Source organism: Malania oleifera, chromosome 1 (assembly GCF_029873635.1).
Source record: "Malania oleifera isolate guangnan ecotype guangnan chromosome 1, ASM2987363v1, whole genome shotgun sequence".
NCBI classification, from domain to species: Eukaryota; Viridiplantae; Streptophyta; class Magnoliopsida; order Santalales; family Ximeniaceae; genus Malania; species Malania oleifera.
This window is the reverse complement of record NC_080417.1, coordinates 26,846,278-26,918,366: the sequence shown is the minus strand read 5'-3', so window position 1 is coordinate 26,918,366 and position 72,089 is coordinate 26,846,278. Positions and strand designations below refer to the sequence as shown.

Genomic DNA, 72,089 nt, shown 5'->3' with positions numbered 1-72,089 from the left:
AATGAACATGTAATGCTCATGAAAATGTGTACTCAATCTAGCTTCAAATTGCAATCAATATGCAAATGAAGAGGATGAGTATATTGCTCTCTTTCTAAAAGAATATGCAAACAAATATGTGAAAGAGAGTTAGAAGAATGCTTGTATGTGAGTGAATAGCATGAATAACACACAAAAATTTTGAGAGAATTTCTTTGCTAATCAAAAGTGCTAATCCAGCTTTGGAATGAAGTATATATAGACTCCCAAAAATTATAATCATTAGGGACACGGTAGGAATTTTATAAATGTTTAATGAAAAAAATAATCGTGTTTAGCGTTGGAAAAATTTAGCAACCTAATAGGGTCGGTCTACTGACGAAGGCGTCGGTCGGATAAGCATATGAAGATTTTAGCCATTCAAAAAAGGTCTGTTGGCTGACCTATGTAAATTTCAAATTTTCAATGAGGCTTGGTCAACTGGGCAAGGTGTCGGTCGACTGAGCCAAGGGTGATTTCCAAGACTTCATAAGTTCAGTCGATTGAGGCTTAATTCAGCTTATTTTGATCAGTCGATTGAGCATTGAAAGATTGCTAATAGTTTATGGCTAGTCGACTAGGCATTTCAAGAATAAATCGGGTCGGTCAACTAAGGTGAGATAAAATTTGCCCTTAAGGCAAGGTTGGTCAACTGAGATGATTTGAACTTGAAACGTTTAGTCAACTGAGCTAGTGAAAACCTAAGATATGTCCTTAAAAAATTACCCCTATATGTATGAGTATTTTATTTTAGTTAGGGAATTTTTCATGGAAGGTTTTGGGACCTAAGGTCAGTCTATGGTCTTTCTTTGAGGTGTTAATCCCATCATGCATGAAAGCATTATTACAAACCCAAAAATAAATGCAATTACAAGACAACATAAAAAATATTTTCATTATCTCTTTGCTCTTTTGATTTCCATGTCATACGCTGGTTTGAAGTGAACTTTTAGCTCCTTATGGCTTTGATCACACCTCTACTCTACGTGCCTTCTAATAGGAAATATGTTCATGCACTAGATGCACAAGTGAGATACTTTGGATTTGTCATAATCAAAACAGGATAGGACTCATAAAGTCAACATAGAGGATCATTCAAGGAGCAGGGTGTTCAGCTAGGTCAAGTTCATGTTACCACGGTCAAGTTCAAGCGTGGCTTAGACTTAGTTTACGTCACTAAGTGTTAGAGGGGACGCGGGTCCCGATCTATAGGCCTAAGTGGAGCAACAGTTATGCTTTCAGATTTCCAAGGTGGTGAATATCCACCAAGGTGGAGATTTTTGGGGATGTGGCTCATATTCAGAGAAAATCACATGTACTGGAAGAAGCTACGTGATGCGAGGAACAAAGGGACAGAAGCAAGGTGCAGCCTTAAAGGGCAAACCGTTGATGGTTTGGGGCAACCATCAATGGTTTTAGGTAGTAGTTGTAAATTTTTTTTTTTTTCCTTTTTCTCCAAACCGTCTACGATTTGATCAAATTGTCGATGGTTTCCGTTAGCATAGATTATGTATTTTCAGTTCGGGGGCTCGTAGATTGGGCTTATTTGAAGGATTTTCCTCCAAGAGATTGCTATAGATGTAGTTTAGATATTCTAGAACACTTTTTTTATATATTGGATAGTTATATAATGATTATGTAACCCTATAATATATTGAGCTTCAAGTAAGATTCAAAGATTGTAGCTTTGACATTTATGATAGTGAAAACCGAGGTTGCTGCTCCCGTAAACATAGGCTATAGCTGAACCACATAAATCTTGTAGGTTCTAGTTGTGTTTTTTATTCTTCCTATTATTGTTTGATTACTTCTTAAGTATATTCACTACAAAAATAAGGTTATCAGTGATGGTTTAAACTCATCACTAATAATATTTCGTGGTTATTAGTGATGGTTTCCAATTTGTCACTAAATCTGTAGTGACTAATATTTATTAGTGACGAATTCTAAAAATCGTCACTAATAATGGAGTATTAGTGACGGTTTTATTCTGTCACTAATAGCCTACGACCGTTACTATAAATTATATATTTTCTCGGCTCATAATCCTCACAAAAGCCCAAGTATTAGTAATGATTTTCAAACCATCACTAATATAATCAATATTAGTGACGGTTTGAAAACTGTCACTAATGCTTCCGGGATCAGCTATTAGTGACGATTTGAAAAATGTCACTAATAATGGACTATTAGTGATGGTTTGGAAATCGTCACTAATAGGCGTGGAATTAGTGAGGGGTCTTAAAACCGTCACTAATACTTTGTAGTGGTATTATTAATGACGGTTTTCAAACCATCACTATTATGTTAAAATAAATAATTTTTTTATTTCATTCATTATTTCTTGTAAAAATATGTAATTACATCAAGCATACATAATATTAAACTAGAAATACTAAAAAATTCATAAATTATTCCAAATTAAAATACAAATTGTTCAAAATTCAAATACAAATACAAATATAAATACAAATTAAAATATAAAAAAATGTATTCTGTTCAGATAACAAAAAATATGGAAAAAGGTCAAAATTAAAGCTACATTCAACTATAGTGCCTAGCATAGTCTTAACATACATGTATACGTACTATAAGTATAAATGATTTGATAGCAAAATGATGAGATATTTGGACATAGTTTAAAAAAAATGATACCATTTTAAATAGCTAAGGTTGATCAGTCGGAATTCACCCCACTCAATTTGGACCTTGTATGCTAACTTGGACACCTGAGTGCTAAAATCCACTAAATTTACTAAGTTTATTTGTATTCTTACTTTACTTCTAGGTACTCAAAAAGCTCTCGGGGAGGAGTTTTTGAGCATCGTTAGCTCCGACACGTCCATGTAAATGTAATGAATGTGTTGGGATTGACCCCACTAAGTTTGGATCTCGTATGCCTGAATTGGATGCCTAAGTGCTTAAAATGAACTAAGTTTACTAAATTTGCCTATAAATGCATAATTTTTAATCGAGGAGGATTTTTTAGGCACTGTCAGCTCTGGCACGTTAAGCTCAATGTCATGGGTATGTTGGGACTGACCCCACTTGGTTTGGACCTCGTATGCCCAACTTGGACACCTGAGTGCTAAAATCCACTAAGTTTGCTAAGTTTGTTTGTATTCTTACTTTTCTTCTAAGGGGGGGGGGGGTGCAAAAAGCTCCCGAGGAGGAGTTTTCAAGTACCATTAGCTCTGACACATACAACTCCATGTGATGGACATGTCAAGATTGGCCTCACTCATTTTAGACCTCGCATGCTTGAATTGGATACCTAGGTGCTTAACTAAGTTTACTAAGTTCGTCTCTAAGCACATAATTTTCAATTGAGGATGAATTTTTGGGCAACGTTAGCTCTGGCACATCTAGTTGAATGTCATGAATGTGTCAAGATTGAACCCACTTGGTTTGGACCTTGTATGGCCAAATTAGACACCTTAGTGCTTAAAATAAACTAAGTTTCGTAAGTTTATTTGTATTCTAACTTTACTTCTAAGTAGGAAAAAAGCTCCCAGGGAGGATTTTTTGGGCACTGTTAGATTTGGCATATCCAGATCAATATGATATACGTGTCGGGACTGACCCCACTCAGTTTGGACCTCGTATGCTCGAATTGGACACTTGAGTGCTTAAAATGAACTAAGTTTACTAAGTTCGCCTCTAAGTGCATACTTTTCAATCGGGGATGAATTTTTAGGCACATTAGCTCTGGTACATCAAGCTAATTGTCATGGAGATGTCAGGACTAACCCCACTCAATTTGAGCCTCGTATGCCCGAGTTGGACACCTGAATGCTTAAAATGAATTATGTTTAAGTTTGTTTGTATTCTAACTTTACTTCTAAGTGGGCAAAAGCTCCTAGGGAGGAATTTTTGGGCATCGTTAGGTCGAGCACATCCAAGTCAATGTGACAGACGTGTTGGGGCTAACCCCACTCAATTTAGACTTCGTATGCTCGAATTGGATACCCGGGGTTTACTAAGTTCGCCTCTAAGTGCATAATTTTCAATCGAGTATTAACTTTTTGGGCACTATCAGTTCCGACACATCCAACTCAATGTGAAAAATGTGTCAAAACTGACCCCATTCAGTTTGGACCTCGTATACCCGAATTGGATGTCTGGGTGCTTAAAATTAACCAAGTTTACTAAGTTTGCCTCTAAGCGCAAAATTTTCAATCGAGAAGGAATTTTTGGGCACCGTCAACTTCGGCACATCCAGATCAATGTGACGAATGTGTCAGAACTAACCCCATTCAGTTTGGACGTCGTATGTCCAAATTGGACACCTGATGTTTAAAATCAATTAAGTTTACTAAGTTTGCCTTTAAGCGCATCAGGGAGGAGTTTTTGGGCACCGTCAGCTCCTAAACGTCCAGCTCAATGTGACGGATGTGTCAAAACTGATCCCATTTAGTTTGGACCTTGTATGCCCAAATTGGAAACTTAAGTGCTTAAAATCAACTATGTTTACTAAGTTTGCCTCTAAGCACTTAATTTTCAATCAATGAGGGGATTTTAGGCATTGTCAGCTCTAGCATGTCAAGCTTAATGTTACGGACGTGTTAGGGCTACACCCACTCGATTTGGACCTCGTATACTCGATTTGGATACTTGAGTGCTGAAATCTACTAAGTTTGCTAAGTTTTTTTGTATTCTAAATTTGCTTCTAAGTGAGCAAAAAGCTCTTAGAGAGGATTTTTCAGGCACCTTTAGTTTCAACATGTCTAGGTCAATGTGACGGATGTGTTGGGGCTAACCCCACTTAGTTTGGACCTTGTATGTCAGAATTGGACACTTGAGTGCTTAAAATGAAGTAAGTTTACTAAGTTCAACTCTAAGCGCATAATTTTCGCTTCTAGTAATATATGCAGAACTTCTAAGGAATGCTAGGTGTTTGATTACTACTGAGTTGCATATACTTTACAAGAAATCTAAGAGTAGATGGTCACACTCTACCTAAATATCCAACAATTTTAACTACTTATGTGAGGAATATGTTTCAAGATTTATGCTTTTCATACTCTAACCAGAAGAATTCAATAGGTATGAATAGAGGGATCGTACAGATAAAGAACATTCCAAAGAAACCATGGTAGCTTCATATGTATTGATACTTTATATTTGGAAAAGTAATGAAAATTTTTGAGTGAAATATACCAACGATCATTAAACTATTAACCAAATGAAGTTGGATTACTAAATTTTTAATTTGTTTAAGTAGGTTGCTTAACTTATCCAAGTGTTGTAATGACCCTTTTTTTGTCCAGTATTAATGGGCCTCCATCAGAATTGGTTACACAGAAGGTCGTTTTTGTATGCAAAGAAACTTGGCTCCCACTTTGGCTGATGCTTCTCATTTTCTCTCCTAAAAAAGGTCATCATTTGTGGGTGGCTGACTACCCTCAGGAACATGTGCATCCCTCATCTGGACCATCTTCTCATATTTTCAGTCATAAAAATGTAGAAAATGAATAAATAACAATACAACTTTGACGTTTTGAATTCAATAATAAACTCAATACTATAACATACTTGCATGTTTGCTCTGAGCCCCCTTGCACCACTCCCCTGATGGCCTTTGATGTGTTCTTTGATAAAAGGAAGATCTCGACTCCAGTTCTCTAGTGACAGGATCACGCTACATTATCATATAAAACGTCATATTAACAACTTAGGCCATGTAAACATGCATAAAACTTGTAATGTAATACTCATATAGTGTTATAGAAATTACCTTTCGATGATTCACAAATAACTTTGACCCCCACAATGTGTCACATCTAATTTGCTGTGGTTCTTGGCATTTTTTCGGCAGATGCCCGACAGAAAAGATGTAATGAGATAATAATCCACATTGTTCCCAGAAAGTAGTTATAGTATAATGAACCCATCACCTGATAGTGAGAATCACGAAAATGGAAACACACCACCTCCCAATCCTCTTGGGATATCTTATCGTATGGGTGTCATTCAACCTCATCTCCCATCGCCTTAAAATGCTCATGCGTTTTGCTATGATAGCTTTTAAATCAAGTGCACAACTGCATATTCACCGCCTTTTTGACATGCTCTTCGATGCAAATGTCAATATCAAACTTTTCCTGCATATGAAATACATATAGAATGCTAGACAATTAATAGTGTAGTATATTAAAAGTAAAAGAAATGTTTAGAGTTACGTACTAAGATGCGCAGGTAGAGAACCAAGCGCTGATCCTTAGTCACCTTTGGCTAGGTGAAGCAGATGACTGGAGCAAATTGTAGGCATATAATTTCGACCTCCCGTGTTCACACCATGCACCAATTGTCCAACAGTGCCGTATAGCCTGGAGGAATGTCGATCCTGATTCGCTGCTGCGTCCTCTCTAGGTGCTTGTGGAGCATCATGTTCTTCACTGCACCACAGCCTAACCTCATCACCCATGTCGTTGAGGTTGATGCTGAAAGAAGAGTTAAAATATTAATTATAGATACACATGTAAGACATTAAATATATTTATATCAATGAAATACTCATAATCTTACCAACGCTGTTCATAATGGTGGGCAATTTACCCTGAGTGTGATCCCCAGCTGACAGATGCATATCGGGATAGGTTCCTAAGGGCTTAGATAGTATCACATCAGCACCGACATGCTCTGGCTCACTCAATGATGCTGTATCCTGGTGGGATGCCATGGTGGAGAGTCGAGCTTGAACTAATCGATGACCTCTTGGTGCCATGTCTGCAAAATTATACACAAGTAAATATAAAAAAGGTTGCATATTAAATGGATACATAGTAAATATATTTTTAGTTATTTACATATATCAGATACATGGTGACAATATAACATGCTTACCTTGTAGCGACCTAGAAAATAGGACTAATAAGAAAATATAGGGAAAAGGGAGAAATGGTTTGGTGAAGGACCAAACCGTTGATAGTTTTGTTGGAACTTAGAAAATAGTCGACGGTTTTGAGTAACCGCGGCCCAGTAATGGTAAAACGGTGAAAAATGGAAGGGTTAAAACGAAAACCATCAACGATTTTAGGAAAACAGTCGACGATTTTGTCTTGCAATAGCTTATATGTAAGATCTTGCAGTTCATTTTATGAAAGGAAAAATCAAATCTTCCTTTTTCTCCCTCTTTGGGTTGCGGCTCTCCCTCCTTCTCTCTTCGATTTCTTACCAAATTTCAAACCAAATCAGCTGATAAACGTGATTTCGGGATCCCAACGGCGATTCTTTGCAGTTTAACTAGAGTAATTTTGTGAATTGGGCATTTTAGGCACCACTTAAAAACCAGGGTAAGGAGGTTATTTTTTAAAAAGTTTAACTAGTTATTGGTAATATGTGGGCCTAGGTATGTTGAATGGTTGTTATTCCGGGATTAAGTTGATTGAATTAGGATTTATGGATAACGGCTTTGTGCGGGCACCACAGGCATAGTATCGGATTCTCTGTAGGCATAGTTTTAGGAAACGGGTAAAGGGATAGATTATGTCAGGTATTTTCAAAAAGTTTACCATTTAAAATATAGTATCTGATTCAAAAATTGTATATATGAATTAATGTAAGTTTTTGGAAAATCTGATGTTTGAACTGAGAAAACCCTGGAAACAGATTTATTGTTATTTTTCAGAAAAATTTAATCTTTCTAGACAGTCAGTATATTATAGAATGGCACTCACTTGTGTGGCATGAGTATAAATACTTTATATAGATATCAACATGCCAGACTATTTTATGGTTACACAGAACAAGCTTGTTTTTATAACGAATTTTTAGAAAATCCATAAACAGTACAGAACTTATGATATTTTTAGTATATTATGATAATTCAGCCGGCCCAGATGCCGTGAGAATTCAGCCGGCCCAGATGTCGTGATATTCTAGCTGGTCTAGATGCCATGATATTTCAATCGGCCCAAATGTTGTGACTAGATATATTTATAACTATTTTTCAGAAACAGTTATATTAGAGTTATTTATGAAATGTACTATATGATATCAAAACCCAGATGTCTTAGTTTAGTTTTAGAGCATAGTACCAAAACTATCAGTTCAAATTAGTGCCACCATACTTCTCAGATAGAGTGTCGGTGAATGGATAGTCGATTGAACCCAGTGTAGTAGTTTGTCCCCCTGGTAGTCCGGACCAGGCTGGGCAAGCCAATCGTACTGACAGACTAGTCAATTTTGGCTTAGCATGGTAGGCTAACCAATGTTAGGTCCCGCCTACAGGCTACACAACCCAATCATGTGGGGGGTAATACATGATCAGTTAGGTATCCATCCAAGGATTGATTTTAGTATTATACAGACAAAGCAAACGATTGATTTCAGTATTATACAGATATAACAGAAGATTAATTTCAATATTATATAGATATAGTAGACGATTAATTTTAGTATTATACAGATATAACATACAATTAGTATCAGTATTATATAGATATAGCAAGGGAGAATTTCAGTATTATATAGATATAACAAATGACTAATTTCAGCATTATACAAATATAGCAAATGATTTATATGCATACAAAAATTTATTATGACACAATTTGTTTATATTGAAATACGATTTCTTTAGACTTATACAGAACATATATTTCCCTAACTTATCTGTACAGTAAATTATGTTACAGTTAATTATGTACAGTATATGCTTATAACACAATAGAACTCATGTGCCACACACTGATGCTAATATATCCCACTTACTGAGAAGTGTCTCACCCTAGATTTTAAACATTTTAGGAAACCCAGACGGACTAGTGGAGCGAGCTCCGAGATAAAGGAGGTTTTAGTACTACCCTAGCTGCAGGGTAAGTGTTTGAATTGAAGAGGGATTTTGTGTAAGTCCCTAGAATATTTTTATAAATTTTTGAGGATGCACATATATAATTATGAATTTAGTAGGACTCTGGTATTGTGTATAAGTTTCAGATATATCATGTTTTCCGCTGCACAGTTGATATATATTTTTGAACAGGTATATCCTTGGTACCCCACTTTTGGTCCAGGTTGACTTTGTTTGCAGTTTGTGGTATTAGAGTTTATTAAGTAAAATGGAAAAAAAAAATAATATAGCCAAAATTTTTGGGGCATTACATACCCACTATACATCCTCAATATTGGTATCGTCCTCACTTTCTAGAATGTCTTCCTCCTTAGTATAGTATTCAATCATAGTTTCATTTTCCCTATCCATTTCATCATTGTTGATGAAGTTAACATGTATAGAAGGGTCAATTCTAATGTCAGTAGTCCCCACGTGTTCTACCATGGTACCAACCCTATTCATTAGTATAGGATCGGCTCCTTCGTCAACAACATTAAGAGCAAATTGCGTTGTTGCACTGACAAATGACTCATCTTCTTGGAAAGCATACTCGCTGACACTCTTCTCCTCATCTGCAACTTCTGTAATATCATACGAACTTTAGCGAGGAATGTTTTGGGCCACATGTCATTCACCCTTCAATTTGAATTTCTAGAAAATGATGGTAACAATTAGAGTGGAGTTCTTGGAAGAGGCTGAGGCTGCCAAGGTAGTATCATGGTTCAAAGGATCTTTCAAGGAGTTGGGTGTTTAGTTAGGTGGAGCTCCTGTAACCACGGTCAAGGTCAAGCATGACTTGGACTTGGTTTACTTCTCCATGTGTTATAGGGGAGGCGAGTCCAATCTATAGATCCGGGTGGAGCAACGGTTATGTTTTTGATTTCCAAGGTGGTGAATATTCGCCAAGGTGGAGATTGTTGGGGATGTGGCTCATATTCAAAGTGGATCACATTTACCGGAGAAAGCAACGTAACATGAGAGAAAAAGGGAGAGAAGCAAGGCGTAGCCATGGAGGGCAAACTGTCTGTTGACCTAGTGGGTCATATCTCATTTTGATAATGACAAATACACTTAGTACTGATGTTTGTACTAAGGCTTGCATGTAGGTTCACTTGAGTGTCCACCGTTGACCGAACTTGTACCTTGTACCTTGTGCTTTTCCATCGTCCCCGAGCACCCAAACTTACTGATCACTTTACCCTCGGGTGACCGAACTTGGCACATCGGTAAACTAAACTATGGTTCAGACGACCGAACCTCGAACAAAATGGAAATCACCTTTTGGTCAGCCAATTAAAACTAAATTCAGGCACCTAAACTTCAAAAATTGCTTTTTCTATTGTGTCTATTTGAGCAACCAAACCAAGGGAAATTAGGGCTAATTTATTTAACTCATTTAAAACATTTTTAATAATACCCTATGTATCACCAACGATCATAATTTTGACCTTCTCTATATATATGGGTTCATCTGCAAAAATTAAGAGAGATTAGCATACTTGATTAGTCAAAAATCCACTATTTTCAAAGATCATATCTTCTACATACTAAGCTCATACACTTACTCTTTGCTATTCCTCTGAGAAATTCAACTTCCTAAGAGTGTTATTGAGTGATTCAAAGTGCTTAAACTCTCCTTGTTGTTGATTGCTTTATTATTTTTCATAGAGAGTTTTTTCTAGGATTTTTCGCCCGATTTAATCAATAAACCTTTGTGTGGGAAAGTCCTTATAGCCAGTGAGTATTTGCATCTTGGTTGCAAGACTCATCAAGCTTGTGTGTTTTTGACTTGCAAAAATATTTTCATAAGCTTACATTTTTCAAATATCTTTTGAGCTATTATTTTGTGAAAAATCTTGTTTGAGATATTTTGGAATATACTTGTTGAAACACTTTGAAACTTTTGGTGATTAATTTACATTGATTATTTGTTTCAAAGTTTGCTTGGAAATACACTCTAGTCTTGACTGTATATTTACATTAGATTCAGTGTTTAACACACATTATTAAGCATTGAGCATATTTACTATCATCTGTGCTTGCATTATTATCTGGACTATATTGTGGCACATATTTTCTTATTAAGAAGCATATTTCCGTGTACACAAAATTTATATTGAATATTTATTGTATTCCAGGAGTGGGCCTAAAGATGGAGATTAGCCTTGTTGAATAGTCCCGGATTGGCTTAGACCCGATTAGGAAAGTTAAGTGCACCATCCTGATAAGGTGTAGTTGTAGGTTGAGGTCAGGCCCATTAATTGACCTGGTTGTATTAGGTGCTGCTCCACCCGTGAAGTGAGCTTATAGTGGAATTGGTAAGCCAAGGCAGGGACGTAGACACTTTGGCCAAACTTCGATAACATATCGTGTGTGCAATTTACTTTTTCACAATTTATTTACCGCACATGTATGTTTTATTGTGAATGATTGGATTTATAATTGCATAGACAGACCCTAAGTTGTGTAATACTGTTGTTAGACTGGTTGACCTAAAAAAGAATTTTTTAAATATCCAATTCACCCACCTTTTGGGATTGCACCAAAGATAACAAGTGGTATTAGAGCCCTATTACTTAGAATTAACAGTTAATTAGTAAAAAGATCATGATGGCTAGTGTTGGTGCATCTCTTTCATGTGAGGGAAGGTTAGTTCCGAACCCTCCAGTGTTTTGTGGTGAAAATTTTGCTGTATGGAAATTTAGGATGACCATATTTGTTAAAGCCTTAAATTGGAGGATCTAGAAAGTTATTGATCAGGGAAATATTGTGCTTGTAAAAAGCATTGATTGTGTTGACGTTCCTAAATCTAAATTTGAGCTGAATGATAATGATAGGAACTTATTGCAAGTAAATTCTAATGCCATGAACACTTTGCTGCATGCTTTATATTCTAATGTTCTTTGCGAGGTTATGGCATGTAACAGTGCTAAGGAGATATGGGAGGAACTTGAAAGGAGATATGGAGCAACAATGCAGGAAAATGTGATCACTCCTTGTAACTCAAGGTCTACAGATCTTGAAGAAGGTAAGTAGTGCTTCATAGCTCTAACCGACGATGAGGTAAACTCGTCTCCTTCTATGTTATTAGATAACCTTGGTAATGATTCATGTGATGATTTGAATGATGCATCTGATACTGAATCATGTGATAGTTCTAATAGTGAGTGCATGCCTACTTATGAAGAATTGCAAATTGAATATGTTAGAATTCATTAGTCACTTGTTAAAGCTAATAAAAGATATAATGTTTTGAAAAACAAGTTTGAGGCATGTGTGAAAGAATGTGAATCAAAAGTTCTTGTTGAAAGGAAAAATGATTCAAAAATCAAAAAGTAAGTAAACAAGAATGAAAAATTAGAAAAAGAATTGAATGCATTAAGATCTCAATCTTCAAATGACAATAATAAAGATCAACTTATTACAAAAATTGAATGTAAAGCAAACAACATGACTAAAGAGTTTGTTAAATTACAAGATGTTTGCAAAGGTCTTAAGAACTTAAAAATGCAAGATCTAGAAAAGAAAGTAGAAGACCAAGCTAAGATCATCTACTACACCTTCACTAAAGGTAAGGAAAGCTTTAATAATTTGTTAGGCTCATAGAAAATGACCTTAACTAAGGAAGGTATTGGATATAACGAAGTTAGAAATTGAAAGAAGAAAAATCTGTACATGGGGTACTTCATGAGAGAGTCTGATCATTATGCTAGTACCTCCTTCGGTCCTTATACCCATACCTATTGTGTTAAAAATAAGGGACACACCAAGTTTGATTGTCCATTCAAACGGAAAGGGATCAAAATAAAACAAGTGTGGAGAGTGAAAGAAAAACCCAAATCTATCTCTCCTTGACCTAATCCATCCCTCTTTGTCCCTAAAAATGTTCCCAGTGTCAATAGATTAGAATAAGGGGACTCCATACTCCTTAGGTCTTGTATCTGAATCATAGGAGGTCATTTTATATAGGAAAAGGTCAAAAAGAGAAAAGCTTGACTAGGTTCAGTCGGCTGAACTTTTATAGCTAAGATCGTTCGAGTGACCGAACTTGAGGATTGACCAGCATGTTGACCACATTCGAGCAGCTAAACATTTCAGTTCAAAACCTGTTCGAACAATCGAACATGGTTTGGGTAATTGAACTGATTTTCGGGCAACCAAATCATGGGTTCAGCCAACCAAACCGAAATGAACTATTTCTGTTCGGGCTATCGAGCATTGGAACACGAGAAGTCTCACGAGATTCAGCCAACCGACCCTGTCTTCGGTCAACTGAACAAACTCAAAGCCTTGGGCAGTTGTTATTGTTCGGGTGACCGAAGGCTTGTTCAGGTGACCGAACCGCAGTCTATATACATTTTTACCCATGTGAACAATCTCATTTTTTCTTTATTCTTGAGAGCTCCTTCGGAATTTCTCTCTTTGAGCCTTCCCATTTTCATTCCTAGCCCAGTATTTTTTGGAAAAACCTTCTCTTAATCATGTTCAGAGATCAAAGGCATGCAGAGTCAAGCATTGCTCTTGAGCAATGGTTCCTTACGCCTAAAATAAGGATCAAGTATAAGAAGGTCTTCTAGCTCAAGGAACCCATACTAGGTAAGATTATGGATATTCAGTTTATGCAGACCTACTTCAATAATGTGCTAGAAATGTTCAGATACTAAGGTTGGTATGAGTTTATGAGCTTCTAGCCCAGGGGGATCTACCCCATCCTTGTCAGGCTATTTTATGACAATATTGGGCAGGACGACCAGGGATGCTACTCTCGGGTGTTTGAAACGAACATTCGATTTGATGATGCATATTTGGATGAGACGTTCAACTTCCAGAGAGGTGATTTCGATTCTCCTGACTCCACCTTGACCTAGATCAATAAACATGATTTCACAGTGAGTACCTTCGTGAATTTGGCTGTCTTATCCTGTTGTTGATCTCAGTCACACACCTAGCTATAGGTCATTGATTCTAGAGGCGAAAGTGGTACACCACATGATATCTTATAATATTTTACTTAAGTGTTGGTCTAGGGATCATGTCTTATACCTAGACTACTTCGTGATGTGGTGTTTGTTCACGAGGAAGAAGCTGGACCTCCCTAGACTAATCCTGAGATGGATGTACGTGAAGACAGTAGCGAAGAGGATTATACTGCCATATAGGGGCATCCTAACTAGGATGTTTGTTAGAGAGAGAGTCATGAGGACTCCGTATATAGTTCTAAAGAAGATCAAGAGCACGGACACCTTCTCTTACACTACCCTAAAGCTGATGGGGTACGAGCTCACTGGTAACATGTGGTTGCCTACCATACCTGAGAGAGGTCCAGGGCCTCAAGAGGTTCCACAGGAGCAGCCCCATATGCAGTCGAATGCCGAGATCATGGTTGCCATTACTGGTCTCACTGCATCTATTGAGGAGCTTAAGACCTCCATTCAGAGCAAGATTAGGGAGCAGGCTTCCTCCTCCCAGGCCAAGCATGAAGCGTTTTACGTTGAGTTCACAGAGTTCTAGTCTGATGTGAGGGCGAACTTCCACATACTCAATGAGCGCCTGAGGGAGATGAATGATGAGGTCGTTGGTGAGGATGAGATGGAGGTGAGTGGTGATGAGGATGACGAGCATGATGATGGGGAGACCTAGAGGTGGGCTTTGGAGATCAGCTGCTCTTTTATTTTATCTATCCTATCCTTTACATACATGCATTTACATTTGGGGTCTGTAATAACTTAATAGCTTTTATTTTGCTTTTGGGCTATACACACTCACCACACACACACAAATACTATTATGTGGTGATTGTATTTTTCTTATACTTTTGTATATATATTTGATGGTTTGATGGCTTGCATGTACTTTTATATATGTATATATGTTTGCCTAATTGATGTCTCTTGCATGGCGGATGCAGTTGATGTGTATTACTTGCTAGTATAATTGTTAGGTTCTCGTATGCTCAAAATTGGATGATATATTGTTTGTGTGAATCCTTTTATGCAGGTTCATATGGAAAAATGTCTTATTTACAGACGGCATGCTGCCGAATTTTTGTTTGACATTTTCCCAAAATATGCAAATGATTTCTAAAATGGACGTGCATGCAAAATTTGCTTTTGGTTTTAAAATTATTGCACTTAGCTCAATTTAAATTGAATTATTTAAAGCTTGTGCATATATTTAAATGCTTTGTATTTGGTAGATGTTTATGGGAAAGTTGTACTTTTAAACGAAGTGCTGCCGAAATTTTTCCAAATTCAATGCACACACATCCTACGATCTGATAAAATTGAACATTTTCAACTTAGGTTGTGATTTTAGAACATGATCTCTTTGTGCATCATGAATACTTTTTTAATATGATCTATTCTAGTTTTCTTCGATCACTTTGCTGGACTTAAATTCAACATCTTCTCATAAATTGTTGTTAGCTTTGGTGCAATCCCAAGAGGGGGGGTGAATTGGATATTTAAAGTTTATCACCTAGGTTAAACCAGATAAACGGTATTACTTAACCTAGGGTTTGTTTATGCAAATGTAAACCTAATCATTCACAATATAACATGCACGTGCAATAAGTAAATTGCGGAAATGTAAATGAACACGCACGATATGTTATCGAGGTTCGGTCAACAGTGCCTACGTCCACGCCTCTAACTCGCAAGCCAAAGGATTCCACTAATAGCTCACTTAAGGGTGCACCGTTTACAACCAGGTCAAATTAACACAGGGCTGACCTCAACCTTAACCAGGTCAATTAGCGGGACTGACCTCAACCTACACGCCTTAACAGGACAGCGCACCTAACTTTCCTAACCGGGTCTAAGCCAATCCGGGACTATTCCAGGGCTAGTCTCCCTCTTCAGGCCCGTGCTTGGAAATACAATAGTATTTGAAATAGAATCAAATGAAACAGTGATTGTGCTTTCGTGTAAAGCAGATATGTACCCAGTTACGCACAGTATAATCAATACGCTACCAAAAGATAGGATTTGATAAGCTCGATGTAGTCTAAGTGTTTACTCTCAAATATTTATGCAAATATAACAATCAATGCGTGAGAGTGTAAATGGTATGATCTTTGTGTCAAAATAATATTTCAGTCACAATGCACAAACAAAGATCACAAGCACACTTCAAATATCTAAACAAATAATATTTCTCAATATAACCACAAGAAATATTCAAAGATGGTTTGCAAAACTATTTATTTGATCTTTGTATTAAGAAGATATTCTCAATCAAAAAGTATAGTAACAAAGATCTTCAGCACGCAAGCAAATATCTCAAAATATTTTTCTCAAGATAAATCATAAGAGATATTTGAAAAACGATTTGTAAAATATTATTCGCAACCAAAACTCAATATGAATTCTTGAGTATCGCAATGAAAATGCAAAACTCAGAAGCCCAAGGGAGTTTTCCTATGGAAGGCTTATTTATGAAGCCCCCTAGGAGAGCTTGTAGCTTACTCTCTATGAAATATAGATCACAAATAAAACAACCAAAAGAGAGTATAAGTTAGGTGAGATAAGCACAAGAATACTCTTACAAGGAGGTATTTGCAATATAAATGAGTAAGAGTAGGAGTTTAAAGCTTGAATATGAAATATGGGCTTTTTGAGATTGAGAGAAGTTTGGCTAATTATATTTGCTAATCTCTTCCTAGTTATTCCAAATGAGGGGATATATATAGACTACCCTTAAAATATAACTGTTAAGGACACATATGGGATTATTAGAAAAGTTTTATTATATTTTAACCAAGTTAACCTCGTTTAAAAATATTAACCACGGTAAAAATTAAGGGGCAACCCAAGAGGTTCGGTCGACCAGAAATGTTTCGGTCGACCAGGACTCAAACGGTTCAGTCGACCAGGAGGATTTTGAACTGAAGACTCGGTCGACCATATATATGTGTCAAGGGCAATTTTTCTAGGTTCGGTCGACCAGGAAAAAAATGAACTAAATGGTCGGTTGACCGGGATAGGCGATTTTTCAAATTAGCGCGGTTCGGTCGACCGAGAGATTTTGAACTAAATGGTTCGGTCGACCAGACAGTTGGGGCATCTCCCGAGGTCCCTCGGTCGACCAAGTAGTTGGAGTACAAAAAGGGTCGGTCAACCAGATGGTCAAACTTTTGACCCCAGTGGGTTTCGGTCAACTAGGGCCTTATGAACTACTTGGTTCGGTCGACCGGGTGGTCAAACTTTGACCCGGGAGGGTTTCGGTCGATCGAGGATTTTGAATTAGAACGGTTCATTCGACCGTACTGTGGTCAAACGGTTGACCAGGTCTGGGTTCGGTCGACCGTGAGTATTTGTACTGTGAAGTACGATCGACCGAAAGTACCCATTTAGAGCATTTTTGTCCCATTTAAGCATGTAAACACTCTATTTAAATGAACATTCATATATATGCATGAGTGAGTGTCCTAGGGTCATTTTTAGGCCTTTTTCAAGACACCGAAAAATTTCAGTGTCGTTCGACCTTTGGTCAATCGAAGAGTGTTCCCTAAAGTCCATCTATGGTCTTGAGCTTATCGATCCTTCCATGTAGGTAAGGCATTAATTATTACAGACCATGTTCTCCTAATTACTATTACAGACCCAAATGAATGATTAAATTACAATACAACATAAATAGGGTCTTCAGGTCTTCACTTCATATGTCGTGTGCGTGCACCATAGGATACATTCGATCAGTCCTGCACACAAACTCATCAAACCATTAAATACTAGAGTATTTGTCATAATGAAAACAGGGTATGACCCATAGGGTCAACAATTTTGTATCCCCAAAAAAATAATTGGTGTCAAATTTATAAAGGGGGATTTGTTTTGAAGTCAAAATTACAAGAAATGAACTTAAATGAAAATCTTTTGTCATGATATGAGCTCATAAATGTTTAAAACACTTGTGTCTTTTGCTCAAGTTATAAAGTTAAATAGAATGCACAATCTAAGGGGGAACCACTTCACTTGGAAATCTATGGCTCTGAAATGTTAAATGTATCTCACTTCATGCATCACTAAAATTTATATCTTTTTGGAATACATAAATCTTTAACAATTGGTATTTTATGCTGCATGATCATACTATCTCTTTGACTTGATGATTTGAGTGGTTCAATACTGAACTGTTTGATTTGTTAGATGTAAATTATTGAACATTATTTTATTGAACTCAAACAGGTAACTTAGGCATAGATTTAGTTTGGGAAATGCTCTATTTTCAAACGTGCGTGCTGCCAAAATTTTCAGAAAAATTCCTAAATTATTTCTTATATATAAATGACTATTACTCATTGTTTGCTCTAATTACTTATAATTTTTTTTATTCTTGGCCTTTTTTGCTATTGCCAAAATGGGGAGAAGAGGAAAAATTGGATACATTAAGGACATTAGTTAATTTAATTAGTTAAATTTAATTGAACTTCAATTCTCTCTATGCATATAGTTAAAGGGAGCCTATCCTGGCTGTACCCACTTTTGCACAAAGTATTTCTCATCAAAAAGGGGGAAATGGTTGACCTAGTTGGTCATATCCCATTTTGATAATGATGAATACACTTAGTATTGATGTTTGCACTAAGGCTTGCATGTAGGTTTAGTACTGATGTTTGCACTAAGGCTTGCATATAGGTTCACTCTACGCATGGAATTGAAAAGAATGCTATATCATAATGGCGTATGATGATATTACAGAAGACTGAAGAATATTGTACCTTATTTGTAATTGTGTTTTTATACTTTTCATTCTGGGTTGTGATTAATTATGGACTGTAACACTATATGACCTGTAATAATCTGCATCATGCATAGTAGAACAATATGCTCATAATGACCTTAGATAGACCTTAGGTTCCCACACTTAGGGCACAAAACCCCACTATATTTCACATGTTAACAGGGGTTAAATTAAAATCAAAGAATGGACCTTAGTTTAAAATCATGAGGGCGACTGAACCTGGCAAGTCAAATTGCCTCGGTTGGCCGAACCATAGACTGGTCAAAAAGTTGACCTGGATTCCGGCGACTGAACTCAAAATAACTTGAGTGTCCAGGTTGAACGCACTTGTACCTTGTACTTTTCCATCGTCCTCGGGTGCCCGAACTTATAGTTCATTTTACCCTCGGGCAACCAAACTTGGCATTTTGGTAAGCAGAGCTATGGTTCAAATGACCGAACCTCTGACAAAATGGAAATCACCTTTTGGTTAGCAAATCGAACATAAATTCAGGCACCCAAGCTTCAAAAATCATTTTTTTCTATTGTGTCTGTTCAGACGACCGAACCAAAGGACAGTCGCCTAAAACTCTCAAGTTGTTTTAATTTTTACCTAAGTTAATTAGGGTAAATCAGGGTTAATTTCTTAAACTCATTTAAAACATTTTTAATAATACCTTATGTATCCTCAACGATTATAATTTTGACCCTCTCTATATATATGGGTTCATTTGCAAAAATTAAGAGAGATTAGCATACTTGATTAGTCAAAAATCCTCTGTTTTTCAAAGATCATATCATTCACATACTAAGCCCATACACCCACTCTTTGCTATTCCTTTGAGAAATCCAACTCCTAAGAGTGTTATTGAGTGATTCAAAGTGTTTAAACTCTCCTTGTTGTTGATTGCTTTATTATTTTTCATAGAGAGTTTTTGCTAGGATTTTCCCCCCGATTTAATCAGTAGATCTTTGTGTGGGAAAATCCTTGTAGCTGGTGAGTCTTTGCATATTGGTTGCAAGACTCATCCAGCTTGTATGTTTTTTATTTGCAAAAATATTTTTCACAAGCTTACATTTTTTATATATCTCTTAAGCTAATATTTTGTGAAAAATCTTGTTTGAGATATTTTGGAATATACTTGTTGAAACACTTTGAAACTTGTGGTGATTGATTTACATTGATTATTTGTTTCAAAGTTTTCTTGGAAATACACTCTAGTCTTGACTGTATATTTACATTAGATTAAGTGTTTAGCAAACATTATTAACCAATGAGTATATTTACTATCATGTGCTTGCATTATTATCTGGACTATATTGTGGCACATATCTGTTGGTTGAGAAGCATATTTCCGAATACACAAAATTTATATTGAATATTTGTTGTATTCCAGGCATGGGCCTAAAGAGGGAGACTAGCCCAGTTGAATAGTCCTGGATTGGCTTAGACCCGATTAGGAAAGTTAGGTGCACCATCTTGGTAAGGTGTAGTTGTAGGTTAAGGTCAGCCTCGTTGTATTAGGTGTCGCTCCACTCGTGAAGTGAGCTTATAGTGGAATCCTTGTACTGGTGAGCCAAGGCGGGGACGTAGGCACTTTGGGCGAACCTCGATAACATATCGTGTATGCAATTTACTTTTTTGCAATTTATTTACCACACGTGTATGTTTCATTATGAATGATTCGAATTATAATCGCATAGGCAAACCTTAGGCTGCATAATATTGTTGTTAGACTGGTTAACCTAGGAAAGAATTTTTTAAATATCCAAGTCACCCCCCTCTTGAAATTGCACCAAAGCTAAAACTATCAATAGTTTGGTGTGTAACTGTCGATGGTTTTAGGCAATGGTTGCAAGGTGTTTTATTTTTGCTTCAAATCGTTGATGGTATTCGTTTGCACATAGCACATAAATTCAAATCGGGGACTTGTAAATTGGGCTTATTAGAGGGATTTCCTTTGGGGAATTGCTGCAGAAGTTGTTTAAGTTTACTAGAACTCTTCTGTACACATAGGATTGTTATATAAACAATATCTATAATCCAAAAGTGAGAACGTTGACATTGATCATAGTGAAATTGAGGTTGATGGTCCCGTGGACATAGGCTATTGCTGAACCATGTAAATTTTGTGTGTTCTAGTTGTGTTTTTGCTTGTTCTTATTATTGTTTGATTGCTTTTTGTGTATATTTAATCATCGATGATTATTGGTGTTTGTGTTTTGATTGTGTGCTCCCATTGCGCATGTTCAAGTTGAACGAAATCAATTGAGATTGAGAGAAAGATGGGGAGATCTATGAATAGATAAAGAGAGTGAGACAAAGAGTAGGGGGCTTACCTGAGGAAGACACCACTAGTGGCGCAATGGCCATGGCAACAATAGAAGCTGCTACTAGTATTGGTGCAAGAAAAACAAAAGAAAGTGAAGGGAGAAGAGAGGGTTCAAGAGAGTTAGAGTGTGTGAAAGAAACAAAAGGAAAAATAAGAAAAGAAAAGAAGAAAAAAAAAAAGAAAACAATATGTATATTTTAACTATTTTTTTTAAAAAAATTAGTAGTTGGCCACATGTCACTTGTCTAGTGGTGGCATGTGGCACATTTTGGGCCATGTAGGGTGAGCAACGTTAGCGTGACATCATTGTGTGATGTAGCACAATCTAGACCAATCAATCTGTGTTTTCTGTGGATGGTTGGATCGCTGCCACATCAATAATCCAAGTGCTTTTGTAACAACCCGCTTAATTATCCATGTTTATATATACTATAGCATTCTACATGCTCTGATACCGTACTGGAGAAAACCCAATTATAAACCTAAGCAGTGAGAAGTAGAAATCAAATAAATATAACCGTATGTAAATATATATACACAATACCAATATCCAGAGTACTAACATGTTTCCCCAAAATATACACATATATCTGTTTTCCAAAATACCCTCAACTATACTGGGATATACAAAAATCTTCCACAATACTCACTTTATTGACTGGGCACTACTGAAGCCCCTCTATCTGCGAGATTGGTCTGCTTGCCTACCTGGATCACCTGAAAAATGATTCAACACTGGGATGAGGCAATGCTCAGTATGACAAAATATGCTATTACTAGTGTGTGGCAAATGAGTTACAGTATTATGAAAATCTGTTTTTATATAATCATGTATAACTGGATACATAAGTATAGTATGAGTAATAAAATACACCACCCTTCCTATGTTGCTTAACATAACAGTGTTGTAGGTTACTATTCAAAATACTTCTAGTGTACATAAGTATGTTCCTTGTTTCTGTAAATCTGTACATACGTAATAATAATTGAAAACTTTCACTATAGATAACTGTGTGTCATGATTTAACCCCTTATGACAGGGTTGTGCGGCCCATAGGCGGGATTTACCCTGGCTAGCCAACCAGGAATAAATCACTATACTCCATCTATCTGATCTTCTCACCTCAACTCATATTTGATATGGAGCCTGTCCATGTCAAGGGCCTAGGTGATCGACCTACTACCATGTATTATCTAAATAGGTGGTTGCACTCATAACATAACATAATATCTGTAGCAACGGTACCGTACTCTGTAACTGCATAGTCCAACAGGGTCGGATATTATATAATATATCTTTATATACCACTATTTGATTTACCATGATTCTGAAATAACTGTAATAACCATGATGCTACATAAACTGTAACTATAATTCATACATCATAATACTGATAACCGTATAATCATAACACTGATAACTGCATAATCATAGTACTAAAATTTGTATAATCATGGTACTGAGATTCGTATAATCATGGTACTAGAATTCGTATAATCATGATACTGAAATTCATTGAACATATCTCCATACTATATTCATATTCTCAAGCCATACCATACTTTAATACATAATTTACATAATTTGATAAACTGTATAATATTTCAAAAATTCCTAGCATAACATATTTTCCTTACCTGACTACTGGAAAGCCCCTATGGTTTACTAGCCTAACACCCGCAGGGCCTCCTACATAACACCCTGAAAACAACGTTTTTCAGAAGAAAAAAAAAATCAGTATTTCTTTACCTATATCATTTCCTATAACTATCATAAGGCCAAAAACGAACTAAAAGGTCTTACCCTGAATTTGGGATGAAATCCAACTTCGTTTCACCAACGATCCACTTCGGCAGACTTGTAGAAAACTTCACTAGGAGCGTTGTGGTGACTTTGGATCATCGATCCAGCGTCTGGCGGGGCCGAAAACGAAGAGAGAAGTGAGAGGATCCGTAGGAGAAAGAGAAAGAGGAGAGAGAGAGAGAGTGCTATGGAAATGAGATAAAAATCCAAATTTTCACTACTTATAGGGCCAGATTTGTCAAGGAGACACGTCACCTCGTCGACGAGTCCTTCATTAAATTCCTTGACGAAATTCAGAGTAGCCCATCCTTTGCTCAGTAGTTTCTCGTCGACGAAATCTTGCCTTCGTCGACGAGGTCCTCAAGACCTTTGTTGACCTTATAGGTCACGCCCTAATTTTGATAATGACAAATACTTTTGTATTTAATAAATATCTAGTTCATGTGCAGGTCCATATTAGCAGATCATTAATGGCATGTGAAAAGCTTAAAGCTTGAAGACCAGTTCGTATTTTTAGTTGTAATATATTTAGTGGTCTATTTGGTCTATAATAGTAATTAGGACTTTTGGTTTGTAATAAGTACACACAACACATGCATGGTTTATCTTGTAAGCTCAAACCAAATCATAATGCAAAATGACCTTAGCATGACCTTAGGGTGTACCTTTTGGTCGACCGAAGGTCGATTGAAACCGGACTTTTTCGGTGTCTTCAAAATTGGATCCCAAATGACACTAGGACACACAAATTTGCATATATATTTGTTAGGCACTAGAATAGGGTTTGATTGTGTCAAGATGGGACCGAAATGCACACTTGGTGCACTTTCGGTCGACCAACCTTGGCAGTTCATTCTGCCTCGGTCAACCGAACCTAGGTACTGGTCAACCATTGACCAAGGTCCCGGTCGACCGAACCAAGTAGTTCAAAAAGCCCCGGTCGACCGAAACCTTCTCTGGTCAAAATTTTGACCATCTGGTCGACCGAGAACTTTTGTTCTCCAACTACCTGGTTGATCGAAGGGTCCTCGAGAAAATTCCCAGCGGTCTGGTCGACCGAACCAGGCAATTCAAAATGGCCTGGTCAACCGAACCTTAGAAATTTGGGAAATCGCCCACTTCCGGTCGATCGAGCCCTTAGTTCAAAAACCTCCTGGTCGACCGAACCACATGAATCCTAGTCGACCGAAACATTTCTGGTCGACTGGACCTCTCAGGTTACCCTGATTTTTATCGCGATTAAATATTTTTTAAACAGGATTAAATTGATTTAAATGTCATTAAACTTTTCCAATAATCCCTAATAGGTCCCCAATGGTCAAAATTTTCAGTATGTCTATATATACTCCTTCATTTGGGAGAATTAAGTGATTGATTAGCTAGAGGATTAAAAATTTTCTCTCTCAAGCAAAAATACACTCCTTTGATTCCTATTGCTCATACTTTCCCTAGCTCTCCCTCTTAAGTTCAAAATCATTTGTAAGTGCTTTGAGTGTATATTCAAAAGGTTTTGCTCTCATTGTTTGAATCGATTTTTTTAACGAGAGCATAACCTAAGTATTCTTAGGAGGCTTTTCTAATAAGCTTATCCTAAGAAGGCTTATGAAAACTTCCGAGTGTTGCATTCTCATTACAATAACTTAGGAAGTTTGTATTTGTTTTTGGTTTGCAAAAACGTTTTTAAACTCACTCAAATATCTTGTGGAATCTTCATTGAACTATTTGTGAAAAGATTTTGTGTTTGTTACATTAATTTTTGTGGCAATATTTATTTAAGTATATATCATTTGCTGAATACAAAGATTATGTACTTTGCAATCCAAGCATATACATATTCATGTGATTGAGATATTCTATTGATTAATATTCTTGAGGCTTGTTTGGTATTCTGTGTGAACACATTTGATTGAAACACTTTGAAATACACAGATTGTTATTTATACTCTCACGTACTCACTACAATGATAGAAAACATATTTGAGAGTTGAAATATCTAAACCACACAGAGCTTACATTTTAAATCATCTGTGGTGTTTGTGATTGAGCGCATTTGGGTACAAATCTGCTTTACATGAAAGAACTTTAATATTGTGCCATTTGATTGTATATCTGAGAGATTCCAGGCATGGCATGAGGGGGCGGTAATCCAGCCCGATAAGGATTGGTGTAAAGGTTGAGGTCAGCTCTGTGGTAATTTGACCTAGTTTGTATAGGTGCCGCTCCACCTGTTTAAGTGAGCAAGTTATTGTGATAATCCTTGTGCTGGTTAGCCAAGGCGGGGAGGTAGGCAGTTGGACGAACCTCGATAACATATCTGTGTGTTACCCTATTCATTACTGCTTTCTGGTGCATGTGTAATTGATTTAACTGCTTTAATTAACTTCTGATATTACTTGCACTAGATTGACTATAGGGTTGTGAACATACTGCTATTAGGAGGAACACCTAGGGGATAGAAATTTTAAAAATACCAATTCACCCCTCTCTTAGGATCATGGTAAAGCTAACAACCTTCATCAACGAAACCCTGTATTCGTCGACGAATTTTCTTATGCACTCATCGATGAACCCCTGTATTCGTCGACGAGTCCTAGCAATTCCTTGAAATTATTATTATTATTTATTATCTCCAAAATGCGAAGTCGTCGACGAAGTCTACTGCTTCCTTCTATTCTTGTTTCCATTTCCCTCCCTCCTTATTACTAAAATAATATTATTCTTCGGGTCACTACAACTTTGGCCCAAGCCAGTGGCAAGGCATCACGTGTCACTTTTAGAATTTCTAAAAAAAAAAACAGAGAGAGAGAGAAAAAAGGGAAAAACTTGATCGTCTATAGCGTGCCACATGTCACCTTTGGATGGGTGAAATGTGGCGAAATTAGAGCCCCTTCTCTCTCAATTGACCAGGGTTAACCCAATTTAACTTAAATCAACCCAGGTCTTCCCCGTTGACTTGATCAAATCAGTTAAAGTGATTTGACCTGATTTAGCTACCTATCCTTTTTTTTTTTTTAATTTAAATTTACTTTTCAAATTAATTTTAAATCCTTAAAAATCTAAAAAAAAAAAATTGATAAAAATTGCAAAAAAAAAATCACAAAAATAAGAAACAAATTAGGAAAAAATCTCTGTGTATTTTTAACTTAGAAAAATAATAAAAAATAAAAAATAATAACTGAAATAAATAAAATTTTAGAAAATGCCTTAAAAATCTTTTCAAAAGTTTAGAAAATTTCAGAAAGATAGAGAAAATTCTAGAAAAATCCTAGGACCGTTTTTGTTTGATTTGAGTCATTTTCCAATAATTTTTTCGAAATGGCTTGTTCATTATGATCTTGCTTGTTGCATGAATGTGTGTTTGCCTTTTTCTTTTTTGTCTGCATGTGTCTGTATGCTTGTGTGTGTACATAGCGCCATAAAGAAGGAATATGATAAATTGGGGTTATATAATCCCCAATTATCACATGAGGGGCGAGAATTCTAGCATAATCAGTTTGGGCTTGCTTGGTAGTGATTTTATTACTCCTTAATTTAGGTGCACACTTTTCATTTGTACTTTGCACATGCATTTTTATGAGTGCCTTGTAGCTTACATGCTTTAAATACTTACTTTTATCTTTTGATTCTTTGCACATTGAAATGAACTTGCATAATGAACTTTTCTCTGAACTTGGGGGATTATGTTTTCGCATGTCCTCAGAAAATTAGAGGTGAAAGAGGTTTTGTCTTTTGCAAGGTCTCCAAATATTTAAAGGTAAAGTAAAACAAACCTTTAATTTATAATAAACTTAATAAGTAACTCACCCTTGTGGTGATCATTGGCGGTTGTGTCTTCCCATGCCTTTGGAGATCCTGAGGTGAGGGTAGTTTCCATCTTTCATATGATAGGGTTGTCCAAAATATTATGACTAAGTAATTGAATAAAAAAGAAGAATTTAAGTCTTGATCAGTTAATTTCATTGGTAATCTTAGGCTAATCAAGTGTCATTATCGGACAGGTGTAAAGCCATGTTAGTACCTTCCCTATACATAACTGTACTCCTGAATTCGACTTGTAGAGACTTGAAATATAATAATAATAATAATAATAATAATAATAATAACAATAATAATAATAATAATAATAATAATAATAATAATAATAATAAGAGTTTGGTTTTGTACAGACCAAACCTTTGACAATTTAGCGAGCTCAGGAAAAACAATCAATGGTTTTGATTTTTACTGAGAGCCATTAAAGTTAAAGTGCAGTAAAATGGTTTGGTTAAAAACCAAACCATCGACGGTTTTGCCCGGGGGTTAGCAACCTATAAATAGATTTAAGTTCATTTTTTTGAAAAAAAAAATTCTCTCTCTCTCTCTCTCTCTCTCTAGGGCTGCGTCTTTTTCTTTCTCCTTAATTTCTCACCAAATCTTTGGCCAAATTAATAAATAAACACCATTATAGGGTCCCAGCTTCAATCTTTAGAATTTTAACCAAAGCGAATTTGTTGTTTGGGCATCCTATGCACCACTTTAGGGTTAAGGTAAGGGGAATTAATTATGTCAGCTTATTTTCAAAATTTAACCAATTAAAATGAAGTCTATGATCACAGGATTGTTATATATGATTTTTATGAATAATCAAACATAAGAAAAATGATAATTTGGTATATTATATATAAGTGTATTTGGAAAAAAACTAGGTATTTTGAGTTAAGTAAATCCCAGAAGATGGTTATACGTTTATTTTTCAGTAAAATATATTTTTCCCAAGCAGTTATTATATCATAAATTATCACTCAAAATGTGTGGCATGAGTATGATTATTTTTACAGCATAAATAAGCTTGTTAGAATATTTTATGATGATACACAACAAAGTATGATTTTATACAGATTTATGATAAGACATGATTCAGACAGATTTATGATAAGACATGATTCAGATAGATTCATGATATGATAGGATTCATATAGAATTATGATATGATAAGAATTATATAGATTTATGATATGACGATTTTTCACTGAACAATGAATATGACAAGTTTTATACTGATTGTGAATATAACAGTTTTAGACCGAATTGTGGAAATAAGTCTGTATTGGGACCGATGGGGAGGAATGCTCAGTTTGGAGATTATGTTGTGATGTCTGTAGTGGGGTTGATGGGGAGGAATGCTCAGTATGGAAATTATGTTGTGATGTCTCTATTGAGACCGATGGGGAGGAATGCTCAGTATGGAAATTTGGTTGAGAAGTATGTACTGAGGTCGATGGGGAGGAATGCTCTATGAACCATGTGTTGAGAAGAAAGTATGCATGTTGTTTAAATGTATAGGTGTGAGTACAGTTTTACATGATATCTTAGTTAGGTTAATTAATTCATGGATGTATTCTTGCTATACTAAAACTCATTGCCACACACTGATATTAATTTGTTCCGTCTTACTGAAAAGTGTCTCACCCTGAATATTATCTTAACATTTTAGGAAATACGAGAAATCAAGCTTAGAGAGCTTTGGAGCGGGGACCTAGATAGTTTCGTTTTAAGTAAGTGCTTGCGAGGCACTGATATGTATGTAGTGATGTTTTTCATACCATGGGTTGTATTAATGTTTTGTGGGAGATACCTATGTAAATGAGAGGGATTAGAACTCTGGTATAACTTTGAGGTTTAAAATATTTCCTGCTGCTTTGTTTAAATTAAGTTATGGAGAACAGCACTTCGGGCCCCACCAGGGTTTGGGGCGTTACAAATATGGTATTAGAGCCTAGGTTGCTATGTTTTGCAGACTTTAACAGATAATAATACCAAAATATAGGAATAAATTTAGATAAGGGTAAGAAATGGGTAGATTAGGAATCTAGTAAGTCATCATTGGAGGTTAAAGTGAAATTTTGGGTTCGTCTCGCGGCCTGGAGGCAGAATTTCCATGACAATATTCTGTGTTTTTCCTAAGATGACAGCTTCAGGAAATCCATGGCAAATTATCAACGGTTTTTTTTTTCTGAGTAGTGAGACTGGACTTGAAAGGGAAAATTTGAATGATAAGTTGATTTGTTTGTATAAGGGAAGTTCCTAGGATAGCCCGAGTATTTTAATATGAGGATAGAGTGTATTTCATAGTATCTTAGTTAAACAATTGTACCGGTCGTGTTATGATATAGGATTCTAAGATTTTTTTCTGTCCTATTTTTCAGGATGGACCTTGGGAATAACAACGCAAATGTTGGAAGTAGTAGCAACGTGGGGGCTTCCAGCATGGGTGGCAATGCTTCTAATCAAGTACTGCATAGTGTAGCTCAGTAGGTCATGGCGGAGATTGCATGGAATTCTAGGGAACATAATTGCCCACCGGTTGATCAGGGCTGCACCATAGAGCAGTTTACTCGGATGAATCCCCCAGCTTTCTCAGGAGGAGCCAACCCAACTATTGCAGAGAATTGGGTACAGGAGATTGAGAAGATACTGGCAGTGCTACATCGCACTGATGAGTAGAAAGTCCTCTATGCCACATTTAAGATAACGGGAGAGGCTGAGCGGTGGTGGTTAGCTATGAAGCTACTTAAGGAGCAGAGGCCAATACCCACAGCACTAGCTTGGAACCACTTCAAAGAGGTTTTCTTTGATCGTTACTTCTCCGCCTCCATTAGGGATGTTAAGGCAGAGGAGTTTCTATACCTATCCCAAGGGCACTTGGCTGTGTAGCAGTATGCAACCAAGTTCGTTGAGCTATCTCGCTTCGCCCCATATATGGTTCCAGATGAGGTGAAAAATACACAGAGCTTCGAGAAGGGCCTAAGATAGGAGATTTATGAGCATGTGGCAGACTTGCAGTGTGGGATTTCTTGGAGCTAGTGGATAAAGCCACCATAGTTGAGACAAGCCGATAGAGAAGCGTAAGGTTATAGAGTCATAGGAAGAGGCCTATGGCTCCTGGTTTTCAAATATGTGCAAGTCAAGGTCTATGGAGGGGAAATAACAACAATGTAAGCCAGATACCGAAATGGGAAATCGAGCTTATCAGGGTAATCAATTATACCCTATTTGTCCTACATGTAACAAGAGACATGAGGGGGAATGCCGGAGGGGAGTGAAGACTTGTTATCGGTGCAGTAGACCTGACCACTTTGCATGAGAATGTTGGGGGCCACCGAACAATGCTCCCATTCCTCATTACTGACCAGGGAAATAACCAGGCACCTCGAGGCAGTCAACAAAGGAGCACCACGCAGGCATGAGTTTATACACTAACACCAAGAGATGCATAGAATACTAGTGACGTGGTGACAAGTACTATATTTATATTGTCAAAAAAAGTTGTATTGTTTGACTCAGGGGCAACACACTCATTTATATCTCGGGAGTATGTCAAAATGTGTGGGGGTAGAAACTCAACCATTAGAGGTTGACTTATCTGTGGTCACACGGACGGGGACCGTGGAGGTTTGTAGAAAGGTTCTTAAGGATTATCCAATTGATATTCAGGGAAGAACGCTACCTGCTAATCTAGTGGTCTTTGACATGCACAAGTTTGATGTGATTCTGGGAATGGACTAGCTAGCTGCTAACTATGCCAGAATTTATAGTTATAAGAAAGAGGTAGTGTTCAGACCTCCTAGGAGCAAAAGTATAGGTTTGTTGGGTCGTGCATGCGCTCCTCACCATAGATATTGTCATCTATTCAGGCTAAAAGGCTACTCTTGGAAGGATGTCAAGGGTACCTAGCTTGTGTGAAGGAAGCACCAGAGAAAGAATTAAGAATTAAGGATATCCTGATAGTAAGAGAATTTCCTAGCGCGTTTCCAGAGGATTTGTCGGGGTTACCTCCCGAGTATGAGGTGGAGTTTGCTTTTGACCTCTCTCCTAGAATGACATCGATCTCTAAAGCTTTGTACAAGATGGCTTCTGCTAAATTGAAAGAATTAAAGGAACAGTTACAAAAGTCATTGGACAAGGGGTTCATCAAACCTAGCATGTCATTATGGGGAGCTCCAGTGTTGCTCGTGAAAAAGAAAGACAGGTCAATGAGAATGTCTATCGACTATTGGGAAATAAATAAAGTGACAATTAAGAATAAGTCGCTTCCCCATATCGATGATCTATTTGACCAAGTTCAAGGAACGCAGGTCTTCTCCAAGATTGATCTCCGAATCGGGTATCATTAGGTGAAAGTTAAATTAGAATATATACCGAAGACTGCTTTCCAAACTAGGTATGGCCATTATGAATTCTTGATTATGCCTTTCGGATTAACTAATGCTCACACCGCAATTATGGACCTCATGAATAAAGTATTCCATAAATATTTTGACCAATTTGTGATAGTATTTATTAATGATATTTTGGTATATTCAAAGAGTCCCGAGGAGCATAAGTATCATTTGAGGATGGTACTTCAGGTGTTGATGGAAAGGAGGTTGTATGCCAAATTCAAGAAATGTGAGTTTTGGCTTGAACAAGTTGCGTTCCTTGGGCACATGATATCCAGGGGTGGTATTTCTATAGACTTAAGTAAGATAGAGGCAGTGATGGACTAGGCAAGACCAAAGAATGTCCCCGAGGTCAAGAGTTTCTTGGGTTTGGTAGGATATTACTACCGATTTGTAGAAGGTTTTTTTAGGTTATCAGGCCCTATGACAAAGTGGACTAGGAAGAATGTAAGATACAAATGGACAGAAAAATGTAAACAAAGCTTCAAGGAATTAAAGCAGCGACTCATCCTTGTGCCAATACTGACAATTCCTTAGGAGAGGGGGGTTTTGTAATTTATAGTGATGCATCTCAAAAAGGGCTCGGGTGCATACTAATGCAATAGGGAAATGTTATTGCTTATACTTCTCGGCAGCTTAAGGAGTACGAGAAGAATTGTCCTATGCACGACTTGGAGTTGGCAGCAGTGGTTATTGCATTGAAAATCTGGAGACACTATCTGTACGGAGAAAGGTGTGAAATTTTCACAGATCATAAAAGTCTTAAGTACATTTTCATACAAAAGGAGCTGAATATGAGATAGAGAAGATGACTCGAACTAAAAAAGGACTATGACTACACCATCAATTACCACCCAGGGAAAGCTAATGTGGTAGCTAATGCTTTGAATAGGAAATTAGTGAATGTGTCAATCTCGACAGTGGTAGCTTAATAGCAAATCAGGGTGGATTTGGAAAGGTTTGGTGTGAAGATTGTGGAAGGAAATCACTAGGCGTTCATTGCTAGTCTGGTACTGTTGTAATTGGTGTATTCCCAGGAGGAGGGGTGAATTGGGTATTCTAAAAATTTATGCCTAGGTCAACTAACAAGCAGCAGTATAACTCAATCAAGGGTCGTCTAAGCATTCCCTAATAACACAAATAAACTACTGAGCAAATATTTAACTTGATAAACTAATCTCACTATTACTTAACCATTCACAATAATAAAAACATAAACATTCAAGTGCAGAAAATAAATTGCGAAAATTAAAATCAAGAACAAGAAATGTTATTGGGATTTGGCCAATATTGCTTACATCCCGGCCTCAAGCTCACAAGCATGAGGATTCCACTAAGTTGCTCATTTGCGGGTGGAGCGACAATGTTTACAACACCTTACTAGGATGGTGCACCTAGTTTTACTAATCGGGTCTAAATCAGTCTGGTGCTCACCTAACTGAGTATGAGCAATTCGGGACTATTCACAGGGCTAGTCTCCCTCTTCCGACCACATGTCAGGAATACAACAAATAATCAATAATTTTTGTGTTTAAACAAATTTTCTTCTAAACTAAGCAGATATGTACCAGCAATAAGCACAATATGATCAATGCACTCAAGTATGATAAGGAATTAATGCTCAAGTGAGATTAGCTTAATTAATGCATCAACTCACGACCATATGTATATCAATATATATATATATATATATATATATATATATATGCATGAGTGAGTACAGTCTTTGATTATAAAAAGTGTATTCACAATATAATCAATCACTGAATCTAGACAACCCTAAGTAGATATATCAACAATATTTTTCAAAGACATAGCACTATATATGTTCAGGGTTTAAGTTTGCAAAAGATTTATCAAATATAGAAAGCAAGATTTCAAGTCTTGCAATCAGTATGCAAAGACTCAGAAGCGAACAAAATCATTTTCCCAATCAATGCAAATTAATCAGAAAATAATATGGAAAAATTACCAAGCAAACTCTCAAAAAGGATTTTTCAAATGAGTATATAAATTTGAGAGTATTAGCTTAAGAGTTGTGTTTGGAAATACACACAGCAATATAAATATTACTCTTCAATCTTGCAATTAAATTTGCAGTAAATGAGTATATGAAAATGATACTCTCTTCCTTTTGAAAATGATTTATCTAGTAAGAAAATGAGAGAGTATGAACAAATATGCTTGAAAAATATGGAGTATGAGAAATGGAAGTATGAAAAAGTTTAAGAGAATTTTCTTAATCAACTTTGCTAATCTCCTCCCTAATTAGAGCAAATGGAGTGGTATATATAGTTTCTCCTCACAAAATAACCGTTGGGACTCAAAGTGAATTTTTATAAAAGTTTAATTAGCATTTTTACCCTAATTACCGCTGTCATTTTAAGTGAACCCAAGAGGTTCGATCACCTGGTCTTAGGGCCGATCGCTCGAACAAACACAAAGTTGATTATGGGTTTGGGTGAGTGTGGAGAGAACCAGTTGGCTAAGCCAAGGCGATTTCTCAAACCTTCGTAGGTTCAGGTGCCCGGTTCATGGTTCGGGTTGCCCGGTCTTACTATTCAGTCGCCCAGGATCATTTTGAACTAAAGGTTCGGGCTGCCGAGGCGGGTAAAAAGAGACAGCTCTAAAGTTTGGTCGACCATGGACATTTTAGTTCAAATATGGTCTGGTCACCCAAGCTAAGTCAAAGTATTTACTTTTTACCAGTTCAGTCAACTGAGGCATTTTTTAACGCCCTATGTTTTGTCGGTCGAAGCCCTTTCAAAGCTCAATTTAAGTCCTGATTTTATTAGAATTCACCCCTATTCACATAGGTACTACTTTTGAGTTTATAGGGGATTTTTTCATGAAGTGCTAGGGGACCTAAGGTTAGTCAAAGGCCTAGGCTTTTAAATTAAGCCCAAAAAATCTGGTGTCAGTTGACTGAATTTTGGCCCTTAAACCTTTTCACCCCTGTGTGAGTAAGTTGTGGCATTTAATCTTAAGGGTATTGGTTCCTATGAGTCAATCTATGGTCCGTTGAGCATTCATCCCTATCATGCATAAGATGCAATTATTACAGACCATATAAATATTACAAACCCAAATAAACTGAATGCAATTACAATTTGAAAGATTTTTCTTCATTCCTTTTTCACTTCGTATAGCCATGTCAAATGCTAGGTGATGTTGAATTTTAGCTCCTCATGGCTTCTATTTTAGCCTTACCTTCCGTGCATGTAAAGGGATAATCCTGCTCATATACTCAATGCATAGGTAAGATACTTTGTATTTGTCATAATCAAAATGAGATAAGACTAAAAAAGTCAATAGGTACTCCAACCGACCTTATTGGAAAAGATTAAGACCACTCAGACTAAAGATACAAAATTGGTAAAAATAAAGCGTAAGGTACAGAGTGGATTGGGAGCAGATTTCAATATCTCAGATGAAGGAGTTCTAAGGTTTCACGCTAGATTATGTGTACCTAATGATGCGGGGATTAAAAGGACAATTCTGAAAGAGGCATATCGCTCTCTTTATACAGTACATCTAGTGAGCACCAAGATATATCGAGATTTACCAGAATCTTTTTGGTGAAATAATATGAAGAGAAAAATTGCCCGATTTGTGGGGCAGTGTTTGACATGTCAGCAAGTAAAGGCTGAGCATCAGAGGTCAGCACAGCCATTGCAACCACTTCACATTCCTAAGTGGAAGTGGGAGAACATTTCTATGGACTTTGTCATGGGTTTACCACTGGCACTTCATGGGCAAAACGTCATTTGGTTAATTGTTGATCATCTGACAAAGATTGTACATTTTGTTCCAATCAAAGTCAGCTATTCCATGAATAGGTTAGCAGAGTTGTATGTGCAGGAGATATTTAGACTTCATGCATACCAGTGTCCATTATATCAGATCGAGATCAATGGTTCACCTCCAATTTTAGAAAAGCTTGCAGAAAGCTTTGGGATCTTAACTAACCTTTAGCACAACGTTTCAATTGCATACTAATGGATAGTTAAAGAGAACAATATAGATATTGGAGGATATGTTGCGGGCGTGTGTGCTAGATTTCGGTGGTAGTTGGATTCAGTATTTGCCGTTAGTTAAGTTTGCTTACAATAATAGTTGCCATGCCAGTATTGGGATGGCACTGTATAAAGCGTTGTATGGTTAAAGGTGTTGATCTACACTGTATTGGGATGAGGTTGGTGAACAGCAGATTTTGGGACCAGAAATTATTCAACAAACTTCTAAGAAAATCAAGCTTATCTGGGATATAATTAAAATAGTCAAAATTGGCAGAAAAATTATGTTGATACTCGCAGACGAGAGCTAGAATTTGATGTGGGGGCTATGATATTTTCGAGGATTACTCCAATGAATGGAGTTACGATATTTAGGAGGAAGGATAAGCTGTACCCTAGGTATATTGGGCCATTAGAGGTTCTGGAGAGGGTTGGTCCCGTTGTCTATAGAATAGTGTTACCATCAGCCCTATCTAGGATCCATGATGTATTTCATGTGCCTATGCTGAGGAAATATGTCCCAGACCCTTCATATGTGATAAACTACGAGTCATTGGAAGTGAGTGACACCTTATCATATGATGAAGTACCTGTCCAGATCCTAGACCGAAAGGAGCAAGAATTGTGTACTAAGAAGTTACCATTGGTAAAAGTACTTTGGAGAAATCATGTAGTTAAGAAAGCCTCATGGGAATTAGAAGAGGAAATACATCAGAGGTACCCACAGTTATTCAATGAGGCCCAACGCTAATCAAGTAAGTGAAGTTGTTTAAGTAAGAGGTTGATTATGAATGTAATTTATTTTCCAGAGGTTGTCCAATTAAGTTTGAGGGATTGTAAATCCATATGTTTTGGGTTTTGTGTTTTGAGTGATTTTAGGAGAATTTTATTTGACTTCTTATAATCTCCCAAGGACCATTATTATAACCATTGTATTCCTCCGCCATAAGTGAGGGTTATTAATAAAATTGGGACGGAGCCGCTATGTGGGTGGTTGTCGGCTCTTCCATAGTGCGGGGTTGCCATTTAATGGAATTATAGAGTTGGGTTGAGTATTGGTGAGCAAATTTTGGGAACAAAATTTTTATGAGGGGAGGATGTAGAGACTCGGAATATATATATATATATATATATATATATATAATAAAATAAAATAAAAAAAGAGTTTGGTTTGGTTCAGACCAAACCGTCGACGGCTTGGTGAACTTAGGAAAAATCGTCGACAGTTTTGATTTACCGAGAGCCATTAAAGTTAAAATGCGGTAAAATCGTTTGGTTAAAAACCAAATTGTCAACAGTTTCAACGGTTTTGCCCAGGTACCGTAGCCTATAAATAGATCTAAGTTCTTTTTTTTTGGAAAAAAAAAAATTCTCTCTCTCCCTCTTTCTCTCTCTTGGGATGCGACTTTTTCTCTCTCTCCTTAATTTCTCACCAAATCTTCAACCAAATTAATAAACAAACACCATTACAAGGTCCCAGCTTCGATCTTTGGCATTTTAACCGAAGCAAATTCATTGTTTAGGCATCCTAGGCACCACTCCTGCGTTAAGGTAAGGGGGATAAATTATGTCAGCCTAATTTTGAAATTTAACCGATTAAAATGAATTCTATGATTACAGGATTGTTATATATGATTTTTGTGAGTAATCAGGCATAGGAAAAATAATAATTTAGTATATTATATATACATGTATTTGGAAATAATTAGGTATTTTGAGTTAAGTAAATCCTAGAAGATGATTATACGTTTATTTCTCAATAAAATATATTTTTCCCAAGCAGTTATTATATCATGAATTATCACTCAAAATGTGTGGCATGAGTATGATTATTTTTACAGCATAAATAAGCTTGTTAGAATATTTCATGATGATACACAACAAAGTATGATTTTATACAGATTTTTGATAAGACATGATTCAGATAGATTTATGATAAGACATGATTCAGACAGATTCATGATATGATAGGATTCATATAGAATTATGATATGATAGGAATTATACAGATTTATGATATGATGGTTTTTCACCGAACTATGAATATGATAGATTTTATACTGATTGTGAATATGACGGTTTCAAACTGAATTGTGGAAATAAGTTTGTATTGGGGTTGATAGGGAGGAATGCTCAGTTTGGAGATTATCTTGTGCTGTCTATAGTGGGCCAATGGGGAGGAATGCTCAGTATGGAAATTATGTTGTGATGTCTGTACTGAGGCCGATGGGGAGGAATGCTCAGTATGGAAATTCGGTTAAGAAGTATGTACTCAAGCCGATGGCAAAGGATGTTCTGTGAACCATGTGTTGAGAAGAAAATATGCATGCTGTTTAAATGTATAGGTGTGAGTACAGTTTTACATGATATTTCAGTTAGGTTAATTAATTCATGGATGCATTCTTGCTACACTTAAACTTATTTGTCATACACTGATATTCATTTGTTTTGTCTTACTGAGAAGTGTCTCACCCCAAATATTATCTTACATTTCAGGAAATATGAGAAATCAAGCTTAGAGAGCTTTGGAGTGGGGACCTAGATAGTTTCGTTTAAAGTATATGCTTGTGAGACACTGATATGTATGTAGTGATGTTTTTCATACCATGGGTTGCATTAATGTTTTGGGGAGATACCTATGCAAATGAGAGGGATTAGAACTCTGGTATAACTTTGAGGTTTAAAATATTTCCTGTTGCTTTGTTTAAATTAAGTTATGAAGAACAACACTTTGGGCCCCACTAGGGTTCTGGGCATTACATGATTTGTTAGCAAACTATTAACTATCGATTTTTTTTGGACTAGGTATAGCTCAGAGACCAATGAATTGATCATATATTAAATATGTGTTCTAACCTCACCTAGAGTAAAAATAGGTTAGTGGTGATTGGTAAGCTCGCCAAGGCTTGATTCCTTAACTACAAAAAATAATATTTATAAAACCTAACTATTCCCAAATTCAATAGAAAGTGGGAAAGTTAGGTATCAATCCATGAGGATTAGAGTGCAGTTATTAGCACTTTTAGATTAGTTTATTAAGGCTTTGTATAAAAAGAAGTGAAAATATGGGATTTTTGAAGATGTTTTCCAACAACTACTTGAGAGCATGTAAATCTAAATTAACTCTACTCCTACAAAGCAATGCTCAATCGTGAATCTAACTTAGGATGTCATGTATGCAATCTATGTTCGGTCAATTATCTGTAATAGGGTTACAAGGTGAAAGGAGCCATCGATGGCATAGCGTAGTAAGGGTGCACCAACAGTCCGAAGCACAGTTGGGAACCGAAGTATACCCTATCACAATGACCACGAGAACCTTTTTAGATTCATAGCCTATGACGTATACTTGACTGAATCTATAGAAGTGATATTCTATCTCTTAGGGCATCAACACAACCAAAGCAATAAATCAAAGCATGTAAAGAAAACAGGAAAGGAAAACAGTAAATGGAAAGCATGTAAAATGATCAATCCTCTTGATTACATGCTTAAATTTCATAATTAGGTGTTTTAATTCATGCATTACGAATTATACTTTTAATTAAATGCCTAATTACTCTAAATATTTTAACATTGTGTTCTATTTATAATATTTTGGTTTTATTGAGTAATTTATGAATTTTTGGTATTTTTTTTATTGTAGGGCGACTATTGGAAGCTAAAAATCGATGGTACTTCATAATCTGTGTGTAACTCTCTCATCCAACCTTTGATTCAAATGATTTAGGATGCTGTAGAAAGATAAGAAAACGGTCTACAATTTTCATGTTTTGCATTTTGAGAAATACTAGTTGCATCGAGGTCGAAATCATAGGTGAATTTACCATAGGCCGTTTTATGGACTATTTCAACATTACTTTGTAATCTGGGCGTAACATTCTCGTCCAAGCTTTGATCGAGATGATTCAAAATTCTAGGGAAATTTGAAAAAGAGCTATACAACTTTTGTGTTTCAAGCTTTGAGAGAAACAGATGTTTACTAGGTCAAAATTGGACTTGAAAGTTTAGAATCGATTATGTGTTAACAAAAGGAAGAGAGAAAAATAAAATAAAATAAGTTGATTTGACTCGGCCATACAGCCGAGTCCATTACTTAAAGCACTGGGCACTGAAGAAATCACAAGGGCAGCATATATTAAATTGAGATATAAAGAAAGGCAAGGAAAAAGTCAAAATTGGAGGCTTGCATTTTGGAGAGGGTTATATATAGGCTTTTAGGGTTTTCTTTGAGGGTAGTTTTTTGTAGTTTTTTTTTTTTTTAGTTTTTTGAGTGTAGCTTTTTGTAGTTTTTTTTAGTTTTTGGTAGCAGCAGCGTGCACAATAGGGGGTAGCAGATGCTCCTCTCTCACGGCCAGCTCTCTCTCTCTCTCTCTCTCTCTCTCTCTCTCTCTCTCTCTCTCTCTCTATTGTTTTTTTTTATTTGAATCTTAAACACTTGTTGGATTTATTTTTTATTATTAAAACATTAGTTCAATTTCCTTGTTATTTAAATATTGTCAATTAGCTTTTGGTTGAATCTTTCTCTCTTCTGCTCCCTTTCTTTAGTGTATTTATTTAATAAAAAGTTGTGGTTGGATTTTATTTTGGTTCGGTTTTTTTGAATTATTTTGTTTAGATTGTTCTTAAAGTCTTGCATAGAATCTTAAATATTTGTTTGGATTATTATTTATTATATAAAAAAATTTCAATTTGTTTCTCTTATTTGGAATCTTTATTAGAACTTAAATTGTTCTTGGGTGTTTTTATTAATAAAGTTAGGGTTTTTATTTAGTTAGCATTTATTCTTGTTGGGGTTTAAGCTTATAGTTACTATTTTTATTTGATAGAATGGTTGCAAGATTTAGTTTTTTCATTATTCTGGTATTGAATCTGGTATTTATTTAAGTTATTTCATGCATATTTAATTTTTAGTTAGAACTTAAATTCTATTGCAAAAACTTCAAAAATCTAGGAAACTGAATCTGAACTATATTCAGTAAATTTTTTTTTTCTTAATTTCTTTTGCAATTACACGAATTTGGAATTAAAATGCATTTCCTGAGGAGACGATCTGGCCCTTGGGCTAATTATTACACGACTGAACTCATATACTTGGGATAGCTTCCTAATTGTTCATTTTTAGAGTGAGTCAAGTTTTTGGCGTCGTTGCCAGGGAATATCAGTTTTGGTTTCAGACTAGTGTTTTTCCAGTTAGTTTAATTTTTCTCATGAAGAAAAAAAAAATAATAAATAATAAAAATAAAAATAAAAATAAAAATAAAAAAATGAGTTTTGAAGAAAATATAGCTACACTTGTACCATGCACGCTTATGGATTTTTTGCAGCCTACATGCACCACTTCACCATCTTATACTACTTTACCTAATGACGATCTTAACTTCATGATGCAACGCGGGAGGACGTCATTGATACCTCAGTTCTACGGGACGGAATCCGAGTATCCTTATCGGCACCTGATGGAGTTTGAGTTGACTTGCAATATTTTTTTTCTCTCATGTTAGAACTGATGAATTTACTAGACTTTGTTTATTTCTTGCCTCTTTGAAGGATAGGGCGAAGATGTGGTTTAATTTTTTGAGACCTCACTCTATCTGTAATTGGGCTGACATGGAGCATAATTTTTTCTATAAGTTTTTTCCCTCACAGAGAACTCAATTTTTGCAGGAACAAATAATTCAGTTTATGCAAATGGGTGACGAGACTTTTCAGGCTTGCTAGGAGAGGTTCAAGGTTCTGTTAAGTACTTGTCCACATCATGGGTTTGAATCATGGAGGTTAGTCAATTATTTCTATACAACCTTTACTCCTGATTGCAAATAGTTTGTCCAGACCATGAGCAAAGGACAACTCTTCAATAAGGAACTAGATTAGGCACTATCATTCTTTGAATACTTAGCTGAAAGTGTGCAACAATGGAATACACGATACGATCAGGCACCCATGGCAGTACAACCTATCAACGCAATTAGTGGTGGAGATAAATTTGAGTCAATATATTATCCGGACACTCTTCTGCCTCAGTATCAGCCATAATAGATCCCTCAGAGCTATGCGTCGTTAGGATTTCAATCTAATGCAACACCTACTCCACCAAAGAAGTCTCTTGAGGATGCTTTTCAGCAGTTCATGTAGTTTCAAATCACAACTAAAAATCAGTATACTCGGGCCATAATGAATTGCGGGACACCATTAATGCGATGAACATGCAGTTGGATATCTTAGAAAAAGGAGAATTTTCGATAGAACATCAGCCTAATCCTCAAGAATACCAGCACCAATAACAACAAATACATAATTCTTCTCTTAAGACAGTGAAGGCCGTTCTTACTTCGATAAGTGTAAAAGAAGATTCCCAACCTAAGATACTCATCGACATACCAACAGTTGTCTTAACACCTGAGGTTATAACTGAGATAGATGAGGTCAAAGAAAAATCAAAGGAGGTGAGCCCATAATTGAAGAAGTCAGTTAACGTGGAACCGTCATCCTAGCCAAATATTCAAGTGCAAGAGACAGCCATGGAACCGTCATTACCTACTGTAGTAAGTGTCAAGGATTGCAATGTCGAAGCAAATCTCTGCAACAGTAAGGTAATTGGTGCATCAGATAAAAAAGTTGAGCAGAATGGTGAGAGTTCAATTTTCAAGGAACCAAGTAAAAATTTTAATGTTGATGCTTCTAAAGAACTAAATGTAACTGTTTCGACAATTTTTTCTCAAAAACTAGTTCGTAAAGAAGTAAATTTCCCAAAAAACATACTGAATAAAGATCCTTTCTTGTTAAAACATGAAAGTCAATTTGCACATGTATTGTTTGATATTTTGAAGAGCATAAATTCATTTGAGGCTAACTTTCGTGCAGGTATTAAGACTGATTCATTATGGCGGCTCAAATTTGGAGACCTACCTGTTCAACTTATAAAATTGTACCCACTAGATGAAATTCTTCCAGAGCCTCCGCCAAACAGACTATGATGTTTTTCTTTCCCTTCTTTTCATTTTTTTTTTTACCTTACTTTATTTTTAGTTTATTTTCAGGTGCATTTTTCTGTAGCTTCAGTTTTTCTTTTCCTTTACTTCTCCACCCAGGTACGCTTTATTTCCCTCGTTCACAGTTTTTCTATTCCCCCTATATTTTCACATTGAGGACAATGTTCCACTTTAGTTTGGGGGGGGGGGGTGAGAATTTGTATGTGACATTGTGCACGTCCACTTGCTGAGTTTTGTATTAAGAAAAAAAAAAGAGTATTGAGGATAGATGATTATGTCATGATTAACACTGACGTATACCCTTCACATACTTGCATATAACCTAAGAATTACACACTCAAGTTATTCATGTGTAGTTTCTCTTTAGATGGTTTTGTAACTCCATGAAGATTGATTGGTAGTTCATTTGTGTTAATTTAGCTATATAAATTCTAGTATTTACATGGTATCTCACGAGGCTGAATAGACACATTCACGTGATTCATTACACTTAGGGTTCCTTGTGAGCACTAAGAGAACACCTGTAGCAATTATGACACCTTGTGAGGTATCCTTAAGTTATTTATCGTCCTTTCGAGTGTTAACATCAAATTAGAGTTCATGAAACTCAGTTCTCCTTTCTTCAGGACGATTCTTTGTATACTAGTCTATGTTTTTGACTTGTTAGCCTAGAGGTGATATCTAGAGGGGAGATAGAAACCTAAGTCTTGTAGCCTACTCAATATGTGAAGGCTAAGCCACCTCTAGAAATGGACTTATTTCACGGACTACTTTTTTAGCTTAATTCACATGGGTGGCATAAAGACAACAAAAGAAGTATAATGATTGTCCTAATTGACCATGAAAAGGAAGAAATTGAGAAATGAGCAGAAAAAAGAAAAAATAAAAATAGAAATAGAATGAGGTGAAAAATTATTACCTGATCCACACAACTACCACAAAAAGTCAGGAACACGACATATGTTCTCCACATATGAAGACTCTTCAACCGCTTAATGCTTCAGATGTATTCACGCCTGGTTTGTGAATAAATTGATCTAGGTTGGTCTTAGTTGGATATGGCAAGTAGGTGAGGAGATGTTAGGGTGAAGGACTCGACACCTCACAAATAGGCTGGATCCTTTTTAAACTAGTCCACTCCATACATTTAGCGTTTGTTCCTTGCAATATATGAGATATTTGATTTCGACACTCCTCCTCACATATGGCGAGCGAACCCATTCTTTTTGAGTGTTTTTGAGGGTATACCAGTTAGGCCGAGTCAAAATGACCATTCTGTAGATGTCCACTGGTATCCTGAGTGTAACGAGTCATACACATTACACATACCTCAAGATTTCACCTGTTGATACTCGAATTTATATCACTACATTAACTCTGAATTGTATTTCTAGTTAACTTTATGTGAATATACTGTTCTTAGCGGCTACATAAGGATGAAACTTGCAAGAATGACTTGCTTCAGAACTGCATGAATTTTGTATGAGCTTGTGTGCAATCTAGTGATATTCATGTATATGAAATGGTATATTCATGTTGAATGTACATTCATTTAATATTCATTGGAATTGGTGTTTGTGGGTGTCGCCCTAGAAACACTCACGAGACTACAACTCGTCCACTAGGATCGACCTAGGGGTTTAAAGCCTTGTTACATTCAGTAAATGCAACCATGTTTCCCGTGAAAGAGGAGGTAGATAGGATTTGGTAGCTTTCTCAGTCTTTTTATTTTTCTAAGGACTAGCAAAACTTTAGTTGGGGGGGTATTATTACGTGCTTAAATTGCGTAATTAGGTTCTTTAATTCATGCATTACGAATTATATTTTTAATTAAATACCTAATTACTCTCAATATTTTAACATTGTGTTCTATTTATAATATTTGAATTTTATTGAGTAATTTATAAATTTTTGATATTTTTATATTGCAGGGCGACTATTGGAAGCTAAAAACCGATGGTACTTCGTAATCTACGCATAACTCTCTCATTCGACCTTTGATTCAAATGATTCAAGATGTTATAGAAAGATAAGAAAACACTCTACAATTTTTAGTTTTTGCATTTTGAGAAATACAGGCTGCATCAAGGTTGAAATTGGACGTGAAGTTACCATACACTATTTTATGGACTATTTTAACATTACTTCGTAATCTGGGCATAACTTTCTCGCCCAAGCTCCGATCGAGACGATTCAAAATTTTGGGGAAAGCTGAGCAAGAGATATACAACTTTTGTGTTTCAAGCTCTGAGATATAAGATGTTTACTAAGTCAAAATCAGCCTTGAAAGTTCAGAACTGATTATGTGTTAACAAAAGGAAGAAAGAAGAAGAATAATAATAAAATAAATTGATTTGACCCGGCCATGCAGTCGGGTCCATTCTTTAAAGCGCTGGGCACTAGAGAAATCACAAGGGCAACATATATTAAATTGAGATATAAAGTAACGCAAGGAAAAAGTCAAAATTGGAGGCTTGCTTTTTGGAGGGGGTTATATATAGGCTTTTAGGGTTTTCTTTGAGGGTAGCTTTTTGTAGTTTTTTTTTTGTTTTTGGTAGCAGCAACGTGCGCAGCAGGAGGCATCAGCTACTCCTCTCTCATGGCCAGCTCTCTCTCTCTCTCTCTCTCTCTCTCTCTCTCTCTCTCTCTCTCTATTGTTTTTTTTTTATTTGAATCTTAAACACTCGTTGGATTTATTTTTTATTATTAAAACATTAGTTAAATTTTCTTGTTATTTAAATATTGTCAATTAGTTTTAGGTTGAATCTTTCTCTCTTCTACTCTCTTTATTTAGTGTATTTATTTAATAAAAAGTTGTTGGATTTTATTTTGGTTGGGTTATTTTGAATTATTAAGTTTAGATTGTTCTTAAAGTCTTGCATGGAATCTTAAATATTTGTTTGGGTTATTATTTATTATATAAAAAAATTTTAATTTGTTTCTCTTATTTGGAATCTTTATTAGAACTTAAATTGTTCTTGGGTGTTTTTATTATTAAAGTTAGTGTTTTTATTTAGTTAGCGTTTATTCTTGTTGGGGTTTATGCTTAAAGTTAGTATTTTTATTTGATAGAATGGTTGCAGGATTTAGTTCTTTCATTATTTTGACACTGAATCTGGTATTTATTTAAGTTATTTCATGCATATTAAAATTTTAATTAGAACTTAAATTCTATTGCTAAAACCTCAAAAATCTCAAGAAATTGAATCTGAACTATGTTTAGTAAATTTTTCTTTTCTTAATTTCTTTTGGAATTACACGAGTTTGGAATTAAAATGCATTTCCTGAGAAAACAATCTAACCCTTGGGCTAATTATTACACGACTGAACTCTTATACTTGGGATAGCTTTTGAGCTACTCTTTTATAGAGTGAGTCACCTCCTGCAACTGAGTGTTTGTCACTAATGCCAAAGAATACAATCGAATGATCTTATAATCTATAAGGAAAGTATGTAAAAATGGCTTCTTATTGCAAAAGATTCGTCTATCACTAATGATCAGAAGTACAAAAGAAAACCAAGACAGGAATATAAAGGAAAGCAATTAAGTACTCTAAGGTTGGCTCTCAATGGCGTTTTAGGTCTATCACTAACCCAAAATTGGCCAACGAGGAACCTAGAGAACATGTTTGTAGCTATTATTTATACCCATTAGGGTTTACAAAGTTTGGAATTTGAATTAGGAAACTTTGCAACAAATCTCGTGCAGAAAATTGTCTCTATTGACCAAGGCGCTCCCATACTTCCCCTAATCACACCCTGGTCGAGACTTGCGGGAAATCAGGGATTCGAATATTTAGTGTATTCAACTCAGTCACTCTGATGGGTCTTGCTAGTCGAGTTGATGGTCGATACTTGCAAGGTATCAATCTTCAGGAAATCTCAGGAACTCGACATAGTCGCCCCTTAAAGTCTCTTAGTCAACCACTTGGTCGATGCCCTCGGTATTTCTTGGCTCAATAGGCTTCTGCATCTCACCTTAGTCGCCCTAGAGGGTCACATGGTCAAACACTTGGTCAAACCTTACAGCATTTCAATCTTAGTCTGAACCTTGGAGTCTGCAGTGGATGACTTGGTCACCCTTTGTGCTGCCAATCGTACCACTTGGTCGAGCCCAGTCTTCTTTTCCTTTGATGATATGATGCTTTGGGAGTTTGGCTAAACATCTAATTTGAGCTTAGTGTACTCTAATTAGTCCTTTAGCTTCTTGCATGCCTAACTCCTTGCTTTTAACCTGTATTTCTTGTAACACGAACAAACCTTACATAACTTTGAACTATGTAAACAAAGGGTTACATACAAGATAAAAGAGGATAAACAAAGGTAATTGAAGGCATAAAAACATGCATTTTAGGGACTCACCACAGCCCCAACTTACACTTTTCTAGTCCTTGAGCAAAGCAAAAACTAAAAACATTACGAAAACTAAGAAAATCCTAACTACCTCCTCTTTCGTAGGAAACACAGTTGCATTTGCCATATACAACAAGACTTTAAACGCTTAGGTTGACCCTAGTGGACGAGTTATAGTCTCGTGATGGTTTACAGGGCGATACCCAAAAACACCAAGCTTAGTGAACATAGGATAAGGCAACATGCAACACAGTCGTACCATTTTATATACAAGAATATAGCCTAGTTATACATAGGCTTCTCCATACATAACTCCATTGTGCATTACTCATGCTAGTCCCAACACTATTCAGCCATCATGAAAAGAACCACTCATAGAAAATCAACCAGCAATTGTAATTTAGAGTTAATATAGTTATATAACTTCAAGTATGGATAAGCAAAATCACAAGGCATACGTGAAGTGAATGACTTGTTACACTTAGGTTACCTTTGGACACCTATAGAATGGTCATCTTGACTCAGCCTCAGTTGTATTCCCTAAAAATAGGTCCACTCTCATATGTGAGGAAGAATGTCATGATCAAACATCCCACATACTTTAAGAGACAAACGCTAAAAATATGGAGTGGACTAGTCTCACAGGAAAGGAATCTAGCCTATAATGAGGTGTTGGGTCCTTTACTCTAGCGTCTTCTCACCAACTCGCCACATCCAACCAAGACCACCCTAGATTGACCTATTCATAGACTAAGCGTGAATATGTCAAATGTATTGGTTAGCTTGAAGAGTCTTTGTACATGTAGCAACATGGTGTTGTGTCCCTAGCTTGACCTTTTTGTATATATTTGGAGTAGGTATTATATATATATTTCATTTCTTCTTCTTTTCGTCTACTTATACTTTTTATCATTTTTCCTTCATGGTCAGTTAGGGCAATTTTCACAACTTTTTATGTCCTCATACGTCCAATGGTCACTAGGCTCGATAAGAAGTCCATGAACTGCGTTTATCTCTAGGGGTGGCTCAATTTTCACGTCTTGAGTAAGCTACAAGACCTAGGTTTATATCTCCCCAATAGACATCACCTCTAGGCTACCAAATGCAAGGATCAAGACTAGTGTACAAGGAATATCTAGAAAAGAGAAAAAGGAAGATGAGTTCCATAAAATCAAAGTTTGACGTCAACAACTGAAGAAATGAACAAGCGGCTCAACAGTACCTCACAAGGTGTTATAGTCATCACAGTTGTTCTCTTAGTGCTCTCAAGGAACCCTAAGTACTACAAATCATGTGTAAGTGTGTTTTTAGCCTTGTGAAATACCATGTGAATAAAAAAGTTTACACAACTATATTAAAGCCAATGAATCACTAGTAAACCTTCATAAAGTGGGAAATAATATACTGGCTATGCTATGTGAAACTTTGTATAAATAACTCACTACATTGTTATTAAGCCTAACAAAGTCATATAATCGGTGGGTATATGCATGTAACATCTAGGTTATATAGAAGTATGTAAAGGGTATAATAGATGTTAACATGGCATGAAATACACCGAATTCACTGAAAAGTTGAAAAATTATATCATTTTTGTGCTTTGAAATGTGTCATGCAGTGTGTTCCTACCCCCTACCCCCAACTTAAAACTTCAGTGTCCTTACTGAAATGTGGAAAGAAAGAACCAGGAATACAAGGGAGAAGAAACACTGCATGGTGTAGTTAAGTCAATCAATGTACCTGCATATGGAACAACACAGGAGTCAGAAATAGCATACATGTAATAATACACTGTAGCACAAAAAACGAGTCTAAAAAGACCATGTAATTTCATTGAGTTCAAAGACAATACAATGTATATAGATACATAACAAGCACATGTACGGCCTTGCAAAACATGGTGAAATGTAAGAAAAGAAAATACAAAGAAAATAAATAAATAAAAAAAGTGTGCCGCAGAAGTGCAGTACATAGAAAAGTTTGAGTAAAAATTGGCCTAGGAGTGAGCCCTATGCCGAGTCAGACTAGGAGTCTGAAATGATTACTGGATGCATGGGGCAACACCCATGGTTGGAGGAAGTAGCCACTGCCCTAATGATAGTCCAGAGCATTTCCACCATAGCATCCTAGACCCTCGCTGCCAAGGTGGAAATTGGCACATGAGTAGAAGGGGTCTCTGTGGGTCGTGTGGATGGCATGCCCCTTCGAGGGTTGGGTACCTTCTACTCTGAGCATACGCTCAGGAAGACTCTCCTAGTGTTGCTTTAGTCTTGGTACTGGAACGTAACTTCATCGTCTTCAGGGAATGGTAAGAGAAGAAAATGGAGAGGACAGAGGAGCTTAGGGACTAGGGACGTGCGAAACCTTAGATTTCCTACAAGGTCGCTGAGCAACAAGGCGATTGCTGGAGGTGCATTCGATGGCTAGAGGGTCACCAGGGGCACCAAATAGGTGATCGATACTTGGGTAAAGAAGTTGAAGGGTGGGGTGACAAGAATCAAACAAGAAATGACAATGGCGAAAATTGAAGAGTCATGGGGTGAATAGGTGTTTAAATGACTTTTTGAAAAATTAGACCAAGTTTGACCAGCTCATGTGTTAGTCATTCTTGGTCGCACCTCTTGACTTAAACAAGAAAATTAACTCCCGATCAAGTCGTGCACTAACTCAGTGCTGGTCGTAGACATCTTCGATTCTCTTGGTATTTGGTAAATGCAGAGGAGCTCAAGGGCTAGACCAGGCCGTGCCAACAACGTGACCATCCCATCCTCAGTCGAACTCCTAAGCACTTTAGGAAATTAGAAAACCTTCATACCCCCAACTATCCTATGCCTCACTCGCAAGATTCTAAACTTTATGTACTCTACTATGTACAATCTACGTACTCAAAAGGGAAAAGTAAAATACTCGGGTTGCCACTTGGAAGTGCTAAGTTTACCGTCTTTAGACAAACGCATTAAAGCTCGTTTAAAACTTATTCGGGTTCAAAGCTCAGATTGTCCTCCCTCATTCCTTCATCAAACCCTGTGTTGCATACCCACACTAGTCCTTCTAACTTGGATATTGAATCATGCAGTGCAAAAATTTGCTCGTAAGGATCCTCCGGGCTGGATGTAGAGGGGCTCTCGGGCTGAAGTGTTTCTTCCAACGGGTCCCTCCACAGAATTGAGGGAGCCTTTTCCTCAACAATTTTATCACTCATGTCCTCATCCACAACTTGGACAACATTACGTAGAAGCCAGGAACCATGGAAGACTCTCAGTCGGCATTGCATATAGCCAAAGAATATCTCCATGATCCCTATCCTACATTGCATGCAGGCATTAGCCATGACTAAGAATGATCATCCCAATAGAACAGGGATTGAATTCTTAATTAGATTTGAAGGACCCATATCTAAGATGATGAAATCTACAGGGTAATAGAACTCTTCCACTTTAACCAATACATCTTCTACCACACCTCGGGGTATTTTTATTGATCGGTCAGCGAAACACAAGGTGACTAGGGTGGGCTTCAGTTCTCCTAAGTGAAATTGCTAGTACATTGAGTACAGAAGAATGTTCACACTTGACCCTAAATCTAAAAGGGTCTTATCAATGGTGTGATTTTCAATCACACACGAGATGGTTGGTGTGTCGGGGTCTTTTAGTTTAGAAGGGAGGTGGCCTAATACTATTAAGCTCATGTGTTTATCCATCTTCACATATTCATTTGTTTGTACCCTCAATTTTTGTTTTAGCCTGTACAAGTCCTTGAGGACTTTGGCATACATAGGTGTTCGCTTAATAGCATCTAAGAGAGGCTTGTTGGCCTCAATTTGTTTAAATGCGTCCATGATGGACTCAGTGGTGGTCTTCTCTTTAGATGACTAAAGTATATGAAGAGCTGCATGATATGGTGCTAGAGCTACATGAAATGCCCTATGAGGGGCAAAGTGTAGCTTAGTTCCTCCAGCCAAGGATAAGGGGATCTCAGGAATCTTCACTAAACTGGAGGAGGAAGTAGCACAAGTTTCAACGTTAGGCACTACTTCCTTCTCCTTCTCATTCTCATTCGCTCCCTTGCTCAACTGCTCCTCTACCATTTTGTCTACCATCCTACCACTCTAGATAGTGGTTACCGCTTGGTCCTGCTTGTGATAGGATAAGGGACCAGTGTCCGGTTCACATTCCACCTCGTATTGACCTTTGGGTTGTACTTACGGCTGACTCGGCAACTTTCCTTCATCTCTCCGACTCAAAGATGTAGCTAGTTGCCCCATGGTGGCTTCTAGCTTGGCAATGGATTGGGAGTGGGAGTGAGGAGTTGCTGATCAACTTGACGATCAGCTTCAATGCCCTTGAATGCTTTCAGTACCGTCTCCTGAAACGTATCATACTTGGGCTGAAGGGGAGATGGTTGATGAAAAGATGGAGTTATGGTGGCAGAAGTAGGATGATTTTGAGAGTTATGATTTAGGTAAGGAGGTGGAGCATCAAGGTTTTTTTGAGGTTTTTGGGATTGAAAACCTGAAGCTTGTGGCCTTCAGGAGAAGTTAGGGTGTTGTTTCCACTCAGGATTGTATTTGTTGGAATAAGGGTCATTTGATGACCTATCATACCAATCGTGGGTAGTCTTCACTTCTTCCTGCACAAGCTCAGGCTGGGATGGCGCATGGGGGCAATTGTAGCTAGAATGGGAAGGATCAGAGTAGATGACACACACCTCTACACACACCACAGTTTGCGATTGTTGTCCTAGAGGACAAGAACCGATTTAACTTCTGAGCTATAGTGCAGAGGCTAGGTGCTAGGTCATAGCACGCAACTAACTCGTAGACTCCTCTAGGTTTGGAAGTGGATGGTTGGGATGGTTTATGAGAAGCAACTACATGCTATTGAGAATTTTCGGCAAGGTTCTCAAAGAGAACACAAGCCTTATTCTTGTGTTTGGTGAGGAAAGTACCTCCATACGATACACCTACCATTGTCCTATCTCGTTTAGCCAATCCTTTTGTAGAAGGTTTGAACTAATTGCCACTTAGGGACCTAGTAGTGTGGGCATTTTTAGAGTAGGTCCCTAAAACGCTCCCAAGTCTCGAAGAACAGTTCCCCATCCAACTAAGAGAAGATGGTGATAACCCTTCGCAGCTGGTTAGTCTTCCCAATTGGGAAGTACTTCTTTAAGAATGTTGCATGGTGGCCCAAGTGGTCACCGAGTTCAGCTCTAAGGACGTCAACCAATGTTTGGCCTTATCCTTCAGAGAGAACAGGAAAAGACTTAAGTGAAGGGCATCATCATCAAAATTATGGATGCTGATGGTGGAACAAATCTTGAGAAATTCATCTAGATGTTGATAAGGATTTTCAGAAGAATTCCCATGTAAGGTGGGCAGCATCAAGATGATGGAAGTATTTATCTCAAATTGTGCCACATGTACATCTAGGAACTGGATGCATGATGACGAGGTGTATGTGTCGGGCACAAAGTAGTCCCAAAGAGGCCTAAGTGGTTGCTCTCCCACTATAGGTAGGTGGGAAGCTTAGGGTTCCGAGATTTGGTCAACGGGAACCGATGGACGTTCGACCATTACTTTAAGTTCAAACGACTCTACAAACTCAGGATTTGAAGTGGGTTTCCCAAGGGACCTACGTGATCTTTCAATTTCGGGGTCTATCAAAACTAGTTCAGGATCTGAAGAACGCAAACCCAACATACACAATTAAAGCACGAAGAATCAAGACTTCAGAGCAACAAAAAAAAAAACAAAAATAATAAAGATAAAAGAAAAGGAGAGCAAAGAAGAAAAACAAAGCAATAACACGCTAAAATAGAAATTGGCTAATAACCGTGACTTAATCCTCGACAATGGCCCCAAAATTTGGTAGGCTCGCCAAGGTTTAGGTCATTAATTACCAAAAATAATATTTATAAAACCTAACTATTCCCAAGTTTAGTAGAAAGTGTGGAAGTCAAGTATCGATTCACGGTGATTAGAGTGCAATTATCAACCACTTTCAGAGTAGTTTATTAAGGCTTTGTATAAAAAATGTGAAAATATGGGATTTTTGAAGATGTTTTCTATCAACTACTTGAAAGCATGTAAATCTAAATTAAATCTACTCCTACAAAGCAATGCTCAATCGTGAATCTGACATAGGATGTCATGTGCGTAATCTATGTTCGATCAGTTATCCGTAATAGGGTTACATAGTGAAATGAGTCATTCGATGGCATAGGGTAGCAAGGGTGCACCAACTGTCCGAAGCATGGTTGGGAACCAAAGTATGCCCTATCACAACGACCACGAGAATCTTTTTAGATCCGCAGCCTATTACGTATACTTGACTAAATCTATAGAAGTGCTATCTTATCTCTTAGGGCATCAACATAACCAAAGCAATATATCAAAGCAGTAAATCAAAGCATGTAAAGAAAGCAGCAAAGGAAAGCAATAAATGGAAAGCATGTAAAACGATCAATACTCCTGCAACTGAGTGTCTGTCACTAACACCAAAGAATACAATTGAATGATCTTCTAATCTATAAGGAAAGCACATAAAATGGCTTCTAATTGCAAACGAATTGTTTGTCACTAACGATCAGAAGCACAAAAGAAAACCAAGACAGGAATATAAAGGAAAGCAATTAAATCTACTCTAAAGTTGGCTCTTAATGGCTTTTTAGGTCTGTCACTAACCCAAAATCGACCAAAGAGGACCCAGAGAACATGTTCATAGCTATTATTTATACCCATTAAGGTTTACAAAGTTTGAAATTCGAATTAAGAAACTTTGCAGCAAATATCACGCAGAAGATCGTCGCTGTCGACCAAGTCGCTCCCATGCTTCCCCTGATTGCGCCTTGGTCGAGACTCACTGGAAATCAAGGATTCGAATCTTCAGTGTCTTCGACTTAGTCGCTCCAATGGGTCTTTCTAGTCGAGTTCATGGTCGAGACTTGCAGGATCTTGATCTTCAAGAATTCTCAGGAACTTAACATAGTCGCCCCTCAAGGTCTATTGGTCGACCACTTGGTCGATACTCTCGGTATTTCTTGGCTCAGTAGGCTTTAGCATATTCGCCTTAATCGCCCTGGAGGGTCACGTAGTCAAACACTTGGTCAAACCTTGTAGCATTTCGATCTCAGTCTGAACCTTGGAGTTTGTAGTGGATGACTTGGTCGCCCTTTGTGCTGCTAGTCTCATCTCTTGGTTGAGCCTAGTCGTCTTTTCCTTTGATGATCTGAGGCTTTGGGAGTTTGACTGAACATCTGATTTGAGCTTAGTGTACTCTAATTACTCCTTTAGCTTCTCATATGTCTAACTCCTTGGTTTTAATCTGCATTTTCTGTAACACGAACAAACCTTGCATAACTCAAAACTATGTTAACAAAGGGTTACATACAAGATAAAAGAGGATAAATAGAGGTAATTGAGGGTCTAAAATCATGCATTTTAGGGACTCATCAGCGACTCCATTGGACTATATTTTGATCCATTGCTCGTCACATATATGATCCATTTTCATATAATCTCGAGTTTTCCATTCAATTGAGGTGATTTGGAAATTCAACCCCTTATTTCAAGGAATTGACCCTCCGAGATGCTGCGACAATAGGATTAGTTGAACACTATGGTGGCGGCACCAAAATTTCTAGCACCATGCACAAAATTCTTCTCTTTGTTTTAACTCTAATTTTGAATTATTCAATTGGATAATGAAATTTTTGGTCAAAAAAATGACTATCGATAAAGATCAAATGCACGGAGAATTCAAATTTAAATTTGTAGAGATTAATTTGAGAATTTCTAGAGAAAAAATTATTTGGATGAAAATGTTTCTTATTTTTATCTAAATATATAGGCATTAAAAGGTATTAATTTGAGAATTCCTAGAGAAAAAATTATTTGGATGAAAATGCTTTTTATTTTTATTTAAATATATAGGCATAAAAAAGTATTAATTTGAGAATTCCTAGAGAAAAAATTATTGGATGAAAATGCTTCTTATTTTAATTTAAATATATAGGCATTAAGAAGTATTTTCTTCTTACCCTTTCTAAACCATCTTTATCATGCATCCATTTCTTCTATTCTACATGCACAAAGGGTGAATAAAAAGTAAAGTTGTTCTTTTGTAACCGATTGATTTTGAATTCAAGGCCAAGAAATTAGTCTCTATATAAAAAAATATCCTTATTTTAAACATGCAATATGCAAATAATCAACTTTGGCTAAGTTGTACTGCATCCTAAAGATGACTCACCATACAGCCATGAGCCCCTTGGAGCAGCTAATGCAAAGCATGTAGATGTCTTCTTACAATATAGAAGGAAGATTATGAAATTCACGTGAGGAGAAAGAAGCCATTGAGGACATGGGTATTTTGAACATTTTCGTCAAAATTTTCTAGTTGCCTTCATCACAGCACTGCGACCACTCTTGTACATAGCACAGAAACAAAATGTAAAATGCGTTATTTTTCAAGTGCAGAGAAGTTTCTCTCCAAATACAGACCTTTTCAAAAGAAACTGCTGGGAGAGAAACCTTACAAACACAAGAAAATAAAGTACTTCCATTAAACATTGAGATGGTTTATGCTTCCTTCATATTGACCAGTAAACATTATGATGATACATATATCTAGTGCCCATATTTGAGAGGTGTCTACAACAATTGTTTTCAAAAAGCAGCTCCTTATTGCTCTTTATTGTCACTATTTTTTTCCCATCTAGGTATATTTGTCACTAGACTAATTTACACGTGCTTGAGTCCTTAGTATAAATGGGATTGAGGTATTGATTTCTATAAGAAGAATGAGCAGATCAATCTGTAATTCATATGGGAAAGCTTCCTGTCAGCCGAATATGCTCAAGGGTGCTCTTGAGGCCATACTTGAGCATCGCCTGATTACCTAATCTGAATCCTTCTCCATAAGCTGCCGAAGTATCCGACTCGATCTGGTGCTTAAAAAACTCACCTAGTTTCTTCTCAAATTGAGAGCGTTTACCCTTCTTTGATGAATTTGAAGCAGAGGCCGGCGATGATGAAGATGGTGACGATGACGATGATGACGACGACGATGCTGCTGCTGCTGAAAAAGCTTCACTGCCAGACCCAGAAAAAGTCTCAGCATCCAACCACATGTGAGCTAAGACCTGGCAGATACCTTCTTCAACCTCTGGACTCAGATTGGGGTAACCTATTAAACATCCAATCCAGAAGGGATTCATATTTGGCTAGCCTTTTAAACTTCCAATCAATAGTTGCTATCTTGTCGCATTAAATAAGTAAATATCATCAGGAAAAATATTGGTCAAGGAAAAACAAAAAAAACACCTTTGAGCCGGAGCCATGCATGCATCATCTCATGGACAAGGATTGACCCAGTCAACAGCCTGTATTTACAAATATGTTTGGCCACAGATATCAGACTCAAAAATGTAATGACCATAGATGGGAATATAATACGAGAAATAATACCTAGGGAGGCCATACAAAATGAGAATTGCTGTCACTTCACATCGACGGATTAGCTTGAAAGGAGTTGTAAACATGTCTATGATTCGATACCCTTCCCCAATCTTAGGCCTCCTTGAGATCTGTATTATTATTATTATTTTTTTTCAGCCAACCAAGTATATGCTTCAATATAAGGAAATGCTGTAACAAAGTCACATCATGTCAGTTTAAACATAAGGAATCAGTAAAGAAGTCCATACAGTGCTAATGGTTTGTTCTTCAGACAGGCAAAGCCCTCTAGTCTCAGGCATGTGATGATGACCCTGTCAAAAGTTTAAGGAAATAAGATGAAGATTTAGACAAATAATAAGTATGCATTCATCTCAAGTACAATTGCCTCAACACGTCAGCCCTTACATTCTTTTCTCCTTCCATAGCCTCATTTAGTGCTTGCCTCTCAACCAACAGTAATGGAATTTGCTGCTCCACTTTCATATTTAAACCTTCATAAAATTCTTGTATTTCAAGGTAAAGAGGTTGGCATTCATGAGTATCCATAATTGCAGAATCCAGACACTCTAAGCATAGCTTACGACCATCATCAAGCAACAGATATCTTGTGTCCCTCGGCTGCAAAGATTGAAAGGTTTGCTATTAAAAATAATTGTAAGCAAAGAAAGAATGGTTGGCACTCATTGGCTAGCTATAAATGGATTTCTTGTGATGGAGGGGAGGTGGTGATTTTTTAATTGACGTGGTATTGTCTTTCAACTAACCTCCATTCTTTCACAGCTACAACACCTCGGAGTACCATCATGCTCATGTGAGGGGCAGTATTTTTGTAGCCAGAAAGGATGTGCCCTGTACTCAATAAGCCCACTTAAATTTGTTGGGATCTGTAAATACACAAAGAAAATGAAGAAAAATATTAAAGGCAATGATGTTAAAATGCACAGAAGAACAAAAATATAATAAAACACGCCTTATTTTCCCAAAAATTTTCAATAATAAAAAACATCATCAAAAGCAAGAGAAAAATCCAGGAAAAAAGGTCTTATTGGCATTAGACAGCAGTAAAGATGAAGAGCAGACAAGATTGAGATTGGACAAATCCACACGTTAATCCCATTAGTATTTTTCTTGAAAAAGATACCATGGATTGCGATAATTATGAAAATTCCTACCCACAAACTGGCAGTAAGGATCATGTGTAATCATGGGATCTCAACAAAAAAATGTCAGAAAGTTATTTGGCTCCACAACCACCCTCAAATGCCCGAAAAAGGTCAAATGGCCACATACAGAAAGGAAAATGAAATACGAAATTAAAAAAAAAAAAATGCTTTGGGAGTGCGAGAGATACAGATGGGAGTATGCAGCAAAACAACTGCAGTGGCTTCCAGCAGCATGAGCTGAACTGAAAACATCATACATCTACACCAGATGACCATATTATAAATTTTGAGCGAAGGAGTTCAGGGTTGAGCTATGGCTCTATTTGATTGAGTTAAATTTTGAGCTAAGGAGATCAAGATAATTGCATTCAAGAAAGTGGGCTGCCACATTTCAAATTTAGTACATCTTTGTAGGTTTGAATTTTTTCTGGAAAGGACGGCCTGCTGAATTTCTTTTGCGCTAGAGCACTTGATTTGGTGTGCTTGAAATTGGCTGATAATTTTATGATTTTCCAACGCACCACAGGATTTGTTATTTTCAGGTGTTCCTTTGAACTTGTAAAAGTTCAAGTGAGAGCAGTAGACTCTCCAGGAGCATGAAGATTCTTGGTGAAGTTGTAAATCATTAGTTAAACACTGATTTGATAATTAATTAATTATGTAATGAGAGGGGTAAAAAGGAAAAGAAAAGAATATACATGGTACGTTACATCAACAATTCAAAGACAGATACTAGAAAAGAATATACATGGTACACTACATCAACAATTCAATGACAGATACTATGTAGCCTCTTTGATCAGAAGAGTGTATCTAAAGAAAAGTAACTCCCTAACAAATAGATCTTCACATTAATAGATAAGCACAAGTAATACAACCAGCTTCCTTTTCACAATTGACTTGATAGTGTCTAGGCATTATAATACTTACAAAGTTCTTGCAAACATCACATCTTGGGTGATTGTGCTCTTTATAGCAGGATTTATGATAAGGGCGATTCCCTGACACAGAAAACTAACACAAAATAAATGATTAACTAGTCAATAATACCATTCGAATCATACTCCTAGAACCACTAAAATTACAGGGAAGTCAGCTGAGAATTCAAGCACTTCATCAGCTAATTCCAAGATAAAATCAAACTAGTTTCTGACATGATTTGTACCTCATAATCAGATATGGGTAGATTGCAAGCATGGCAGCGAAAACACTCTGGATGCCAAACACCACCCATGCAACTCAAGAATCGCCCATGACCAATCTCAGCATTGCAACCAGCACAGATCCTACAGGCAATGTTGTTTAAGTAACCCAGTCAAGTTTCATAGTGTCCATCAAGCCCGAAAAGAAAATAACTTACTAATATGCAAGGTGTGATGTTTATACAACAAGCAATTTTATATTTAAAAGTTGAGTCTTCTGACATTACTTGAAACTGTTCTGGCCCTCCAATGTACTTGCCATTGGAATGAAATACTTTGAAATGTTGCAACCAGGTAAAGTTTCAATAGATGTCCATGAAAGCTAGTAGGAAGTTGAGATAGCCACATAAAAATGCAAGATGTTCCAATGTTCAAAAATATTGTTATTCTGTTTAAAAGAACTTCCAAGATATTGCACATTGCTGTTCTTGTCCTCCAATGTTGTTGCTATCATGGTAAAACAATTTTCAAGTGTTACATAAGTACCTCCTTCACCATTAACCAATGGACCATAGACATACTCATTCCAGATAAAATGATGACAACCCAAGTTTCTCATTATCTGACAAGTTGGTCTGAGAAACTGTTAGATCATGAGGTTACATCTTCCTGAAATTTTCTCATCGATCAGATTCCATTTGACCAATATTTCCTTCGTTTAATTTATTCAATCTAAGAAATACTCCAAGAAGAGATTGATTCACAACCAGTTCCCAACTTGAGAACATCCTGGAGGACCAAACAGGCATCAAAGCCTCACAAGTTGTCAACTCAGTCAAGGCCAAGACAATATGACTTTAGAGGAGATCACCATGACTCAACTAACAGCTAGTCATTCTAGCAGCAGATGTGTTATGCCCTTTTTACGGCGTTTTTTTTGGCAGATTTGCAGCTGACATGTTTGTGACTTGTTTTGCAAGTCAAATATCCATATTAGATGAAGCCACAGTTTGCATAATTTTGCCTTTTCCTACAACTTGTCAGATATGTTAACATCTAAACCATTAAGAAATTTTGAGAAGTCAACAAAATTGTACAATATTGTTTCATATCTCACGGTTCCAAGTCTTTAATTGAAAAAAAATCATACGAAAAAAATATAAAATGTGGAGTCTTACAACTGCCACTAAAATTTTTTTTTTTTGGGGCAAATGCTGCTCCAATTTAGAATAGCAAGAAAATAGAAACTTTCCAGCTCTCATTCATGTTTTCCTGGCAACAAATGATGCATCACACTGTGTCACGGGCCGACTATTTTCACACCTTTGTGAAAGGGTCGTGCAGCGCTAGCTAAAACATGCTTAACTAGCCAGTCTATCGTTTACCAACATTCATCCACGAAACACTTTCATTAGCATTCAATCAAATGGCAGCGGAAACAATAAGCATTCATGAAAGCAGTGACAAGCATGCAGTAAACATTGAATCTAAGCAATTCATTAACAACACCTCCGTTAACAATGTGCATGTAGCAAGGGAGGCAAGTACGCTAAAAACATTGACAATAGCTAGTGAGTTTTACAATGACTAATGAACACTCACTCTCCCCTAAAGAGGTTTTTATGAAATTATCATCCTGGCACTAGGAAACATCAAAGTGATCAAGTAGTCATACTGCCTTATTTGGCATACAATGAAATAAATACTGGAAAATAACCTTACACTAGCATTTACATGATAGAAACCCATCCCAAGTACACAAGACAAGCGGTCACAGGCAAGCATAATGCCCTGAACAAGCTTAGCTCATGGCATTCCCCCACTTATGCAGTCGGCGTCCTCGTAGACTTTGGCGATAGGTACACTTCAAGTTTGTCCACGAACGGTTGAATATCTTCCACAGAAATCCAGCTGATTTCTTTGTCATCAAAGCATTTCCACTTCACTAGGAACTTCTTCCTCGAGAATATGAACTTTTTGTCAGCAAGGATCTCTTCAACTTCACGTCTATCAGGTTGCACTGTCTTCAACTCTACTCTATTTGACTGACTTCTGCTCAGATCATCGGCATCGGCATTGAACGGCTTAAGGCAACTGACATGAAACTGCGGTCTTCTCCCCTGATTTACTCACTTCTTCATCTGATTAGAAACTTTCTCCAGATAAGTTCGGGCAATCTTTGCATTCTATCTCCATTCTCTGGTGAAGATGTACACCCTGTGACTCTTTCCTCTGTTTGGCTCGCCCACTGTGTGATATAACAGCAACTGCTAGGCTGTAACAAGCTCAAAAGGGCTCTTGTTGGTTGTTGAGCTCCTTTGGGCATTGCTACAGAACGGAGCCACGTCAAGTAGTTGCACCTAGTTCTTCTAGTTGTCGTTGACAAAATGGTGCAAGTACTCTTCCAGTAGCTTTTTGAATCTCTCCGTCTGTCCGTCTATTTGTCGGTGATAACTCAAAGAGATGTCAAGATGTGACCTGAAGATCCTGAAAAATTTTGTCAAGAAGTTGTCGGTGAATATTATGTCTCCGTCACAAACAGTGTCTTGGGGAACACCCCAATAATTCACAACAGTCACAAGGAACAATTGTGCCATCTCCTTTGCCGAACAGTACTTTGGTACAGCCATGAACGTACCATACTTCCTCCGCTCCCCCTTGTGTATTGGGCAAGTGAGACAAGTCCAAGTATAATAAACCACATCATCACAAATGTGTGGCCAATAATACCTCTGCTTCAGTAGTGCTGTCATTGGAGTCATTCGCAAATACCCCTCAATGAACTTACTGTAATAGCAGGTAGGGCCAAGAAAGGAACACAGCTCCTTCACTGTCATGGGGATCTTCCGTTCTTGAATCATCCTTACCTTCTCCATACCCTTCTAGATACAACCTTATTCAACCACATGACCAAGAAATTTGTTGCTCCGCTAAGTGAAAGAACACTTCTCTTTCTTCACATACAGACTATTTCCCCTAAGCCTGTCGAATACCTTACGTAGATGCTCTTCATGTTTCCTCTGAAACAACACTGATGCTCCCAACAGTGCTTTGGAAGGGTGAACACATCCCCCATCCAACTCATCAAGCTGTTTCCCCAACTCTACTGACTTTGGAGGCACCATCCGACATGGCCCTTTTGCAGGTGGTTCCACTCCTAGCAACAACTCGATCCCATGCTCCAACGTCCATCGTGAAGGCAAATTGTGAGGCAGCTTATCCGGCAACACCTCCTTGTACTCATCCAACAACGCTTGGATGGTCGTAGGCACTAGCTCTTGGCCTACTTGTTCATTTACCACCACCTTGGCTAGATGTGTCTACTCACCCTTTCTCAATCCCTCATTGAGTTGTATGGCTGAAAGGGACTTCTCATCATCTCCTTTCGTCGCAACGACTTGCACCATGCACGAGTGATCTCCCATTAGACATAGGGAACCATCCGAAGGCATCAGCACTGCCTTCGTCCCCCTTAGGAACTTCATTCCTAAAATGATGGGAAAGTCATCCAATGGCACCGCTGTGAAATTCGCATGACCTTTCCACTGTCCAAGCTTTACAGTCACTTGCTTGGCTACTCCCAGAGTAGGCTGGGCTACAGAATCAATTGTTTTCATGCGTCATGTATCCTTCTCTAAGGATAATTTGAGTCTCCATGCTTCCAATTGCGAAACAAAATTATGAGTAGCCCCATTTCCACCATAGCGCAGGTACTCTTCCCATTGATCCTCAAGTCCACAAACATTAGCCCTTATGCTCGTGTAACTTTCGGTGCTTTCGCTTACTTTTCCAATGCATTCACTTGCCGCATTGCACCCACTCTTGGAGCATCATCCTCTTCCTCCTCGCTTTCCACCACTTGTCCTGAAGTGGAAGTTTGTAAGGCATGGAGTAATCCCTTGCATTGACACTCACTCACTCTATGAGATCCTCCACACAAGTAGCACGAAATTTTACTCTTCGTCTCTCCATTGGGTGTGTTGATTCCTTTAGACGACGAAACTTCCTTTGAGGTTGATGTTTTATATTCGGCTGAACCACTCTTGGGTTTGTCTTTCTTGAAAGACTTTCCACTGTTTCCTTATCTGCCAAACCCTTTGGACAAAGCGGGGTTATTACCAACATAGTCACTCAAGCGTTCTGCAACAGCTTGTGCAGTAGACAAGTCTTGAACTCTTTGCCTATGAAGTTCAGTTCTTGCCCACGGTTTCATCCCCTCTAGAAAATAGAACAACTTAACCTTCTCCGACATGTCCAGATATACAACATCAAACCAAAAAATAGTTTCACATATTCCCTAATTGACGCAGTATGCTTGAGGTCTCTTAGCTTTTTCCTAGCATTATACTCAACGTTTTCAAGAAAGAATTGGGCCTTGAGCTCTCTCTTCATGTCTGCCCAACTATCCACTACACATCATCCAATTTCAATATCCTGGTACTTGGTACACCACCACAGTTTGGCGTCACCAACCAAGAATATGGTTGCAGTATCCACCTTTAATTGTTATGAGGTCATCCTCACAATGCGAAAGTACTGCTCCACATCAAAGAAGAAGTTCTCCAACTCCTTGGCATCACAGGCACCCCCATACGTCCTAGGTTTTGGTACCTTAGTCTTGCTAACTCCCGGAGTGTTGGAGTTCCCCATAGCAAGAACCATCAAAATCATCTTTGCATCTAGATCAACCATCCATGACTTCAAAAATTCCACTATATGGCGAAAGTCCTCTAACATCTCACCTAACAAACTTGCTTGATGCTTTTGTCATCCCATCACTTCATCAAGAAGTTCCCTCATCTAGGCCACCTCCTCAGCCGCAGTGTTGGCTGTTGCCTCAGCCTATGCTTCCAACACACTGATCCTCTCAGCATTGTTTGATGCCATGGTCACTTACCAAATCTAACTAAATCCCACAACGAAGGTAACTAAATTCTTGTAGCAACTGAACCTTTGCTCTGACACTAAGTGTCACGGACGACTATTTTCACACCTTTGTGAAAGGGTCGCGCAGGGCTAGCTAAAGCACTCTTGCTTAACTAGCCAGCCTATCGTTTACCAACATTCATCCACAAAACACTTTCATTAGCATTCAATCAAATGGCAACAGAAACAGTAAGCATTCATGAAAGAAGTGGCAAGCAAGCAGTAAACATTGAATCTACGCAATTCATTAACAACACCTCCATTGACAATGTGTGTTTAGCAAGGGAGGCAAGTAGGCTCAACACGTTGATAATAGCTAGTGAGTCTTACAATGACTGATGAACACCCAACCTCCCCTAAAGAGGTTTTTATGTAATTATTATCTTGATACTAGGAAACATCAAAGTGACCAAGGAGTCATATTACCTTATTTGGCATACAATGAAGTAAATACTGGAAAATAACCCTACACTAGCATTTACATGATGGAAACCCATCCCAAGTACACGAGACAAGCGGTCACAGGCAAGCATAATGCCCTGAACAAGCTTAGCTCGTGACACACTGCTATGCGTTGGAATTGCTATAACCAGGGGGATGAATGGCAATAACTAAAACAATCCATCTGCATGTTGGCCCATGTGAACAACAACAACAACAAAATGTTGTCCATATAGGCAATAACAGTGAAATGCCAAAAAATTGCTTATGACAAGTGTTGCTGAACATGAATCAATTCCCCAACTTCCTCATGGGAAATGCGATTCTTCACTCTTTAAAATGTTTAAAAATCATTTTTCTCCTAAATTTCACAATGTAAACAGTAGAACGATCTGCATGCAGGGAGTGATTATATAAATAGAATAAAGTCAATAAAAGGATCACATATACCTAAATCCAGACGAAAAGAAGAATGGATACGGTTGAATTATAGGTTCGTTATCATATCGAGGAGGAGACTCCATGTTCAAACTTTCTTGAAGAGCTTTGGCAAGTTGTTCATCTTCCTCCAAGTAGGATTCATTGTCTAAACACCAAACAGAAAATCATGAGACTCAATGCAGAACTTCATTTCCATACACCTATACAGAAAAAATCAAACTCACACCGATGTCAATGCCACATTCACTATTCAATATGTCCTTCCTAACAGATAAGATGGAACAAACAATGACTAAGTTCAACAATATTTTTTCATTCATTTAGTTTTGGGGAAAACACACTTACACCCTCTCAATTATACCATCTAATACAAATAGCCTCCTTAACTTCTAAAGGTGACACTTGACCCCTCAAACTATATTCATGGCTGCAAAAAATCCCTTCCATTAACAAACAATGTTAAATCTAATGAATTTTTGTAATTTGTATGCCACATGAATGGTTAGTAATTTTTTAAGACAAAATTACAGTTATTTGTCTAAGGAATATTATCATTGATAAATTCTACTATTTGAGTGTGGCAAAGATGACATAAGGAAAAAAAAAATACAACTATTTTGTGCTTAGATGACCAAAAAAAAAAAAAAACACCAAAAGAAATAACATGTTAATTTGTTAAAACATAGAAAAAATTAATTGAATTGTAGGGAAATTTTTTTTGAGGAATTAAATAATTAATTATATAAAATAAAAATATACTATATATGCATTGCATGGGTAATATATTACATTAATAAAATAGCATATGCTATAGTTGCAATCTTTACCTATTCACATAACATATATCTTATGAAATTATATTTTACTATTCAAAAAACTTAATAAAAGAAATAATTTGAACTTAATAAGAAGAAATACTTTTTTATTATTTATAAAATTTAAATGCGTTTATATATGGTGTATATAAATGAAATCAGAAACTTCACAATAGATGTTTTGTCATAACATTATAAATTAATAACATTTGGTGATGAACTTTAAAATCATTAAATTTACTTTCAATACCTAATAGGTGGTTACCAACCATAAGAGTGCTTTTTCCCAAACTTCTACTCAAGAAAAAGGAGAGCATCCTTACTGTTACGGTTCCAAAAGCCATAGAGATGAAAAAAAAAAATTGAGACCCTTTTTTTCTAGAGCGTTTAATAGGGTTAGGACTCGGTTGGTACATTAATTCTGTTAATTAACTGAAATAATCAAAAAATTTCAGTCAAAGAATCCTATTAACCGAACCAAAGTTTTATATTAACAAATCCCAAAACTAACCAAACCAAATTTTGGTTAAATTGGTTAACTAATTTTAACCAATTTAATATTTTAGTATTATATATATATATATATATATTTTTAATATATGGAATATGCATAAAATTGTAATATATAATATATATTATATATAATTATGAGTTACAAATATACACTAATCAATGAATTTAGTTAACCAAACATATTAAACCCTAAAACCGAACCAAAAACTAAAAATTAAAATTCAGTGAGAATGAAAATCAAACTGAACCGAATAAACTTTTAACGAGACAAACTAATTGAATTTACTCAGTTAATTCAATTTTGGCCAAATTATGCTCAAACCTAGCATGTAGTGAAGTGGCATTGAAGGGGAGAAATATATTAGTAAGCATGTGGAGGGAGAAGAATGTTGTAGGATTCTTGCTGTCAACAAGTTGCTACCAAGTTAGATGGAGTGAGATTAAAATATAAGGATGTTAAGGTATTTTTAATATTTTAGTTAACAGATGTTAACACTATTACACCCTTTTTAATAGTTTAGGGGATGTAAGTGTCACTTCAAAAAATTTAAGGGGAAGTTTGTAATAAATGGTAAAGTTCCGATATTCAGGGACAAGGGGTGGAACGACCTCTCGACCTACTTACTGCAGCCCAGGAATAAAATAGTGGGTGTAAGTGTATTTTCCTTTTTATCTTTTGACAAATGAGTCGCATGTCCGTTCTGCCTAACAATCCCTTCGTGATTTTCCTAGCAAAGACGAAACCAGTATATTGATTATATTCAACAAGAAGACATTTCTTTGAAACTTACTTGAATTTCACTAGGATCGCATCCACAGTACATAGAACTAAAAGACATCAGGGTTTTACAGTTACTTGTTAAATTAAACTTCAAAGGACAGACCTCACGGTATTTCACATTGTAAAAACTTTTGCACTTTATTAGAAGCAAATTAAAAATAATAATAAAATGAGAAAATAGAATTACTTGATATTTCTCCACACAAGCAACTTTTTAAGATTTTATATAGGCAGATTCAATACTTCGCAGGAGAAAACAAGTGCAAGTTAATTGAATAACATACCTGGTGCAACAGCAGTTCTTAAACAATTAACCTTTGTATTATTACTGTTGTTATAATGAAATTTCATAGCAACGTCAAAAATAGTGGTACATTTCTTTCATTTTGGTGCAGTTGAAGAAAAGAATTGAGCAAGAACAAATAGAATCCTATAGGCCACAAAGCAGAACATGTATGTGAAGGAATTTTATTGGTCTAATTTTTCATCTTAACAATTTATTTTGAGGTACTTTGACTAACAGAGTAGCATATCTAACGAGGTAAGGTAATGATTTTTAATTTGTCCTGCCATATTAGCATGGCCATTTACAATAGTAAAAGATACACTACCATCCTCATCAGTTAACTCGGCAAGAACAGCAGGATTATGTAACTAATCATCCATCATAAGAAAGATTACCAGTATGAATCGTTAATGTTAAGTTTTCTTGACAAATGAATTTGAAATTCCTTTAAAAAAATTAAGTTACATTTGAGAAGGCTCATAAGATGAGAACTTATCCAACATGACAAGTGATATGAGTGCTCATGGTCACTGGTAAAGTCCATACAACTTACCAACCACCTTTTTTCCTTTCTGGTCTTCTTCCGAAAGAGAAAGCGCAATAGCACGATCAATCTCTTCATTCTCAGTGTCAGACCATGCATTCTGCATGCAAATTCTCCAAAAACATACATTAAACACAACAAAACCAATGAATAATGCATAATTATTGAGACTTCTGTGCATTTCTCCTGCTTCAAAAGTAAAAAATATTGAGATATGCTAATTTTTTAAACCTACAACTGGACTTGCTATTCAAACCACGCGATGGAAAAGCAAAAGCAATAACAGCTTAGCGATACATGGCAGCAACAGAAATTACCACTGTAGGTGAAGGCTCTTCCCAAAATCTATCATCTTCATATTTCCCATGATACTGTCCTTCTGATATCTTATGGGTCGAAGAACCTTTAAGGATCTTTTTGAACCAGCCCATAATGTGAAATAGTGTATCTGGGCTGGCAAATTTTTCCTGCACATTAGTCAATCATTAAACTAGGCGACAGAAATGTATAACCCAATTGAACCCACAGAGAAAGGAAAAAAAGCTTCTTCAGAGACATCTCCTGCTACTGCAAGCAATTCGTTTAGTCCACTACGTAAATGTGTTTACCACTGGGACTTTATGGAAGCTGATAATCACTTCGGAAGTTCTTCACAAGTATCCATGTTAGGGAAATGAAAGGAAAGCTGATTCGCGAAAATATGTTTCTTCTTATGAAAACTTTCTAAGTTGCTTAGGCCAACAAGGAAACAAGCAGAATAAAAGTTTGGCAATCAAAAAACAAGAATTGAAAACTGGGAGACATATACCAACACCACAAAGAAAATTTGATCAATATAACACAATCGAGGAAAAAAGAGCAAATAAAAGCAGAATAAGCGGAAAGGAAATAGGAAACAAAATTATATCTCATCTTCCCAAGTCCAACAAAGCCCTGGAGAAAATTAACAGCATTTGCACTTTAGAAGAAAGTTGAGAACATCTCAGGAGCACGAACTCCCAAAATCTCATCAAAAGGGTGCCTCAATCCAATCCAACCTATATAGACAGTTTTGAGCATCACCACTAAGAAAAGCACAGACCATGGGAATGATGGGCACTCTGAATCAGTAACCCAGAAACAGAATCTCCCAAAATATACCGAGAGAGAGAGAGAGAGAGAGAGAGAGAGAGAGAGAGAGAGATGTAAAATAACAATTAAATCATGTGTCAGCAACTCACCCCTGAAAAAGTTTGGAATCTGATGAATCCCTGATCAGAGAGCACTGCAAATTGGCTTCAAGGCAGAACCACCACAAGAAGAATCAGAGGACAGAATCAGATATTGTCCCAACGCTCTCGCCTACATAAATCCAGAGAATAATAAAAGAGGACAAAATAAATCAGTGCTTTTTTTTTTTTTCCTGAGGAGCAAAGTCAAACAAACATTCCGAGTAGAGGAAAGAAAGGAGCGAGGGTCCGAAAATGAATGGAAGAATACTTGAATCCTACGCGAACCCAGGACCAATACACAAAAGGGATATTCGTCAACAGTGGAAGAGCTCTGGAATTTGATCTCCCACCTTTCTTAAAGCCGCCACAAGCCAACCAAGAATGCAAATGGAGCATTCACACACATACGTGGATTGAATTCAACCCTTTTAAGCTCTTTCTCGATGTGGGTCCTTCCCCCATTTTCCGCCATCACAGCCCACAACCACTCCTCCATGTCAAAAACCCCATAACAGCTTTCTTCTTCCTGTAAGCAAATGTGGCAAGAAATGAGCAAGGGAGAGTGACATTTGAACTTCCCTCTACTGTTTTCCCTGCTTCAATATCATTAATAACAAACTTAAAAACCCTCTAGTGCCGTTGCTTTGGCCTACGAGCAATTTCCTTTTTTCCATTCTTGCTCCAGAAAAAATATAATTTACTAAGTATAAATAAACAAAGCCCTTATAATGGATTTATTTTTCTCGCGATTAGGAGCGTTTTCTCTTTATCTCCTTCGTCGCAACTTCTGTCTGACGGAGATTATAAATATTGGGTTGTTTGAAGTTATATAATAGTAAATTGACAAGTGGGTCTATATAGCTAATTATAAATTAAAAACAACACTTATCATTAAAAACTAAAGTAAAATCGAATTTTACACTCATCTCCCCCAAGTTTTTGGATTTATAAAATCCATCATAAGCTCGGTTGTTCCTGCAGTCAGCTCTTTTATTCTTAATTAATTATTAATAAAACATGTTTTCATGCTTAAATTTTTTTTAAAATGATAATATTATTCAATTATTCTAATATAAAAATATTTCTTTATTTAAACTTCAGATAATTCTTATTCATAATTAAAAAAATTTCTACACAATTATCATTTGAAAATTGTGAGAACTTACCTTAAGTTGTTATTCTAAATTATTTTTGAAATTTTAAATAATTAATTTTTATTCATATACGGTTAAAATTTTTTTTTTAATTAAATTCGAATTTCACAAGATAATTAAGTACAAATTATGAAAATTGATTATATGAAGATAAAATTATCATTTAAAAATTTTCAAACTTTTTTTAAAGTTAAAATTTTTTTGAAGTTCGAACTAAATGTATTTTGTACAAAGGCAAAAATATCCTTTTAATTATTTAATACATAAAATATATTTTATAAATGTATAGTTAACTATAGATAGTTTTACAATTGAGCAAAAAAGGGGGGGAAAAGAGAGTGGATTGAAAAGTAATATTCAAAAGCCTGGAGTAGAAGTTAGTGCATTATACCTTTAAAAGTAATTGATAAGACTAATAGTATTTCTAAAAATGTTAAAGTATTTTCTAACTTCATAAATTTAATTATAAAAGCATTGAAAAATAAAAATTTACTTTTACTTTTAAAACTAATATTGATTTTTGTGCACATGCCTTTATTTATAACCTTTTATTTGATTTACAAAATAAAATTGAAGTAGGAATTTGACACTTTCAATGGACTCATTTTTGGAACACAATTATTACATTAGGTCAGACACATGAAATGATTGTAGGAATCACACTTTTGATTTTTTTTCAACGTTTTGATATTTTTCAATGTTGATATAATAGAATGAAAAATAAGGCATCTACATAAATACCCCTAATAGATAATAATTTAATTTTATAATAATTTTTATTATTATTTTATAGTAGTGATTATTATTAGTATAATTTTTATTTTTTATTTTTGTGATTCTTATTTTTCTATTATTTAATAATATTATTTTTTTTTAAATAATTCTACTGTCATTATAATCACTATTAGTTATTATATATTTTTTTTTACTTTTTTACGATAATTATTGTCCTTAAAGTAATAATAATTATTTTTCCTTTTTTATTATTAGTAGTGTTAGTGTTGTTTACAAGGTTTTATTATTATTTTTATAATAATTGTTATAATATATGACTCATATGTTAAGTGGAACGCATGTACAAAGAGAAAATATGGTGGAAAATAGAGATGCTAGTTTATAGGACCAAATCGTCGACGGTTTGCCTAAAACCGTTGACAGTTTTGTCCAAGTATAAAGAAACAGTCGATGAATTTGTTTATGTTATTTCGACTATTTGGTCTTGACTTCAAACCATCGATGGTATGTCTGAAATGATCAACGGTTTTATTCGGTTACTCAGCACAGGTTTTCAAATTTTGAATTAGGAAGTTGTATATATTGGATTTCAAGGGGAAAACCTCTGAGACGGGTATATATTGTAACGACCCAAAATCTTTAAATGGAATTTGAATAATAAAGAGAGAGGAAAATAGAAACAGAAACAGAAGGAGGCCGTAGACTTCGTCGACGACATTGCATTTTTGGAAGGAAAAGAAAAGGGAATGGAAACAAAATAAAATAAAGAAGGAAGCTGCCAAGCTTCGTCAACGAACACAGGATTTCATCGATGAAGTTTTAAAGGATTTCGTCGACAAACGCAGGGCTTCGTCGACGAGAAAATGCCGAGAGGGGTTTCGGAGCTAACTGAATTTCGTCGACGAGGAGTGGATTTCGTCGACGAAATTTGTGAAGAACTCGTCGACGAAGGTCGGGCTCGTCGACGAATCCCACCGCCTATAAATATGAAAAATCCAATTTTTATTTCATATGCAAGCTTCCTCTCCACTCTCTCTCTCTCTCTCCTCTTCGGCCCTCTCACTCTCTCTCTTCAATTTTGGGCTAGTTTTACGCTGGATCGAAGATCTGAGGCTACCACGACGCTCCTGACGAAGTTCCCTACAAGTTTGTCGGAGCAGATCGTTAGGGGAACGAAGTAGGAAATCATCTCAGAGTTGAGGTAAGGCTTTTTAAGACAAATTAGACTTTAAGGTAGTTATAAAAATTGACATACGCATGAAAATATTGATGTTTAGTACTGGAGATTTTGAGTTTTAGGGTATTGAGTAGGAAATCCTACGGGGGTCGGGTTAGGAAATTTGAGGGGCTTTCTCAGTAGCCAGGTAAGGAAATAAACTAAAGCAGTAATTTTCCATGCATAATATTATTAATTATAAGCACATTTATTTTTAGAAAAACCTATGCTATCTTTGTATATTACATATGAAATGTATGATTAGAAAATACTGCTATTGTGATGAAAATGTATGTGTAAGTATAAGATGCCAGAAATGATGATTTTAAAGTATGTAGTAAGATTTAACAGCACATGTGTGGCATGGACATTATTTTTATGTGAAACGAATCATGATATGAATGATTTTACGAGCAAAGCATATTTTCAGGTATTTTGAAAAAAAAAATGAATTATGCTATACTGAGTTTGATAAATATATGATAAATGAGTTATTTTCAGAATATAAATACTTGAAACGATTTTGGCGCGAGACCACATGTATATTATCAACATGAGGCCGTATTTATGTTTTGGCGCGAGACCATACTAATATTATCGGCGTGAGGCCATATTTATTATGTTATCGGCGCGAGGCCGTATTTATTATGATTTTGGCACGAGGCCATATGTATGATTTCGGCACGAGGCCGTATCTATGTTTTTTGCACGAGGTCGTGATGATACTATGTATATTCATGTATTATATGTTATTACATTCAGGATGTTAGTTTAGTTCAATTTAGGGCTTGGTACCGTAGCTATATGTGTAGATCATATATCTACTTCAGATTAGTGCTAACCGTCCCACAAGGGGATGGGAGATGGATAGTCGATGTGGCTTTCAGTAGAGTGTGGACATCCACCTGACAGTCCGGACCAGGGTGTGGCGGGCCCATTGTACTTACAGACATATTTGATCCAACAGTGGTCGGCCAGTCATTGTCGGGTC

General features: G+C 36.6%; 1 protein-coding gene across 4 annotated transcripts; it reads right to left on the bottom strand.

The window, feature by feature from the left end:
* Window positions 1-54,829: 54,829 nt before the first annotated feature.
* LOC131146382 (protein DA1-related 1-like) lies at window positions 54,830-68,788 on the bottom strand. 4 transcript variants are annotated; one of them, XM_058095985.1, is made up of 13 exons: window positions 68,344-68,788; window positions 68,003-68,123; window positions 67,100-67,249; window positions 66,792-66,882; window positions 63,853-63,988; window positions 58,059-58,179; window positions 57,824-57,907; window positions 56,495-56,614; window positions 56,136-56,348; window positions 55,979-56,041; window positions 55,740-55,858; window positions 55,596-55,654; window positions 54,830-55,458 (listed from the first exon to the last, which is right to left on the bottom strand). In XM_058095985.1, exons 3-13 carry the CDS (start codon window positions 67,211-67,213, stop codon window positions 55,094-55,096), a joined length of 1,485 nt encoding a protein of 494 aa, XP_057951968.1. In that variant the 5' UTR covers window positions 67,214-67,249; window positions 68,003-68,123; window positions 68,344-68,788; the 3' UTR covers window positions 54,830-55,093. The 4 variants fall into 4 exon arrangements, with proteins under 4 accessions (XP_057951968.1, XP_057951960.1, XP_057951976.1 ...); XM_058095977.1 differs by having other exon boundaries at window positions 68,262-68,773; XM_058095993.1 differs by having other exon boundaries at window positions 67,100-67,819; window positions 68,344-68,770.
* Window positions 68,789-72,089: the final 3,301 nt, after the last annotated feature.

Coding starts and splice junctions, on each gene's coding strand:
- LOC131146382 (XM_058095985.1), bottom strand. CDS start 67,213: ATGGGCTGGTTCAAAAAGATCCTTAAAGGTTCTTCGACCCATAAGATA. Junction 63,989..66,791: donor GAAAGGAAAAAAGGTGGTTG/GTAAGTTGTATG, acceptor TTTGGTGTTTAG/ACAATGAATCCTACTTGGAG. Junction 55,459..55,595: donor TGCATGGCTCCGGCTCAAAG/GTGTTTTTTTTG, acceptor GATGTTTAATAG/GTTACCCCAATCTGAGTCCA.